At 46.0% G+C, this 67,241-nt stretch overlaps 1 protein-coding gene across 1 annotated transcript; it reads left to right on the top strand.

Moving 5' to 3' along the window:
• Positions 1-11,684: 11,684 nt before the first annotated feature.
• Positions 11,685-33,144, top strand: LOC120051820 (Golgi phosphoprotein 3). The gene is made up of 4 exons (XM_038999004.1): positions 11,685-12,221; positions 17,814-17,945; positions 21,251-21,365; positions 31,215-33,144. The coding sequence occupies exons 1-4, from the start codon at positions 12,009-12,011 to the stop codon at positions 31,637-31,639; spliced, it is 885 nt and encodes a 294-aa protein (XP_038854932.1). The 5' UTR covers positions 11,685-12,008; the 3' UTR covers positions 31,640-33,144.
• Positions 33,145-67,241: the final 34,097 nt, after the last annotated feature.

The following is a 67,241-nucleotide window of genomic DNA, read 5'->3' as shown; positions in this document are numbered from 1 at the left end:
TGTCTCAATTGTCTCAAGGCTTAAAAATCTTTCTTTAAAACTTCTTATGGCTGCAATCCCGTTAACGGGATCGATATGACAACAGCCAGTGAAAGTGCAGGGCGCCAAATTCAAACAGAAATCTCATAATTAAAATTCCTCAAACATACAAGTATTTTATACAATTTCAAAGGTAATCTTGTTGTTAATCCCACCACAGTGTCCGATTTCAAAAAGGCTTTACAGCGAAAGCACCACAAACGATTATGTTAGGTTACCGCCAAATCACAGCCATTTTTTCCAGCCAAAGACAGGAGTCACAAAAAGCAGAAATAGAGATAAAATTAATCATTAACCTTTGATGATCTTCATCAGATGACACTCATAGGACTTCATGTTACACAATACATGTATGTTTTGTTCGGTAAAGTTCATATTTATATCAAAAAATCTCAGTATACATTGGCGCGTTATGTTCAGTAGTTCCAAAAACATCTGGTGATTTTGCAGAGAGCCACATCAAACGATGTATTGAATCAATCTTTAGGATGTTTTTAACATAAATCTTCAATAATGTTCCAACCGGAGAATTCCTTTGTCTTCAGAAATGCGATAGAACAGAGCTCGCTCTCACATGAACGCGCATGGTCAGCGCATGGTCAGCTCATGGCAAACCTTACTCAATCCCCTCTTTCGGCCCCACTTCACAGTAGAAGCATCAGACAAGGTTCTAAAGACTGACATCTAGTGGAAGCCTTAGGAAGTGTAAAATGACCCATATCCCACTGTGTATTCAATAGGCGATGAGTTGAAAAACTACAAACCTCAGATTTCCCACTTCCTGGTTGGATTTTTTCTCAGGTTTTTGCCTACCATATGAGTTCTGTTATACTCACAGACATCATTCAAACAGTTTTAGAAACTTCAGGGTGTTTTCTATCCAAATATACTAATAATATGCATATATTAGCGACTGAGTAGCAGGCAGTTTACTCTGGGCACCTTTTCATCCAAACTACTCAATACTAGCCCCTGCAGCCATAAGAAGTTGTCTCCTCCCCTTCATCTAAATTGATTGAAGTGGATTTAACAAGTGTGGTCCAATAAAGAATCACAGCTTTTACCTTGATTCACTTGGTCAGTCTGTCATGGAAAGAGCAGGTGTCCTTAATGTTTTGTACACACAATAGATGAGCTTGCCTGATTCCAGATATGTTTGTGTTGTTGTGTGACCTTTTGAGTTGGCAAGACAGCATAGATCTGGGAACCAGGCTATAAATGAGCTGTTGGACTGAAATGGTTCAGTTCAGACACACACACACACACACACACACACACACTACTGAGGGATAGTAGTAGGTAGGAATGATGTCTAGTGTCTGCTCGGGCGGACCGGAGCTCGGGCCTAGTGCAGAGGCGGACCGAGGCCTCTCGTAGCTCTGCCGCCGCACAACTGAAATGAGTGTCATGACAGTTTACGGCAAACTTTGTTCATTTATGTTTATATACAGTGCATTCGGAAAGTATTCAGACCCCTTCCCTTTATCCACATTTCGTTACGCTACAGCCTTGTTTGAAAATGTATTAAATCAATCTACACACAATAGCCCATAATGACGTCACAATAACCCATAATGACATCACAATAACCCATAATGACATCACAATAGCCCATAATGACATCACAATAGCCCATAATGACATCACAATAGCCCATAATGACATCACAATAGCCCATAATGACAAAGCGAAAACAGGTTCAACATTTTTTTGGGTGCTAATTTATAAAAAATACTAAACAGAAATACCTTATTGACATAAGTATTCAGACCCTTTGTTATGAGACTCGAAATTGAGCTCAGGTGCATCCTGTTTTCACTGATCATCCTTGAGATGTTTCTATAACTTGATTGGAGTCCACCTGTGGTACATTCAATTGATTGGACATGATTTGTAAAGGTGCACACCTACCTATACAAGATCCCACAGGTGATATGGATTGGTTTTTGCTTTATCTTTATGGGGTATTGTGTGTAGATTTGAGGCGGGGAAACTATTTAATCCATTTCAGAATAAGGCTGTAACAAAATGTAGAAAAAGTAACTTTCCGAATGCACTGTAATTCCATTCAGATTTGTGATATGAACTCGGCAATTGGTGGTGGTTGAACTATACTGAACAAAAATCGAAACGCAATATGCAACAATTGAAACAATTTTACTGCGTTACAGTTCATGTAAGGAAAATCAGTCCATTAAAATGAATGAATTAGGCCCTAATCTATGGATTTCACAACTTGGCAGGGGTGCAGCCATGGGTGGTTCTTGGAGGGCATAGGCCCACCCACTGGGGAGCCAGGCCCAGCCAATCAGAATGAGTTTTTCCCCACAAAAGGGCTTTATTACAGACATAAATACTCCTCAGTTTCATCAGCTGTCTGGGTGGCTGGTGTCAGACGATCCCGCAGGTGAAGAAGCCGGATGTGGAGGTCTTGGGCTGGCGTGGTTACACGTGGTCTGCGGATGTCAGGAAGGTTGGACATACTGCCAAATAATCTAAAATGACATTAGAGGCAGTTTATGGTAGAGAAATTAACATTCAATTATTTGCCCGCTCCCTCAACTTGATACATCTGTGGCATTGTGGAGTGTGACAAAACTGCACATTTTTAGAGTGGCCTTTTATTGTCCCCAGCACAAGGTGCACCTGTGTAATGATCGTGCAGTTTAATCAGCTTCTTGATATTATACACCTGTCAGGTGGATGGATTATCTTGGCAAAGGAGTGCTCACTAACAGGATAACAAAAAATAAGCTTTTTGTGCGTATGGAACATTTCTGGGATATTTTTTTTACATTATTTTGTACTTTTACCCCTTTTTCGTGAAATCTAATTGGTAGGTACAGTCTTGTCCCATTGCTGGCGAGGCAAAGGTCGAGAGCCATGCATCCTCCGAAACACGACCCAGCCAAGTCGCACTGCTTCTTGACACACTGCTTGCTTAACCCGGAAGCCAGCCGCATCAATGTGTCGGAGGAAACACCGTCCTACTGGCGACTGAAGTCAGCTTGCAGGCGCCCGGGCACACCACAAGTCGCTAGAGCGTGATGGGACAATTTAAATCCCGGCCGTCCAAACCCTCCCCTAACCCTGACGACGCTGGATTCAGACCCTTTGTTATGAGACTCGAAATTGAGCTCAGGTGCATCCTGTTTCAATTGATCATCCTTGAGATGTTTCTACAACTTGATTGGAGTCCACCTGTGGTACATTCAATGGGTCTCTGGGGTCACAGCCTGGGATTGAACCTGGGGCTGTAGTGACGCCTCAAGCACTGCGTTGCAGGGCCTTAGACCGCTGCGTGACTCGGGAGGCCCGGGATCTTTTATTTCAGCTCATTAAACATGGGTCCAACACTTTACATGTTGCGTTTTATATTTCTGTTCAGTATATATTGGAACTGATACCCAAATATATAAATATAAATGTAAATGTCCATATTAAATGCATGCATTTTGACATTTATCCATTTCATGAATAGCATGTCTCACATCCACATTGTTAATTGCTTCCTTTTTAAATGTCTTATGCCCACAATCTTTATGCACTTGCACTGTAGTTATGAAGTTAAAGCGTTTATTTTCTTATGGACAAACTGTACTGCTATTTATCGTACTTGAATAAAATTGTCTTCAGAGAGCACTGAATACAGAATAATAAAATGCATTGTTGGTAAAAAATTTGAGAAGCGATTATCTGGTACTTTAATTTTTTTGCCAGTAGTTAAATGTAGCGCTCCCGAGCCAAAAATATTCCCTGAAAATTGCATCCTTACGTCCCGTACCTTACGTGCAGACAGATCCACCACGTCATCGCTCTCTCTGCTAGCATCTTGCTAGCTGGCACACAAATGATAAGGGGCTGATGCTCATCATTGGCTACAAGGTGATTTGCTAGGGGGCTGTCCACATGGGGGAAGTTTCCAGAAAAAACAGTCGCTTTCAAACTAGGGATTTTGTGGCTAATTGAGGTAATTCTGCTCATAGATGATGCATGTATAAACTAGACGCATCCAGCCCAAAGCGGGAGGTTTAAACATTTTTGTTAATAGTCACCAAAGTTCCAGTTTTCAGACCCCTTGACTTGTTCCACATGTTGTTACGTTACAGACTTATTCTAAAATGGATTCAATACATTTTTCAGCCCTGGTGATTTTTATACTTAAAAAATATATATATTTTGCCATGAGCCTAACAACATATTGGTCTATATTTTCAGGTTGCTGTCAATTAGCCATAAGCATTATCGGTCACACTTTATTTGAACAGTCCGGAAAGTCCATCTGCTCTACAGAAGGACTTACTATCTGTTGATAAGCAACTGCTTGCTAAGGTTAGGGTCAGAGTAAGGGTTAAGGTAAGGGTGAGGGTTAGTAGGTTGCAGTGTTGGGGAAGCTACAATGCACATATAGTTTACCAAGCTACCAATTACTTCACACTGGAAGAAGTTAAAAACCTCTTAAGGATCCATACCTTTTTTCTCCAATTTTCGCCTGAAGTGACATACCCAAATCTAACTGCCTGTAACTCAGGCCCTGAAGCAAGGATATGCATATTCTTGGTACCGTTTGAAAGGTAACACTTTGAAGTTTATGGAAATGTGAAAGGAATGTAGTAGAATATAACACAATAGATCTGGTAAAAGATAATACAAAGAAAAAAACAACTGTTCTTTCATATTTTTTTGTACCATCTTTGAAAACAAGAGAAAGGCCATAATGTATTATTCCAGCCCAGGTGCAATTCAGATTTTGGCCCCTAGATGGCAGCAGTGCATGTGCAAAGTTTTAGACTGATCCAATGAACTATTGCATTTCTCTTCAAAATGTATCAAGACTGCCCAAATGCGCCTAATTTGTTTATTAATAACTTTTCATGTTCAAAATTGAGCGCACTCCTCAAACAATAGCATGGTATTATTTCACCGTAATAGCTACTGCACATTGGACAGGGCAGTTAGATTAACAAGAATTTAAGCTTTCTGCTAATTGCAGATATGTCCATGTCCTGGGAAATGTTCTTGTTACTTAGCCTACGTTAGCTCAACCGCCCCGTGGACGGAACAACGATTGTTTAAGCTACAGTTAAGAAAAATTATTTGTGATAAATTATCATATGTAAATCTGAAATGTCAGACTACAAATTGCAGAACAGATCACTGTGGAGTCAGATGTTAACAGATCACATCACTCATCATTAAGCTCAGGGGCCCTGGGTCTGACTCCCGCCCTGTGCCACTGGGACCTGGACTTCCTGACGGGCCGCCCCCAGATGGCGAAGGTAAGCAACAACACCTCCACTTCGCTGATCCTCAACACAGGGGTACAATTGACAGCATCCTGTTGGGCTGTATCACCGCCTGGTACGGCATCTGTACCGCCCCGCAACCGCAGGGCTCTCCAGAGGGTGCTGCGCTCTGCCCAACGTATCACACCTTCCAGGACATCTACAGTACCCGATGTCACAGGAAGGCCAAAAAAGATCAACAAGGACAATCTGTATTTATGCTAATCGTTAGCTAGATCAGTGCTTCCCTAACGTGTTCAGTCATGCCCCACTTTCATCATGGGGGAACACCCTAGGGAGAGAAATCGGCTTGGTTGAGCCTACTGTCCGAGGTTCAGAGAAACAGCCCTTCTCTAATTCTGTAGCCTACCAAAAAAAAGAGTTATTCCAAATTTTATAATGCTACCAAAGTTGTCTTTGAACTCACAAACTTGAGCCCAATATAACCATGACCAATTATCAATGGTTTTTTCAGGCTCACGCGTAAGATGATCATCTGTCACTTCCATTTGAAAAATAGGCTCTACTTTTCTATATCATTCTTATTGATTATGAATCGATCATGTTAAATGTTAGCTCACAGAATTAAGGGTTTGTTAAGGGAGCCAGTAGCTAAAACCAGAAGCTAAGATGAGGAAATAATTTCCAATCCATCACGTTCATCATGGTATATTAATGGGGGGTTCAAATGGACCTGTTTCTAATATTTACCCCGTCCCCCCATCAAGAGTCTCTAACCCTTCTGCCATCTAACCCCTCAACCATATAACCCCTCAGCCATCAAGTCTCAGCCGTCTAACCCCTCAGCCATCAAGTCTCCTCAGCCATTTAACCCCTCAGCCATAAAGTCTCCTTAGCCATCTAACTCCTTAGCCATCTAATTAGCTCCTTAGCCATCTAACCCCTCAGCATTTAGATGGCTGAGGAGACTTGATGGCTGAGGGGTTAGATGCTATTGGGCTAATTTCTCATTTATAAAAGTAAAGCACAGAAACAAACAACACTTTGTTTTTAGTTAAATCAGTATACTACATATTCATGAAATAAAATCTACTTATTTACATAGTTGGTAAACAACACGTTTAGACTAACAGTGTGATGCTTATTTACAGGCCCTTCCCAACAACGCTGTTTGACCCAAGTTAAACAATTTAAAGGCAATGCTACCAAATACTAATTGAGTGTATGTAAACTTCTGACCCACTGGGAATGTAATGAAAGAAATAAAAGCTGAAATAAATAATTCTCTCTACTATTATTCTGACATTTCACATTCTTAAAATAAAGTGGTGATTCTAACTGACCTAAAACAGGTAATTTTTACTAGGATTAAATGTCAGGAATTGTGACAAACTGAGTTTAAATATATTTGGCTAAGGAGTATGTAAACTTTCAACTTCAACTGTCAAACATTTCAAGTAGCCTTCCACAAGCTTCACACGATAAGTTGGGTGAATTTTGGCCCATTCCTCCTGACAGAGCTGGTGTAACGGAGTCAGGTTTGTAGGCCTCCTTGCTTGCACACGCTTTTTCAGTTCCGCCCACAAATGTTCTATAGGATTGAGGTCAGGGCTTTGTGATGGCCACTCCAATACCTTGAGTTTGTTGTCCTTAAGCCATTTTGCCACAACTTTGGAAGTATGCTTGGGGTCATTGTCCAGTTGGAAGACCCATTTGCACCCAAGCTTCCTGACTGATGTCTTGAGATGTTGCTTCAATATATCCACATAATTTTCCATCCTCGTGATGCAATCTATTTGCGAAGTGCACCAGTCCCTCCTGCAGCAAAGCACCCACACAACATGATGCTGCCACCCCCGTGCTTCAGGGCTGAGATGGTGTTCTTCGGCTTGCAAGCCTCCCCCTTTTTCCTCCAAACATAACGATGGTCATTATGGCCAAACAGTTCTATTTTTGTTTCATCAGACCAGAGGAGATTTCTCCAAAAAAGTACAATCTTTGTCCCCATGTGCAGTTGCAAACCGTAGTCTGGCTTTTTTATGGCGGTTTTGGAGCAGTGGCTTCTTCCTTGCTGAGCGGCCTTTCAGGTTATGTCGATATAGGACTCGTTTTACTGTGGATATAGATACTTTTGTACCTGTTTCCTCCAGCATCTTCACAAGGTTCTTTGCTGTTGTTCTGGGATTGATTTGCACTTTCCGCACCAAAGTACGTTCATCTCCAGGAGACAGAACGCGTCTCCTTCCTGAGCGGTATGATGGCTGCGCGGTCGCATGGTGTTTATACTTGCGTACTATTGTTTGTACAATGAACGTGGTACCTTCAGGCATTTGCAAATTGCTCCCAAGGATGAACCAGACTTGTGGGGGTCTTCAATTTTTTTCTGAGGTCTTGGCTGATTTCTTTTGATTTTCCCATGATGTCAAGCAAAGAGGCACTGAGTTTGAAGGTAGGCCTTGTAATATATCTACAGGTACACCTCCAATTGACTCAAATGATGTCAATTAGCCTATCAGAAGCTTATAAAGCCATGACATCATTTTCTGGTATTTTCCAAGCTGTTTAAAGGCACAGTCAAATTAGTGTAAGTAAACTTCTGACCCACTGGAATTGTGATACAGTGAATTATTAGTGAAATAATCTGTCTGTAAACAATTGTTGGAAAAATGATTTGTGTCATGCACAAGGTAGATGTCCTAACCGACTTGCCATAACTATAGTTTGTTAACAAGAAATTTGTGGAGTGGTTGAAAAATGTGTTTTAATGTCTCCAACCTAAGTATATGTAAAGTTCCGACTTCAACTGTATGTTAACATTGTCAAATCAAGTGAAGTAGATCATAAACAAAAGAGAGATAAACAATCAAAATGAGCAGTAAACACTCACAGAAAATGTCTTTCTCCCAACACCACTTTCCATTCTTTTGTATAGCAGACCCTCAGGCCAAATTGAGTCAAAAGCTTGTTTTAAATCAACAAAGCATGAGAAGACTTTGCCTTTGTTTTGGTTTGTTTGTTTGTCAATTATGGTGTGCAGGGTAAATAAGTGGTCTGTCGTACAATAATTTGATAAAAAGACAATTTGACATTTACTCAGTACATTTTTATCACTGTGGAAATGTACGAGTCTGCTGTTAATGATAATGCAGAGGATTTTCCCAAGGTTGCTGTTGACGCATATCCCACAGTAGTTATTGGGGTCAAATTTGTCTCCACTTTTGTGGATTGGGGTAATCAGTTCTTGGTTCCAAATATTGGGGAAGATACCAGAGCTAAGGATGTTAGAGTTTAAGTATAGCATATTGGAATTTGTTGTCTGTATATTTGATCATTTCATTGAGGATACCTTCAACACCACAGGCATTTTTGGGTTGGAGGGTTTGTATTTTGTCCTTTAGTTCATTCAATGTAATTGGAGAATCCAGTGGGTTCTGGTAGTCTTTAATAGTTGATTCTAAGATTTGTATTTGATAATGTATATGTGTTTGCTGTTTGTTCTTTGTTATAGAGCCAAAAAGATTGGAGAAGTGGTTTACCTATACATCTCCATTTTGGGTAGATAATTCTTCGTGTTGTTGTTTGTTTAGTGTTTTCCAATTTTCCCATAAGTGGTTAGAGTCTATGGATTCTTCAATTACATTGAGCTGATTTCTGACGTGCTGTTCCTTCTTTTTCCGTAGTGTATTTCTGTATTGTTTTAGTGATTCACCATAGTGAAGGCGTAGACTCAGGTTTTCTGGGTCTCTGTGTTTTCGGTTGGACAGGTTTCTCAATTTCTTTCTTAGGTTTTTGCATTCTTCATCAAAACATTTATCATTGCTGATAATTTTCTTTGGTTTTCTGTTTAACATTTTTAGATTTGATAGGGAAGCTGAGAGGTCAAATATACTATTTAGATTTTCTACTGCCAAGTTTACACCTTCATTATTACATTGGAACGTTTTGTCCAGGAAGTTGTCCAAAAGGGATTTGTTATTGCCTAATTGTTTTTTGTTAAGTTTTCACACTACATTCCTTCCATCTATAGCATTTCTTAATATTACTCAGTTCCTTTAGGCTTTGATGCCTCATGATTGAGTATTGTTCTGTTCAAGTAGAGTGTGATTTTGCTGTGATCTGATAGGGATGTCAGTGGGCTGACTGTGAACACTCTGAGAGACTCTGGGTTGAGGTCAGTGATAAAGTAGTCTACAGTACTACTGCCAAGAGATAAGCTATAGGTGTACCTACCAGAGTTTCTCTCTGTCCTTTTTGAGTTTTGATTCTGTTAGTTAACTTATAGGGTACTATGGAGTAACTATCCCCCCCTAAGAATAATGTCTAATTGTTTCCACAAAAAAAGCAACGTTTGGAAAAAAAATGTGTACATGGGTGAAGGTCATGCTTAGGCGAATAAACTATAAAGGAAAATAAATTGCTACAGTTGACTTTTTTTGTTTTGTTATTTCAAGAAATGTTGTTTTTAGAAAAGGGGCATTTTTTTAAAGGTACCATGGTATAGTGTTTCACACAAGTGTGTTAAAGTCCATTTAAATCAGGTTGATTTAGCAATTATTTACTTAAAAGCCAAGTCTAGTTGTCTTATTTTCACGATTTAAATAAAATATGGGGGGGGAAACGGTGTTGCACATGTCACCATTAATATCCGCACTATGAGGAGATTTGACGTAAAGTCCTCTGTTACACTCACCTGTGTGTATGATGGCATGCCGAGGATGATTGGTATTTCTTTGTTGTTTCTTTGCCGTACATTCCATGATGTACACAACTTGCATTAAATATGATTTGAATAATGCAAGATCTTAAATCCCAGCAGTCTTTAAAACAGCTTTTTTAAATGTATTTTACATCAGACGATCTGGTAATAAGGTAGCTAGCTGGTACTCAAATGAGCTTATGCTAACTAGCTAGCATTTACTGCTAGTGACGTTTCTAGCTAGCATAAACTAGCGCTAACTGGGCTAGTCGTTGTCTAAATGAAAGAAACACATTCATAACCCTCAGGGGCCAGTTACCCCCAACACACTCATCCAACATATTACTACTTTACAACAACAAAAAATATAAATAATCCACTTGTTTAGAGAGAAAACTTATCTTAAGGCTTTCCTAGAGTGTATGACAAAACAACAATACAAAACAAAAGTATTTATCTGTTTTAAGCAATCAATCTTGTACTTTATATTAACATCGCCAATCTGAGGTCAAAAGGATGTGTAATTCCACTACATTTTATGAGGTGAAAATGCAAGCTTGTACTGTACTGCCTCCACAAATAGCATTTACTGTATTTAGCTTGTAAAAACAACTTGGGTAATGTTATATGAACCACTTATAAACAGGCCCATTTTTACCACATTCTTGCCTGCATACACCTTTTAAATCTCCTGTGTGTATGCCGAGGATGATTGGTAGTAGTGATGTGCAGATGCAGAGTAGGTCGTCATTGTAAATAAGAATTTGTTCTTAACTGACTTGCCTAGTTAAATAAAGGTTTTAAAAAAAAGTTATATATAACATGTGGGTGGGGTCTATTTTTATAAATCTATTGAAGATACACCATCAAAAATAAATCCATTCATTTTGTTTGTCCTAAGACTAATAAAATGTATTTTCAAAACAATACAATGCCATATTTTGAATTTAATTAGGCCTATGTTAAGGGTGTGTGCAGATGAATGAAAACAAATGAAATCGATAGTTTGTTATTTTGTTAATTAAAACAGACCAGACACACATATTTTGTAGTAAAAATGGAATACAACAGAATAAAATAAAACAAATATTGTTTACACACAACTGGGTTAGGCTATTTGCAATTGCTTGCGGGTGAACAAACAGCTGACCCACACCCCAATAGTGGTGTCAGGTTGGGTGAAAATGGTGTTGGGTACTGTTGAATCAATGAAGGTAACCTGAAGTGGACTTGTGATACTTTGTTGTGCTTCTTCCGCCCAGAGGGAGGGGGCGCTCTTGCGCCATGCGACTGGAGAAAAGACCTGTTACTTGCTTTGCTCTCAGGAACAGGGCGCCACTGAAAGGAGTGATTATTAGGGTGGAGGTGGAAATGGAAGATTCCCAGTGTCTGTGAAGCTCGCTGTTTGGTATGACGCAGGCGAGCGATGTAAAACAGAAGAGTCACTGTCTGTCCTTTTGAGTTTTGATTCTGAGTCTTTACCTGACAAAGTAATGTTAAGATATATCACTTATCCCGTAAGAGTTTTTGTTCCGAACCCACTACAGTGTTTCAGGTGCCAAGTTTATGGTCATGTTGCAGAAGTGTGTAGGAGGGATATTCCAAGTACTTGACTTGTATGTGTCTCTATGGACGCGGGCCAGAATAAAAGGGCTGTTTGAAAATGTGATAGTTTTTTTTACAAAGAAATACAACTTTTTTTGAGGGGGGGGGGGGTAAATGTGAATAACATTTTGTCGTACCCCCGACGGCATTGCCTACCCCAGTTTTGGAATACCTGCCCAAGCGCCACATTCACTGTTCTCGTTATCACCTGCCGCCATATTGGATAAACTACCAGTGGAAGGAGGGAAACTGAAACATTGCTTCTGTGTCGCTACTTTCGTTGTAGTATAGTTAAAACCAGGGTTAAAACAGTCGTCCGAAGCTGTGTGTGTAGGACACATTTAAGTGGTTTATAATATCGGCCAGTTTGAGTCCGAGGCGAGGGGTTTCGTCTTTTGACGTTGTTAGGACTTGTTGTAAATATGACTTCCCTAACACAGCGGAGTTCGGGCCTAGTGCAGAGGCGGACCGAGGCCTCTCGTAGCTCTGCCGCGGACAAGGACAGAGGGTCCGGGGATGAGGACTTCGAGACCCACCGCGGAGAAGAGGAGGAGGACGATGACAAGGGAGACTCCAAAGAAACTCGACTCACTTTGATGGAAGAAGTGTTACTCTTGGGATTGAAGGACCGCGAGGTATAACAATGACATGTATTATATTATTTTACAGCTAAAACCATATTATAGTATTTAGCTGGTTAGGTAACGTAAGTTAACGCTACTCAAAGATCTCATAAAAATTCGCTAACGTTAGCTATCTTCATTTTGTCAACATCGAATAAATGCTAATGTCAACTAGCTACAGTAAGTAGTAACCTGAGGGGTATCCTACGAAGGAAGCTAGATCTACTCAGGGTTTTCTAAAGTTAGCCAGTTTCACTTAGCTTCACAGCTCAGGCGTCTTCCGTACTATGATGGTGTATGTTGCTCGGCTTGTAATATACAGGGCAAACTCGTTTTGGTCATTTCTGGTAGCTATGTCTTACAAATAAATTCATGGCAGCACGTTTTTGGACTCATTCAGCAGTTTTTACTTGCTTAAGTACAATACCATTGTAAATTAATGTTGAATGTTAAATGTATATTCCTATAAACTTAAGTTGGAAATGATGCTTCCTGTTGACAAGACATTTTGATAAATAGCCCAATCCAAACACAGTTTTAATGTGTCCGAATCAATAACCAATATGCACAAACAGTTTGTTTATTGAAAACCTAAACATAGTGTATCTACACATACATGTGAAACAATAGTAATCATATTACATTTTTTTAAGCTTTCACCTTAGAAACTCACCATGCAAGGAAAACCCTGTTTTGAAAAGTGACAATACGTCGATGATATTGATTAGGGGGGAATCGGGTTGTACGCGCTGTTAGAACTAACCTGCAGAAAACATCCAGCTACATTTTGAAGTGTTGCGTTTTGATTCAAGTAAGTGTAACGCAATGTTTTTTTGTTTGTTAATCACTTCCATCGATGTCACACTGAAATCAATAGAACAGGGAGCAAACGTTTGTGGTATCGCGCTGTTTAAACTAACCCTATTTATTCAGAGGCTACACAGGAATGTGGAATAACCTATACATGGTTGGTTTGATGAGAGTTTACATTAGGCTTATATCTATATTTAGGAATGTTGATTTCTTTTTTTGGGGGGGGGGGCTGTAATCAGGGAAAAGGTAACAATCCACGTTTTTTTCTGTTAATTATCTTAAATGAATCACAACGCGACATATAGTTTATCAACAGTGACTAGATTGGCTGCTATTTTAAGTAATAGTTTGATTGTCAAATCCATGTATTGGTGTGTGGCCAATTTATTTTTAGAGAGAGACAATTTTCCATGCCGTTTCATTAACTCTACGTTCCAAGTGGTTCTATGTGTGACGAAAATCAATGGTACAAAAAAGTACCAAAGATATTTATGTTTTAACAAGCAATCAATCTTATGTCATAGTGATGTTACTATAAACTTTTATACTAACATACTAACTTTTATACTAACATTATACTAACTTTTATACTAACATCACCAATCTGAGGTCGAAAGGATGTGTAATTCCACTACATTTTATGAGGTGAAAATGCAAGCTTGTACAGTACTGCTTTCACGTTTTTCACGTTTATATGACCCCCTTTACAAACAGGCCCATTTTTCCCACGTTCTTGCCTGCATACACCTTTTACACATCCCGTGTGCATGCCGGCGTGGCGGTAGTAGTGGCGGTGCAGTTGTGGGTGGGGTCTATTTTAATAAATCCATTGAAGATGCAGCATGAAAAATAAATCCATTAGTCATTTGTTTCGGTAGGTCCTAAGAAACATAAGATTAATGTATTTAATAAAAAATATATATATAATAGCATATTTAGAGTTTTATTAGGACTATGTTTACGAGTCTGTACAGCCATTGCTGCGCCATTCAAATGAAATCAATATTTTGTTCATTAAACAGACCAGGCACACCTACCCGATCAAAGTCAACACACTAGGGCTGTCCCTGGCTAAAAAAAATCTTAGTCAACCGAAAGTCGGCAGTTCTTGGTCAATTAAAAAAAAAAACTTTAATAAAATCAACAATATAGGCATTAAGCTTGTCTGATGCTTTAAGCGCACTTTGTGACGAAATAAGACACACATGACTCGAGGACACCAGAGATCAAGACCTGACCCACTCCTTCTGGCTTCAGTAGATTCAGCTGCTACTCTCCTGAAGTTGCCGGTAATAGGCCACGCTGTAATAGGCCACGCTGTAATAGGCTACGCTGTGATAGGCCACGCTGTGATAGGCCACGCTGTAATAGGCCACGCTGTGATAGGCTACGCTGTGATAGGCTACGCTGTGATAGGCCACGCTGTGATAGGCCACGCTGTGATAGGCCACGCTGTAATAGGCTACGCTGTTATAGGCTACGCTGTTATAGGCTACGCTGTTATAGGCCACGCTGTTATAGGCCACGCTGTTATAGGCCACGCTGTAATAGGCCACGCTGTAATAGGCCACGCTGTAATAGGCCACGCTGTAATAGGCCACGCTGTGATAGGCCACGCTGTGATAGGCCACGCTGTGATAGGCCACGCTGTGATAGGCCACGCTGTGATAGGCTACGCTGTAATAGGCCACGCTGTAATAGGCTACACATGGAGTCTGCAACCTTTCTCAGGTGGAAACATTGTATCAACTATTGATTTGGGTCTGCCCCGAAGGTCATGCCAGCAAACTTGCAATATTGTATAAAATATTCTGGGCCATCAATTTCCTGCACCAGTGAGCTCGGGAATATTCTGGGCCCTCAGTTTCCTGTGCCAGTGAGCTCGGGAATATCCTGGGCCCTCAGTTTCCCCCGCCAGTGAGCTCGGGACAGACACAGCTGTAGGCTATTTGCGCAAAGGATCAGAGCATGACATTATTCCCTTTCACACTGAGTAGTTATTGAAAGGGAGAGAGCTGGAAATAGTTTCCAAATGCATTGAGAAACTACTCTCTTTCTCAATGGATGTAAAAACAGACTCGTAAAAACACTATTTTTGCTTGCTGTTTTGAGGTGAAGAAAACATTACTTTGAGCAGCTCCACAGCTCATTAATGGTGTGTTAAGCCAATCAGAAACACTATCAGATCCCCAAATGGGCACATTTTATAGGCCTACATTTACGTGCAGGCCAGGTAGCCTATAGGCCTTCTTCTAGCCCTATAGGCCTACTTCACACCGACAGCGTCATTTGCCTTTTGGTACACCAGAAGTACGTTAATTTCCAATGGAATGCTGCGTTTGCCTTGCAGCATTGCGGTTGCAGAGGCAGTTGCAGTGCGTTCTGTGTGGTGCACACATTGGATTTATCAAACGTATGCGTTAAAACTGTCTGCGTAGACGGCTTGACGGAAACGGTAGCAGAAGGTAAAGGTTGAACTTTTGTTACAGACATACCCAGAGGATGTTGCGTAACTCTATCGCTGTGTGGGCTTTATTCCAATGTTGACAGGAGTGCTCCAAACAAAAGACCATGGACAAAATAAAAATACAACTCATGAATGAAATGAACCAAAACGTGTTTCTCACAAGTGTATGCATAGGTTGTGCGCTCTGCAAACAATGTCTCCACTTCGAAAACGAGAATGGTATAAGACTAGAATGGTAATATATTACATGAATGAACAGAAATGACCTTAATAACCAAACAAACATTTTAAATGAGAAATGATAGGAATTAAAGGTGAATGTACTACTGGTGATATATGTAACGGGGAAGTTGCTTATCACAGTTACTAATAAGCATGCACCCATTTTTAAGAAAATTACCAAATAAATTTAAAAAAAAATCCCCCGTGGATTGATGAGGAAATTGAACAATTTTATGGTTGAGAGGGATGAGGCAAAAGGAATGGCAAATAAGTCTGGCTGTACAACCGATTGGCAAACGTACGACAAATTGAGAAATCATGTGACTAAACTGAATAAAAAGAAGAAGAAACTACACTATGAAACAAAGATAAATGACATAAAGAATGATAGTAAAAAGCTTTGGAGCACCTTAAATGACATTTTGAGTAAAAAGGCAAACTCTGCTCCATCATTCATTGACTCAGATGGTTCACTCATCACAAAAACGACTGATATTGCCAACTACATTAATCATTTTTTTATTGGCAAGATTAGCAAACTTAGACATGCCAGCAACAAACGCTGACACTACACATCCAAGTATATTTGACCAAATTATGAAAGACAAGCATTGTAATTCTGAATTCCGTAAAGTTAGTGTGGAAGAGGTGAAACAATGATTGTTGTCTAGCAACAATGACAAGCCACCGGGGTCTGACAACTTGGATTGCAATTCGCCGTGTATACCGAACGCTTTTCAGAAGACAATGTCGAGGTCCCTCGCTCGCCGTCGAAGACAAAGAAAATACCGGACCTGTCCACTCCAAAAGCTCTTGTTCGGCCTCAGATCAAGCTAGACACCCCATTCCACCTTCCACTGCCTGTTGACATCTAGTGCATGCATATCGATAAATAAAAGCCAGTTGAATAGGCAGGCCCTGAAACAGAGCCTCGTTTTCAGATTTTTCACTTCCTGTATGGAAGTTTGCTGCCAAATGAGTTCTGTTTTACTCACAGATATAATTCAAACAGTTTTAGAAACTTGAGAGTGTTTTCTATCCAATAGTAATACTAATATGCATATTGTATGATCTAGAACAGAGTATGAGGACGTTTCATTTGGGCACGATTTTTTCCAAAGTGAAAACAGCGCCCCCGTTTTGACAAGAAGTTAAGATGTCTTTTCATTGGTCTAGCGTATATTCCAAAAATTAAACAAATTCTAGTAATTTCCTTTTGAGTGTAGACTTATTATGTATACTGGATGGACTGATTACCTTATGTTACGCTCCACTTTCTATCCACAAGTCTGGGAGAGAACGTATAGGCCTTGGTGATGCTGTTGGTTCATTGATTGTGCAGGGCGGCTTACAGAGTTAGTCTACAATTTAGTGAATTTGTTTTTGAATAGGATTTCTAAGCATATCTTGTCTGCTAAATGAACAAGCCTACAGCTTATGGCAAGGAGCATAGCCAGATAACATTCAGTAAGTAGGACCAATTTTATTTTCTGAAATGCTGAAATACATTTTCGTCATATCCTGTTTCTTTACACCTACCTAAAATAAGTAATGGATTTATTGTTATGGTTTATATTAAATTGATTTTTTAGACTTGTTATATTGTAGATGTTCCAAAGGCTTCTATGTGTGGAGGCCTGGAGATACTAAACGTGTTTGTTAATTTAACGGTCAATTACCTTGAGACCCGGCAGTCAGACAATAACCGACTGATAACATGTAATTACCGCTACAGCTCTACACTCATAGAATAAATGCTGGATCTGGGGTCACAGTCAGCAGTCACACGGGCATTAGTCTCCTAAACAGCAGGCTGACCACTGTGATCCTATCGGTTCAGAGAGTGAAGGCTACAGGACAGCTCGGTGATCTGCATTCTCTCTCTCACACACACACACACACACACACACACACACACACACACACACACACACACACACACACACACAAACACACAGTGTCTTCTCTCTGTGTTCAGGGCTACATGTTGTTCTTTAACGACCATCTCGTCAGGCCTGTGTTGCAGCTTCCTTACACACACACACACACACACACACACACACACACACACACACACGCTCACCCCTGTCCTCCTCTCTCAGGGCTACACGTCGTTCTGGAACGACTGCATCTCGTCGGGTCTGCGCGGCTGCATGCTCATAGAGCTGGCCATCAGAGGACGACTACAGCTGGAAGCCTGTGGCATGAGGAGGAAAAGCCTGCTCGCCAGGAAGGTAGGGAATCTTGATCAACTGAACTCTCTTAAGTGGCGGCAGGGTAGCCTAGTGGTTAGAGCGTTGGACTAGTAACCGGAAGGTTGCAAGATCGAATCCCCCGAGCTGACAAGGTACAAAATCTGTTGTTCTGCCCCCTGAACAAGGCAGTTTAAACCCACTGATTCCTAGGCTGTCATTGAAAATAAGAATTTGTTCTTAACTGACTTCCCTAGTTAAATAAAGGTAAACATATAAAAAAAAGTGTGTGTTGTTGGTGATGTGACTTTGGCTCTGGATATTCAAGATCATTGACTGATTAAATTGCTCTTATTTGGTTTCCTATTCAAATTAATCTGAGGGGCACCATTTAAGGGTTTTGAATGAACTCCTATCAGTAGTTACCTGTTATACCATTTAATCCTATATCAACAATAGTCCTAATCAACAGTCAATTTACTATATTCTCATGAATGGTCGTCGAGCTCTCAGACTTGGAGAATCCAATCGCTCGTGAAGGACTTCAATGCAACAACGGATTGAATTCAAAGTTTTATTACTAAAACTAAGAGATTGAAAATGAGATAGATACAGTTGCCTTAACAGACCCAACGGAATGCGGTACAATCGCCGACGTGTGGAACTCTACAGATCAATTGAATAGTTTGATGTAGCCTACTCACAGGCAGAGTACAGGCGACACGTTAACAGGACTTTGGAGAATTATAAGTTATTTTTCGTGAGAACAGGAGAAGTGTTGAGAGACTACTACATCAGTAAAACTTCACAGTCGTGAATACTAAAGGTTCCCTAACCAGGGGTTAACAGGCCCGGTTACAGGTTAACACCCTCTGTGGACAGTGCCAGGACAATATTGGTTATTGATATGTCAATCCAGCTAACAGTCTTACAGTAATCAGCATCTGCCACCACTTTCACACAGACACAGCGTCACCCAAAAGGGAAATCAAATGCAATGATGTATTGACGTGCATTTTGAGCTGATTGTCGTTTTGGTTCAGTTGGGTTTTCAGATTTGACAGAGATGAAACGGGGGAAAAGATCAGTGTTTCTGACAGCTCGAAGAAGCTTCTTCCCTCGTCGGAGCTCACGCATAGGAGCCCACATTGAGAGACGGCCTGTTCTCTCTATTTATCAGACTCAGTCCTCAAATCTGTTCAGTCCAAAGATATAAAGTTTAAGGCACTAAGGTGTAGTGGAATGTTCCGGTCCTCTTAGGGAAAGATAAAAACCCAGCGGGTCGTCGTGAGTGAACGGAGTGTTGCTCGGCCAAGTTCCTCTCAGGTGATTCTTCTGTCTGAGTTGGATAACGCTTCCTCGATCTGAGTTTTGGGTTTCCAAGGAGATGGGATAATTTTGTCCCACGGATGTGGCCTTGCCTTAAAGAACTTGATTCTAGTTTCTGGGTAGTAAACGCCTCTAATTTATAGGGAGACGGATAGAGCCATTGGTACCGCAGCGTTGATTGTAAGGATTCAGCGTGGCAAATCCTGAGACTTGTTTTTTGTTGTTGTCCGGGAGACCGTTACACATTCCCCATCAAATCAAATGTATTTATATAGCCCTTCTTACATCAGCAGATATCTCAAAGTGCTGTACAGAAACCCAGCCTAAAACCCCAAACAGCAAGCAATGCAGGTATAGAAGCACGGTGGCTAGGAAAAACTCCCTAGAAAGGCCAAAACCTAGGAAGAAACCTAGAGAGGAACCAGGCTATGAGGGGTGGCCAGTCCTCTTCTGGCTGTGCCGGGTGGAGATTATAACAGAACATGGCCAAGATGTTCAAATGTTCATAAATGACCAGCATGGTCAAATAATAATAATAATCACAGTAGTTGTCGAAGGTTCAACAAGTCATCACCTCAGGAGTAAATGTCAGTTGGCTTTTCATAGCCGATCATTAAGAGTATCTCTACCGCTCCTGCGGTCTCTAGAGAGTTGAAAACAGCAGGTCTGGGACAGGTAGCACGTCCGGTGAACAGGTCAGGTTTCCATAGCCGCAGGCAGATGAAGAACGTAGCCTGTAGGGTACAGACATGACCATGGTTCCTTTGCACACTCTGTATGCTACAGTAAAATCACCATTAAACCCTCTTTTAATGACAGGAAAATCAGAAGAAAGATATTCAAGTAATATCAACAGTTTTAATAGTGAAGATTTAAAAAAAAATATATATTTTTTTTTACTTTTTATTTAACTAGGCAAGTCAGTTAAGAACAAATTCTTATTTCCAATGACGGTCAATCCCGGACGACACTGGGCCAATTGTAAGCCGCCCTATGGGACTCGGCCCGGATGTGATACAGCCTGGAATCGAACCGGGGACTGTAGTGACGCCTCTTGCACTGAGATGCAGTGTCTTAGACCACTGCGCCACTCGGGAGCCCAAGAAAGTGTGTTTAAATGTCCTTTTGCGCTCTCTGCGCCATTTTATCTTTGTTACAAAGAGTAACAATTCCTGACTTTCGACACACTGCTGACTCTGCAGTGGTTTCTGTCTCCTGACCTGCTCGGTTCCCGAAATGAAGAGCAGTTTCGAACAACCTGGTGATTATTATTTATTTTCGAACCACTAAACAACTATTGATTTAAAACCACAGAGTTATTACCGCAAGTCACATAGAAAACAGGAGCTGCCTCCACTATTCCAGCACCATTTCAACATCAACGTGACAACTAAAAGATACCCGAAAACAATTTAGTCCTATTGACATAAGCTAAATATGATGTGGGTGTCTATGGTTCTGATTTGTGTTTGTGTGTACGTGCCTTCGTTGCAAGTAGAAAAAAACATGTAGAGTGACGCCAATGCCATTCTCTCTTTCATGTTTCTGTTAGTGATGTATGCTCTCAAAACAATTTGATAGGAGAGAAGCCAAATCCAGTAATGTATGCTCTCAAAACAATTTGATAGGAGAGAAGCCAAATCCAAGCTAGCTTCCATTGACACATCTTTTTTTTTTTTCTCCCCCACCAGGACCAATCATTTGAGCTTGGTCAGATGCTCACTGGCTTCCCTTGACACATTATTTTTATTTTTTTAAAGACAATGGACAAGAAAGTATTCTTCTGCTGATTCAGACTCGTAATTAGTCTAGAAGTTGTGTTCTGACTGTGTGGTTGCCTCATCTCTAGGATCTATAGGTCATTGGGTGGCAGTATTGTTCATTCTGACTGTGTTCTATATACAGTCGACTAAAGCTGTTGTGGTTTTTGTATTGTGTGTCTCCTAGGTGATCTGTAAGTCATTGAATGGCAGTACAGGTTGTGTTTTCATTCTGTCTCGTTGTATTGTGTCTCCTAGGTGATCTGTAAGTCGGATGCTCCGACGGGAGACGTGCTATTGGACGAGGCTCTGAAACACGTAAAGGAGACCCAGCCCCCAGAGACGGTGCAGAGCTGGATTGAGCTGCTCAGCGGTGAGTGTGTTAGAACCACACTTTAACATCGAGGTTTACTACTAACAGAGTGGACCGGTATTATAATACTAATGAACCGGTATTATAATACTAATGAACCGGTATTATAATACTAATGAACCGGTATTATAATACTAATGGACCGGTATTTTAATACTAATGAACCGGTATTTTAATACTAACGAACCGGTATTATAATACTAACGAACCGGTTTAATACTAATGAATGCAGCTACGTTGCTAATGAGATGCAACAAGAGAATAATAAAATAACATGAAAGCCAAACCCCTTTGGATGATTTCTCTCCCCACTGCAATTTGATTGGACTGTTATTGAGTTGTGGACATTAGGGCTGGGCGATATGGCAAATCAATTATCAGCTGTCCGTCCTGTTTCCCTGTAGCACTGTCTTAAGCGTCTCACTGTATGGGCATTATGGCTGGGCGATATGGCAAATCAATTATCACAATATCTATATATTTTTACATTCGATAACGATAATTATCACAATATTAATCAAATAATGTTTAAAAGGTGCATATCTGCTTCAGACTCAAGAATGTCTAATGCCTGAACAAACCGTAGCCTAGTGGTTAGAGCGTTGGGCCAGTAACCAGTAGGTAGCCTAGTGGTTAGAGCGTTGGGACAGTAACCAGCAGGTAGCCAAGTGGTTAGAGCGTTGGGCCAGTAACCAGCAGGTAGCCTAATGGTTAGAGCGTTGGGACAGTAACCAGCAGGTAGCCAAGTGGTTAGAGCGTTGGACTAGTAACCAGCAGGTACCCTAGTGGTTAGAGCGTTGGGACAGTAACCAGCAGGTAGTTCTAGTGGTTAGACCAGCAGGTAGCCTAGTGGTTAGAGCGTTGGGACAGTAACCAGCAGGTAGCCTAGTGGTTAGAGCGTTGGGCCAGTAACCAGCAGGTAGCCTAGTGGTTAGAGCGTTGGGCCAGTAACCAGCAGGTAGCCTAGCGGTTAGAGCGTTGGGCCAGTAACCAGCAGGTAGCCTAGTGGTTGGAGCGTTGGGACAGTAACCAGCAGGTAGCCTAGTGGTTAGAGCGTTGGGAAAGTAACCAGCAGGTAGCCTAGTGGTTAGAGCGTTGGGAAAGTAACCAGCAGGTAGCCTAGCGGTTAGAGCGTTGGGCCAATAACCAGCAGGTAGCCTAGTGGTTAGAGTGTTGGGCCAGTAACCAGCAGGTAGCCTAGTGGTTAGAGCGTTGGGCCAGTAACCAGCAGGTAGCCTAGTGGTTAGAGCGTTGGGCCAGTAACCAGCAGGTAGCCTAGCGGTTAGAGCGTTGGGCCAGTAACCAGCAGGTAGCCTAGTGGTTAGAGCGTTGGGACAGTAACCAGCAGGTAGCCTAGTGGTTAGAGCGTTAGACTAGTAACCAGCAGGTAGCCTAGTGGTTAGAGCGTTGGGACAGTAACCAGCAGGTAGCCTAGTGGTTAGAGCGTTGGGACAGTAACCAGCAGGTAGCCTAGTGGTTAGAGCGTTAGACTAGTAACCAGCAGGTAGCGTAGTGGTTAGAGCGTTGGGACAGTAACCAGCAGGTAGCCTAGTGGTTAGAGCGTTGGGACAGTAACCAGCAGGTAGCCTAGTGGTTAGAGCGTTGGGCCAGTAACCAGCAGGTAGCCTAATGGTTAGAGCGTTGAGCCAGTAACCAGCAGGTAGCCTAGTGGTTAGAGCGTTGGGCCAGTAACCAGCAGGTAGCCTAGTGGTTAGAGCGTTGGGCCAGTAACCAGTAGGTAGCCTAGTGGTTAGAGCGTTGGGCCAGTAACCAGCAGGTAGCCTAGTGGTTAGAGCGTTGGGCCAGTAACCAGCAGGTAGCCTAGCGGTTAGAGCGTTGGGCCAGTAACCAGCAGGTAGCCTAGTGGTTGGAGCGTTGGGACAGTAACCAGCAGGTAGCCTAGTGGTTAGAGCGTTGGGAAAGTAACCAGCAGGTAGCCTAGTGGTTAGAGCGTTGGGAAAGTAACCAGCAGGTAGCCTAGCGGTTAGAGCGTTGGGCCAGTAACCAGCAGGTAGCCTAGTGGTTAGAGCGTTGGGACAGTAACCAGCAGGTAGCCTAGTGGTTAAAGCGTTGGGCCAGTAACCAGCAGGTAGCCTAGTGGTTAGAGCGTTGGGACAGTAACCAGCAGGTAGCTTTGTGGTTAGAGCGTTGGGCCAGTAACCAGCAGGTAGCCTAGTGGTTAGAGCGTTGGGCCAGTTACCAGCAGGTAGCCTAGTGGTTAGAGTGTTGGGACAGTAACCAGCAGGTAGCCTAGTGGTTAGAGCGTTGGGACAGTAACCAGCAGGTAGCCTAGTGGTTAGAGCGTTGGGACAGTAACCAGCAGGTAGCCTAGTGGTTAGAGCGTTGGGACAGTAACCAGCAGGTAGCCTAGTGGTTAGAGCGTTAGACTAGTAACCAGCAGGTAGCCTAGTGGTTAGAGCGTTGGGACAGTAACCAGCAGGTAGCCTAGTGGTTAGAGTGCTGGGCCAGTAACCAGCAGGTAGCCTAGTGGTTAGAGTGTTGGGCCAGTAACCAGCAGGTAGCCTAGTGGTTAGAGCGTTGGGCCAGTAACCAGCAGGTATCCTAGTGGTTAGAGCGTTGGGACAGTAACCAGCAGGTAGCCTAGTGGTTAGAGCGTTGGGACAGTAACCAGCAGGTAGCCTAGTGGTTAGAGCGTTGGGACAGTAACCAGCAGGTAGCCTAGTGGTTAGAGCGTTGGACCAGTAACCAGCAGGTAGCCTAGTGGTTAGAGCGTTGGACCAGTAACCAGCAGGTAGTCTAGTGGTTAGAGCGTTGGGACAGTAACCAGCAGGTAGCCTAGTCGTTAAAGCGTTGGGCCAGTAACCAGCAGGTAGCCTAGTGGTTAGAGCGTTGGGACAGTAACCAGCAGGTAGCCTAGTGGTTAGAGCGTTGGGCCAGTAACCAGCAGGTAGCCAATTGGTTAGAGCGTTGGGCCAGTTACCAGCAGGTAGCCTAGTGGTTAGAGTGTTGGGCCAGTAACCAGCAGGTAGCCTAGTGGTTAGAGCGTTGGGCCAGTAACCAGCAGGTAGCCTAGTGGTTAGAGCGTTGGGACAGTAACCAGCAGGTAGCCTAGTGGTTAAAGCGTTGGGCCAGTAACCAGCAGGTAGCCTAGTGGTTAGAGCGTTGGGCCAGTAACCAGCAGGTAGCCTAGTGGTTAGAGCGTTGGGCCAGTAACCAGCAGGTAGCCTAGTGGTTAGAGCGTTGGGCCAGTTACCAGCAGGTAGCCTAGTGGTTAGAGTGTTTGGCCAGTAACCAGCAGGTAGCCTAGTGGTTAGAGCGTTGGGCCAGTAACCAGCAGGTAGCCTAGTGGTTAGAGCGTTGGGACAGTAACCAGCAGGTAGCCTAGTGGTTAGAGCGTTGGGCCAGTAACCAGCAGGTAGCCTAGTGGTTAGAGCGTTGGGACAGTAACCAGCAGGTAGCCTAGTGGTTAGAGCGTTGGGACAGTAACCAGCAGGTAGCCTAGTGGTTAGAGCGTTGGGACAGTAACCAGCAGGTAGCCTAGTGGTTAGAGCGTTGGGACAGTAACCAGCAGGTAGCCTAGTGGTTAGAGCGTTGGGCCAGTAACCAGCAGGTAGCCTAGTGGTTAGAGCGTTGGGCCAGTAACCAGCAGGTAGCCTAGTGGTTAGAGCGTTGGGCCAGTAACCAGCAGGTAGCCTAGTGGTTAGAGCGTTGGGACAGTAACCAGCAGGTAGCCTAGTGGTTAGAGCGTTGGGACAGTAACCAGCAGGTAGCCTAGTGGTTAGAGCGTTGGGACAGTAACCAGCAGGTAGCCTAGTGGTTAGAGCGTTGGGACAGTAACCAGCAGGTAGCCTCGTGGTTAGAGCGGTGGGACAGTAACCAGCAGGTAGCCTAGTGGTTAGAGCGTTGGGACAGTAACCAGCAGGTAGCCTAGTGGTTAGAGTGTTGGGACAGTAACCAGCAGGTAGCCTAGTGGTTAGAGCGTTGGGACAGTAACCAGCAGGTAGCCTAGTGGTTAGAGCGTTAGACGTTAGACTAGTAACCAGCAGGTAGCCTAGTGGTTAGAGCGTTGGGACAGTAACCAGCAGGTAGCCTCGTGGTTAGAGTGCTGGGCTAGTAACCAGCAGGTAGCCTAGTGGTTATAGCGTGTGGCCAGTAAACAGCAGGTAGCCTAGTGGTAAGAGCGTTGGGACAGTAACCAGCAGGTAGCCTAGTGGTTAGAGCGTTGGGACAGTAACCAGCAGGTAGCCTAGTGGTTAGAGCGTTGGGACAGTAACCAGCAGGTAGCCTAGTGGTTAGAGCGTTGGGACAGTAACCAGCAGGTAGCCTAGTGGTTAGAGCGTTGGGACAGTAACCAGCAGGTAGCCTAGTGGTTAGAGCGTTGGGACAGTAACCAGCAGGTAGCCTAGTGGTTAGAGCGTTAGACTAGTAACCAGCAGGTAGCCTAGTGGTTAGAGCGTTGGGACAGTAACCAGCAGGTAGCCTAGTGGTTAGAGCGTTGGACCAGTAACCAGCAGGTAGTCTAGTGGTTAGAGCGTTGGGACAGTAACCAGCAGGTAGCCTAGTGGTTAAAGCGTTGGGCCAGTAACCAGCAGGTAGCCTAGTGGTTAGAGCGTTGGGACAGTAACCAGCAGGTAGCCTAGTGGTTAGAGCGTTGGGCCAGTAACCAGCAGGTAGCCTAGTGGTTAGAGCGTTGGGCCAGTTACCAGCAGGTAGCCTAGTGGTTAGAGTGTTGGGACAGTAACCAGCAGGTAGCCTAGTGGTTAGAGCGTTGGGACAGTAACCAGCAGGTAGCCTAGTGGTTAGAGCGTTGGGACAGTAACCAGCAGGTAGCCTAGTGGTTAGAGCGTTGGGACAGTAACCAGCAGGTAGCCTAGTGGTTAGAGCGTTGGGACAGTAACCAGCAGGTAGCCTAGTGGTTAGAGCGTTGGGACAGTAACCAGTAGGTAGCCTAGTGGTTAGAGCGTTGGGACAGTAACCAGCAGGTAGCCTAGTGGTTAGAGCGTTGGGACAGTAACCAGCAGGTAGCCTAGTGGTTAGAGCGTTGGGACAGTAACCAGCAGGTAGCCTAGTGGTTAGAGCGTTGGGCCAGTAACCAGCAGGTAGCCTAGTGGTTAGAGCGTTGGGCCAGTAACCAGCAGGTAGCCTAGTGGTTAGAGCGTTGGGACAGTAACCAGCAGGTAGCCTAGTGGTTAGAGCGGTGGGACAGTAACCAGCAGGTAGCCTAGTGGTTAGAGCGTTGGGACAGTAACCAGCAGGTAGCCTAGTGGTTAGAGCGTTGGGCCAGTAACCAGCAGGTAGCCTAGTGGTTAGAGCGTTGGGACAGTAACCAGCAGGTAGCCTAGTGGTTAGAGCGTTAGACGTTAGACTAGTAACCAGCAGGTAGCCTAGTGGTTAGAGCGTTGGGACAGTAACCAGCAGGTAGCCTCGTGGTTAGAGTGCTGGGCTAGTAACCAGCAGGTAGCCTAGTGGTTATAGCGTGTGGCCAGTAAACAGCAGGTAGCCTAGTGGTTAGAGCGTTGGGACAGTAACCAGCAGGTAGCCTAGTGGTTAGAGCGTTGGGACAGTAACCAGCAGGTAGCCTAGTGGTTAGAGCGTTGGGACAGTAACCAGCAGGTAGCCTAGTGGTTAGAGCGTTGGGACAGTAACCAGCAGGTAGCCTAGTGGTTAGAGCGTTGGGCCAGTAACCAGCAGGTAGCCTAGTGGTTAGAGCGTTGGGCTAGTAACCAGCAGGTAGCCTAGTGGTTAGAGCGTTGGGCCAGTAACCAGCAGGTAGCCTAGTGGTTAGAGTGTTGGGCCAGTAACCAGCAGGTAGCCTCGTGGTTAGAGCGTTGGGCCAGTAACCAGCAGGTAGCCTAGTGGTTAGAGCGTTGGGACAGTAACCAGCAGTTAGCCTAGTGGTTAGAGTGTTGTGCCAGTAACCAGCAGGTACCCTAGTGGTTAGAGCGTTGGGACAGTAACCAGCAGGTACCCTAGTGGTTAGAGTGTTGGGCCAGTAACCAGCAGGTAGCTTAGTGGTTAGAGAGTTGGGACAGTAACCAGCAGGTAGCCTAGTGGTTAGAGCGTTGGGACAGTAACCAGCAGGTAGCCTAGTGGTTAGAGCGTTGGGACAGTAACCAGCAGGTAGCCTAGTGGTTAGAGCGTTAGACGTTAGACTAGTAACCAGCAGGTAGCCTAGTGGTTAGAGCGTTGGGACAGTAACCAGCAGGTAGCCTCGTGGTTAGAGTGCTGGGCTAGTAACCAGCAGGTAGCCTAGTGGTTATAGCGTGTGGCCAGTAAACAGCAGGTAGCCTAGTGGTTAGAGCGTTGGGACAGTAACCAGCAGGTAGCCTAGTGGTTAGAGCGTTGGGACAGTAACCAGCAGGTAGCCTAGTGGTTAGAGCGTTGGGACAGTAACCAGCAGGTAGCCTAGTGGTTAGAGCGTTGGGACAGTAACCAGCAGGTAGCCTAGTGGTTAGAGCGTTGGGACAGTAACCAGCAGGTAGCCTAGTGGTTAGAGCGTTAGACTAGTAACCAGCAGGTAGCCTAGTGGTTAGAGCGTTGGGACAGTAACCAGCAGGTAGCCTAGTGGTTAGAGCGTTGGACCAGTAACCAGCAGGTAGTCTAGTGGTTAGAGCGTTGGGACAGTAACCAGCAGGTAGCCTAGTGGTTAAAGCGTTGGGCCAGTAACCAGCAGGTAGCCTAGTGGTTAGAGCGTTGGGACAGTAACCAGCAGGTAGCCTAGTGGTTAGAGCGTTGGGCCAGTAACCAGCAGGTAGCCTAGTGGTTAGAGCGTTGGGCCAGTAACCAGCAGGTAGCCTAGTGGTTAGAGCGTTGGGCTAGTAACCAGCAGGTAGCCTAGTGGTTAGAGCGTTGGGCCAGTAACCAGCAGGTAGCCTAGTGGTTAGAGCGTTGGGCCAGTAACCAGCAGGTAGCCTAGTGGTTAGAGCGTTGGGCCAGTAACCAGCAGGTAGCCTAGTGGTTAGAGTGTTGGGCCAGTAACCAGCAGGTAGCCTCGTGGTTAGAGCGTTGGGCCAGTAACCAGCAGGTAGCCTAGTGGTTAGAGCGTTGGGACAGTAACCAGCAGGTAGCCTAGTGGTTAGAGTGTTGGGCCAGTAACCAGCAGGTACCCTAGTGGTTAGAAAGTTGGGACAGTAACCAGCAGGTACCCTAGTGGTTAGAGTGTTGGGCCAGTAACCAGCAGGTAGCTTAGTGGTTAGAGAGTTGGGACAGTAACCAGCAGGTAGCCTAGTGGTTAGAGCGTTGGGCCAGTAACCGAAAGGTTGCTAGATTGAATCCCCGAGCTGACAAGGTAAAACTCTGTCGTTCTGCCCCTGAACAAGGCAGTTAACCCACTGTTCCTATGCCGTCATTGTAAATAAGAAGTTATTCTTAACTGACTTGCCTAGTTAAAAAAAAAAAAACATTTGAGCTACACATAAAATTATACTTTATGGGAAATTGTTCCATGTTTGCGGCCAGGGAGCACGTACCTGGGGTCAATTACATTCATAAGCCTCTTGAAACCTTCCTTTTCGACTGTGCTAATTGGTAGCATGTCCTTAGCAATGTAATGCATAATAGCATTTGTGATGTCTTTGTGTTTTCGATGTTTGCTTGTAGGGCATAAACGCTGTCAGTGTTGACTGCTTCGGGCAAACATCCCTAGATTGGCTGGTGCTTGAGGAGCGTTTATCAATATCGTGGCGCAAACTCAAACTTCCTGCATGTTCCAAAGAGTGATTTTGCTTCAGATGTTTTAAAAGGTTTGTCGTAATTACCAGACTTTGTAGCCACCTGTCTACGGCTCAATTTGCGCCCAACATTTCTCTGCTCTTTGTCGGACTTCAAAAAGCCAAACCACTTCCAAATTACTGAAACAGTGTAACCCTTTTTATCAATAATTTCTTTGTTGGAAGCTGCTCCTTCTCCATGGCTATCACTGCCACTGTTTTCACCTACATCACTCATTTAGTGGTTAATAGTAGAGGTCGACCGATTATGATTTTTCAATGCCGATACCGATTATTGGAGGACAAAAAAAGCCAATACCGATTAATCGTCCGATTTATTAAAAAAAAAAAAATGTTATATATATATATATATATATATATATATATCATACACACACACATTTTTGTAATAATGACAATTGCAACAATACTGAATGAACAATGAACACTTATTTTAACTTAATATAATACATAAATACACACACACGCACACAGCTCTGAAGTGACAATGATACTGAAGAGTCTGCTTAGGAGACAAATACTCTCAACTGTTTGAATAAAAATAGAGTTTAAGTTACCTGTGATGAATGTTGAAAACAAAAACTGTAATTTCTATATGCAGGAAATCCTATTTTAATAATGGGCATGGTAAGAATTGACAACCAAAGTGCGAGTCATAATTCCCATGACACCTTCTAGCAAAATCTGAAAAGCGGTTCCTTCATTTATTCCATAGGATATTTTTAGATTCACTTAAAATAAGGTCTGTGTTTCGTGTAGGCTTACACCGCCAATTTTATAACTGTAGATATCCATAGGACAAGGTAACTCTGATCAATATTGGATAAATATAAGCGAAGATAAAAAATGTTGTAGAGTGGATTGATGAAAATATGTTGACAAACGTTACCTTATCCTAGTGAGATTTACACGGGTATCAAAACGTCGAGGCGGTTTAAGCCTGCACGAAACACAGACCTTATTTGAAGTAGATCAAGACATTCTCTATGGAAGACATGAACGGTAAAATAACGAAGGAACCCCTTTCAAATTCAGCCGCAAGTTATTACAGGAATTATAACGCGTCGACTATTTCTCTCTAAACCATATACCTTTGACTAATCCGGAAACTATCACCTCGAAAACAAAACGTTTATTCCGTTCCGTATTTTATCTAACGGGTGGCATCCATGAGTCTAAATATTCCTGTTACATTGCACAACCTTCAATGTTATGTCATAATTACGTAAAATTCTGGCAAATTAATTCGCAAAGAGCCAGGTGGCCCAAACTGTCGCATATACCCTGACTCTGCGTGCAATGAACGCAAGAGAAATGACACAATTTCACCTGGTTAATATTGCCTGCTAACCTGGATTTCTTTTAGCTAAATATGCAGGTTTAAAAATATATACTTCTATGTATTGATTTCAAGAAAGGCATTGATGTTTATGGTTAAGTACACATTGGAGCAATGACAGTCATTGATTGATTGTTTTTTATAAGGTAAGTTTAATGCTAGCTAGCAACTTACCTTAGCTTACTGCATTCGCGAACAGGCAGGCTCCTCGTGGAGTGCAATGTAATCAGGTGTTAGAGCATTGGACTAGTTAACTGTAAGGTTGCAAGATTGGATCCCCCGAGCTGACAAGGTTAAAAATCTGTCGTTCTGCCTCGTTTCTAGGCCGTCATTGAAAATAAGAATGTGTTCTTAACTGACTTGCCTAGTTAAATAAAGATTAAATAAAGGTGTAAAAAAAATAATATATATATGTATATATATATATTAATAATAATAAAAATGTAAAAAATCGGCGCCCAAAAATACCGATTTCCGATTGTTATGAAAACTTGAAATCGGCCCCGATTTAATCGGTCGACCTCTAGTTAATAGTGGCTACACGCGAGGTGCTAAGGGGTTTTTAGTGTTGCTGTATACCTCTCCACGTGTATATTGTCACTTCTCCGTGAAATCGACTGCTGTACCTAATTATTTTATATCGACATTATCGAAAATGAATCTAAACGTTTTTAGATGTTTATTGAGGGAAGTAATTACCTCGATAATTATTGATTTATCGGCCAGATGTAGTGGACATATGTCACATTCTATCACAATGCTTTAGGCTTTGAACTCTGTGGCACGTTTAACATCTCCCCCCCCACCTCCCGCTTGCAGGTGAGACGTGGAACCCTCTGAAGCTACATTATCAGCTGAGGAACGTGAGGGAGCGTCTAGCCAAGAACCTGGTGGAAAAGGGCGTGCTGACCACGGAGAAACAGAACTTCCTCCTCTTCGACATGACCACTCACCCGCTCACTAACAACAACATCAAACAACGCCTCGTCAAGAGGGTTCAGGAGGCCGTGTTGGAGAAATGGGTCAACGACCCGCACCGCATGGACAAGCGGCTGCTCGCCCTCATCTTCCTGGCCCACTCGTCTGATGTCCTGGAGAATGCATTTTCCCCCCTGCTGGACGACCAGTATGACCTGGCCATGAAGAGAGTACGGCAGCTCTTGGACCTGGAGCCAGAAGGGGAGAGCACTAAGACCAACGCCAATGAGTTGTTGTGGGCCGTGGTGGCCGCCTTTACCAAGTGACCTGACCTTCCACCTTCAGACACCAGAGGGTGCTGTTGGTTTGACGGTGGGGTAGAGGGAGAGGACAGGACAGTTTTGGGGAGGGACAAAGAGGAGAGGGCTGGTCTGTCTGGCCCATCAAGGTAGTGACTTGAGGTCACCTCCCTCTGTCTTTCTGAACAGAATGGTCTGCTCCAGACCTGTCCCACAGCTTTCTGAACAGAATGGTCTGCTCCAGACCTGTCCCACAGCTTTCTGAACAGAATGGTCTGCTCCAGACCTGTCCCACAGCTTACTGAACAGAATGGTCTGCTCCAGACCTGTCCCACAGCTTACTGAACAGAATGGTCTGCTCCAGACCTGTCCCACAGCTTACTGAACAGAATGGTCTGCTCCAGACCTGTCCCACAGCTTACTGAACAGAATGGTCTGCTCCAGACCTGTCCCACAGCTTACTGAACAGAATGGTCTGTTCCAAACTTGTCCCACAGCTTTCTGAACAGAATGGTCTGCTCCAGACCTGTCTGAACAGAATGGTCTGTTCCAGACCTGTCCCACAGCTTTCTGAACAGAATGGTCTGCTCCAGACCTGTCCCACAGCTTACTGAACAGAATGGTCTGCTCCAGACCTGTCCCACAGCTTACTGAACAGAATGGTCTGCTCCAGACCTGTCCCACAGCTTACTGAACAGAATGGTCTGTTCCAAACTTGTCCCACAGCTTTCTGAACAGAATGGTCTGCTCCAGACCTGTCTGAACAGAATGGTCTGTTCCAGACCTGTCCCACAGCTTTCTGAACAGAATGGTCTGCTCCAGACCTGTCCCACAGCTTACTGAACAGAATGGTCTGCTCCAGACCTGTCCCACAGCTTACTGAACAGAATGGTCTGCTCCAGACCTGTCCCACAGCTTACTGAACAGAATGGTCTGTACCAGACCTGTCCCACAGCTTTCTGAACAGAACATATCTCTCTCCCTCTGTCCTTCTCCTTTTCCCTTCATCAAGCTCTTTCTCTCTGCAAGATGTCATTTAATCACTCACTTTTACAAATAAAATGTAAACTCCCTCTGATGGAGTGACATGCAATGTTTTGAATCCTGGACTGAAATATGAAGATCCAATCATCATCCTCTTCCTCCCTGGACAAATCTTTCAGAAATGTCTTCAAAGTATGTATGGTATTCTCTACTGGTATCTAGCTCTTACTCACTATAGCCTACCGTGGGATCCAACAGTATTGGGAAAGTGACCCATGTGTTTGTTGTTTTGACTCTGTCCTCCAGCACTTTGGGTTTGAAATGATACAATGACTATATGGGGTTAAAGTGCAGACTGTCAGCTTTAATTTGAGGGTATTTCATCCATATCGGGTGAATCGTTTAGAAAGTACAGAAGTTGTTGTACATTGTCCCCCAATGACTACTTTAACTACTTTGGGCTGCAAGCCCGAAGCCGGGCACAATATGACAACAGCCACTTCAAGTGCAGGGCGCGAAATTCAAAATATATTTTTTAGAAATATTTAACTTTCACACATTAACAAGTCCAATACAGCATATGAAAGATAAACACCTTGTGAATCCAGCCAACATGTCCAATTTTTAAAATGTTTTACAGCGAAAACACCACATATATTTATGTTAGCTCACCACCAAATACAAAAAAGGACAGACATTTTTCACAGCACAGGTAGCATGCACAAAGCCAACCTAACTAACCAAGAACCAACCAAACTAACCAAGAAACAACTTCATCAGATGACAGTCTTATAACATGTTATACAATAAATCTATATTTTGTTCGAAAAATGTGCATATTTGAGGTATAAATCAGTTTTACATTGCAGCTACCATCACAGCTACCGTCACAAATAGGACCGAAGCAGCCAGAGTAATTACAGACACCAACGTCAAATACCTAAATACTCATCATAAAACATTTCTGAAAAATCGATGGTGTACAGCAAATTAAAGACAAACATCTTGTGAATCCAGCCAATATTTCCGTGTTTTACAGCGAAAACACAATATAGCATTATATTAGCTTACTACAATAGCCTACCACACTACCGCATTCATTCATCAAGGAGCGATAGCAATAGGCACGTTAGCGATAGCGAATAAACCAGCAAAAGATATATAATATTTGACTAACCTTGATAAGCTTCATCAGATGACAGTCCTATAACATCAGGTTATACATACACTTATGTTTTGTTCGAAAATGTGCATATTTAGAGCTGAAATCAGTGGTTATACATTGTGCTAACGTAGCATCTTTTTCCCACAACGTCCGGATATTTTTCTGACACTTTTTCTGACACACATATTCTGACCAAATAACTATTCATAAACATAACTAAAAAATACATGTTGTATAGGAAATGATAGATACACTAGTTCTTAATGCAATAACTTCATTACGATATGCAGTTTACGTTATGGCGAGAGCGTGCCCAAAACCTGGCCGCAAACTACTAGTTCACATGTACGACAGATATGAAATAACATCATAAAATGGGTCCTACTTTTGCTGATCTTCCATCAGAATGTTGTACAAGGGGTCCTTTGTCCAGAACAATCGTTGTTTGGATTTAGAATGTCCTCTTCTCCAGTCAATTAGCACAGAAAGCTAGCAAAGTGGCGCGAAGCTCTCCTTCCTGAACATACGCAGACAAAGCAACACGCCTAACGTCCCGAAAAAATTTCAATCTAATAAAACTATATTGAAAAAACATACTTTACGATGATATTGTCACATGTATCAAATAAAATCAAAGCCGGAGATATTAGTCGTCTATAACGACAGCTTATCAGAAGGCAAATCCAGGTCCCTTCACGCGCTCTCCAGAAAACAGGAAACTGGTGACACGTCATGCAAAGAGCTTTTATTCGACCCCAGATCAAGTTATACACTTCATTTCTTCTCTCACTGCCTGTCGACATCTAGTGGAAGACGTATGAAGTGCATGTATACTGATATATATCAAGGACATTTATAGGCAGGCCCTAGAACAGAGCATCGATTTCAGATTTTCCACTTCCTGTCAGGGAGTTTGCTGCAAAATGAGTTCTGTTTTACTCACAGATATAATTCAAACGGTTTTAGAAACTAGAGTGTTTTCTATCCAATAGTAATAATAATATGCATATTGTACGAGCAAGAATTGAGTACGAGGCCGTTTGAAATGGGCACCTTTTACCCGGCTACTCAATACTGCCCCTGCAGCCCAAACAGGTTAATACACATATAAATGAATTTGTCCCAATACTTTTGGTCCCCTAAAATGGGTGGGAGGACTATGTACAAAAAATGCTTTAATTTCTAAACAGTTCACCTGATATGGATAAAAAATACCCTCAAATTAATGCAGACACACTGCACTTTAACCTCATAGTCATTCTATCAGAGCCAAAACAACAAATGTGTCACTGTCCCAATGCTTTTGGAGCTCAGTGATGTACATGCAGATTCCATGTACGTGAAACATAGTAGTAGTATATGAATTGAATAGTAGATAATTCTCTTCCTGACAAGTCTTGCATTTGATTTCCTCTCCAACATGACGACATGGTCTGAAGTTTCCTGTTTCAGTTTTACTCTCATGTTTTGTGAATGAAAAAGCTTCCTCTCATTAAGTTGTTTGGGTTTCCCGACCAAGGCTCCGTCTGAAATCAACTTTACTACGTAGACACTGAGTGTACAAAACATTAGGAACACCTTCCTAATATGGAGTTGCACCCCCTTTTTGCCCCCTCAGAACTGCCTAAATTCATCGGGGCATGGGACTCTACAAGGTGTCGAAAGCTTTCCACAGGGATGCTGGCCCCATGTTGACTCTCATTCTAGACTCTGTCCGACACCTAAGAGATATAGATCTATGAAATTATAGCCTAGATCTCCAAAGGGAACTTGGGAGTACTGTCTGGTATGGGTACGTCTTGCTGGGAATATATATATAGTGCACTACTTTAGACCAGAGCCCTATTCCCTATATAGTGCACTACTTTTGACCTGAGCCCCCATAAGGAATAGGGGGTCGTTTGAGACGCACCCATTCCCCCCCCCCCCCCCCCTCTTTCGTTTCTACGTTTCGGTCCGTCCTCTGAACGGGATTCGGTAACAGTAAAGAAACCGCTCCAACGATCCAGTACTGATGTCTCTCTCCTCTGTGTGAATGAAAGGACGTTTTCTTATACGTTCATTCGCCTGTCTCATTGTTTCTTCACGTCAATAATAGTTTTGTTTTTAACTTTCTCATCAAGACAACGAGTGATTGTGTTGTGTCTGTGCAGAATAAAACAATGAAACGAGAATGGAAGGGGGGGGGGGGGCTGTCTCTGTTATAGAGCTACTTAATGTATAGTTACATATATACATACTTAGTGCCTTCGGACAGTATTCACCCCCCTTTGACTTATTCTACATTTTGTTTTTAAAGAATTTGAAATGGATTTGAAATGTATATTTTTTTGGTCACTGGCCTACACACACACACACTACCACACAATCATAATGTCAAAGTGGAATTGTGTTTTTAGAAATGTTTACAAATGAATTAAAAAAAGGGAAAAGCTGAAATGTCTTGAGTCAAATTAAGTTTAACTCCTTTTGTTATGTCGAGCCGACATAAGTTCAGGAGTAAAAATGTGCTTAACAAGTCACATAATAAGTTGCGTGGACTCTCTCTCTCTGTGTAATAATAGTGTTTACCATGATTCTCTGTACCCCACACATACAATTATCTCTCAGGTCCCTCAGTCGAGGAGATACGGTGCATTCGGAAAGTAGTCAGACCCGTTGACTTTTTCCACATTTTGTTACGTTACAGCCTTGATCATCCATTCTACAACTTGATTGGAGTTCACCTGTGGTACATTTTAAATTGATTGGACATGATTTGGAAAGGCGCACACCTGTTTTATAGAAGGTCCCACAGTTGACAGTGTACGTCAGAGCAAAAACCATGCCATGAAGTACAAAGCTGTCATCAAGGCAAAGGGTGGCTACTTTGAAGAATCTCAAATATAAAATATATTTTGATTTATTTAACACTTTTTTTTTTGTTTTTTTTTTGGTTACTACATGATTCCATATGTGTTATTTCATAGTTTTGATGTCTTCACTATTATTCTACAATGTAGAAAATAGTAAAAATAAAGAAAAATATTTTGAATGAGTAGGTGTGTTCAAACTGTTGACTGGTCCCGTATAGCTTGAGTAGCTTGGTCAGCTTAGCTTGGACTACTAATGCAACTTGCCTGCATTCAAATGATTTGCTTCTTTTAGAGAACATGTATTTAAAGCTTGGTTCTGGATCTGCTTGTGCCGTCTTACTGAACTCCAAGGTCATTGTCACAACATAGGGTCTTTAATGCTCTGTAATGGTCTTTACTGGTCTGTACTGGTCCTTTAATGGTCTGTACTGGTCCTTTAATGGTCTGTACTGGTCCTTTAATGGTCTGTACTGGTCCTTAATGGTCTGTACTGGTCCTTAATGGTCTGTACTGGTCCTTTATGGTCTTTAATGGTCTGTACTGGTCCTTAATGGTCTGTACTGGTCCTTAATGGTCTGTACTGGTCCTTAATGGTCTGTACTGGTCCTTAATGGTCTGTACTGGTCCTTAATGGTCTGTACTGGTCTTTAATGGTCTGTACTGGTCCTTAATGGTCTGTACTGGTCCTTAATGGTCTGTACTGGTCCTTAATGGTCTGTACTGGTCCTTAATGGTCTGTACTGGTCCTTAATGGTCTGTACTGGTCCTTAATGGTCTGTACTGGTCCTTTAATGGTCTGTACTGGTCATTTAATGGTCTGTACTGGTCCTTAATGGTCTGTACTGGTCCTTAATGGTCTACTTGTCCTTAATGGTCTGTACTGGTCCTTAATGGTCTGTACTGGTCCTTTATGGTCTTTAATGGTCTGTACTGGTCCTTAATGGTCTGTACTGGTCCTTAATGGTCTGTACTGGTCTGTACTGGTCCTTAATGGTCTGTACTGGTCTTTAATGGTCTGTACTGGTCCTTAATGGTCTGTACTGGTCCTTTAATGGTCTGTACTGGTCCTTAATGGTCTGTACTGGTCCTTTAATGGTCTCTACTGGTCCTTTAATGGTCTCTACTGGTCCTTTAATGGTCTCTACTGGTCCTTAATGGTCTGTACTGGTCTTTAATGGTCTGTACTGGTCTTTAATGGTCTGTACTGGTCTTTAATGGTCTGTACTGGTCCTTAATGGTCTCTACTGGTCCTTAATGGTCTCTACTGGTCCTTAATGGTCTGTACTGGTCCTTAATGGTCTTTAATGGTCTGTACTGGTCTTTAATGGTCTGTACTGGTCCTTAATGGTCTGTACTGGTCCTTAATGGTCTGTACTGGTCCTTAATGGTCTGTACTGGTCCTTAATGGTCTGTACTGGTCCTTAATGGTCTGTACTAGTCCTTTAATGGTCTGTACTAGTCCTTTAATGGTCTGTACTGGTCCTTAATGGTCCCTAGTCCACAGGGCCCTTACCCTAGTCCACAGGGCCCTTACCCTAGTCCACAGGGCCCTTACCCATAGTCCACAGGGCCCTTACCCATAGTCCACAGGGCCCTTACCCATAGTCCACAGGGCCCTTACCCATAGTCCACAGGGCCCTTACCCATAGTCCACAGGGCCCTTACCCATAGTCCACAGGGCCCTTACCCATAGCCCACAGGGCCCTTACCCGGGCCCATAGCCCACAGGGCCCTTACCCATAGCCCATAGGGCCCTTACCCGGGCCCATAGCCCATAGGGCCCTTACCCGGGCCCATAGCCCACAGGGCCCTTACCCGGGCCCATAACCCATAGGGCCCTTACCCATAACCCATAGGGCCCTTACCCATAACCCATAGGGCCCTTACCCATAACCCATAGGGCCCTTACCCATAACCCATAGGGCCTTTACCCATAGTCCTCAGGGCCCTTACCCGGGCCCATAGCCCACAGGGCCCTTACCCGGGCCCTAGCCCACAGTGCCCTTACCCGGGCCCTAGCCCACAGTGCCCTTACCCGGGCCCATTGCCCACAGGGCCCTTACCCGGGTCCGTAGGGCCCTTACCCATAGGGCCCTTACCCATAACCCATAGGGCCCTTACCCTAGTCCATAGGGCCCTTACCCTAGTCCATAGGGCCCTTACCCATAGTCCATAGGGCCCTTACCCATAGTCCATAGGGCCCTTACCCATAGTCCACAGGGCCCTTACCCATAGTCCACAGGGCCCTTACCCATAGTCCACAGGCCCCTTACCCATAGCCCATAGGGCCCTTACCCATAGTCCACAGGGCCCTTACCCATAGTCCACAGGGCCCTTACCCATAGTCCACAGGGCCCTTACCCATAGCCCATAGGGCCCTTACCCATAGCCCACAGGGCCCTTACCCATAGCCCACAGGGCCCTTACCCATAGTCCACAGGGCCCTTACCCATAGCCCATAGGGCCCTTACCCATAGCCCACAGGGCCCTTACCCATAGTCCACAGGGCCCTTACCCATAGTCCACAGGGCCCTTACCCATAGCCCACAGGGCCCTTACCCATAGCCCACAGGGCCCTTACCCATAGCCCACAGGGCCCTTACCCATAGCCCACAGGGCCCTTACCCATAGCCCACAGGGCCCTTACCCATAGAGCCCTTACCCATAGGGCCCTTACCCATAGCCCACAGGGCCCTTACCCATAGAGCCCTTACCCATAGGGCCCTTACCCATAGCCCATAGGGCCCTTACCCATAGTCCACAGGGCCCTTACCCATAGTCCACAGGGCCCTTACCCATAGCCCATAGGGCCCTTACCCATAGCCCATAGGGCCCTTACCCATAGCCCATAGGGCCCTTACCCATAGTCCACAGGGCCCTTACCCATAGTCCACAGGGCCCTTACCCATAGTCCACAGGGCCCTTACCCATAGCCCATAGGGCCCTTACCCATAGTCCATAGGGCCCTTACCCATAGTCCATAGGGCCCTTACCCATAGCCCATAGGGCCCTGGGGGCAGCAGCCCACTGGTCAGGGGGGGAAGGCAGCAGCCCACTGGTCAGGGGGGGGGGAAAGGCAGCAGTAGCCCGCTGGCCAGGAGGGGAAGGCAGCAGTAGCCCACTGGCCAGGAGGGGAAGGCAGCAGTAGCCCACTGGCCAGGAGGGGAAGGCAGCAGTAGCCCACTGGCCAGGAGGGGAAGGCAGCAGTAGCCCACTGGCCAGGAGGGGAAGGCAGCAGTAGCCCACTGGCCAGGAGGGGAAGGCAGCAGTAGCCCACTGGCCAGGAGGGGAAGGCAGCAGTAGCCCACTGGCCAGGAGGGGAAGGCAGCAGTAGCCCACTGGCCAGGAGGGGAAGGCAGCAGTAGCCCACTGGCCAGGGGGGAAGGCAGCAGTAGCCCACTGGTCAGGAGGGGAAGGCAGCAGTAGCCCACTGGCCAGGAGGGGAAGGCAGCAGTAGCCCACTGGCCAGGAGGGGAAGGCAGCAGTAGCCCACTGGCCAGGAGGGGAAGGCAGCAGTAGCCCACTGGCCAGGAGGGGAAGGCAGCAGTAGCCCACTGGCCAGGAGGGGAAGGCAGCAGTAGCCCACTGGTCAGGGGGGAAAGGCAGCAGTAGCCCACTGGCCAGGAGGGGAAGGCAGCAGTAGCCCACTGGCCAGGAGGGGAAGGCAGCAGTAGCCCACTGGTCAGGGGGGAAAGGCAGCAGTAGCCCACTGGTCAGGGGGGAAAGGCAGCAGTAGCCCACTGGTCAGGGGGGAAAGGCAGCAGTAGCCCACTGGTCAGGGGGGAAAGGCAGCAGTAGCCCACTGGTCAGGGGGGAAAGGCAGCAGTAGCCCACTGGTCAGGGGGGAAAGGCAGCAGTAGCCCACTGGAGGGCCAGGGGGAAAGGCAGCAGTAGCCCACTGGAGGGCCAGGGGGGAGGGCAGCAGTAGCCCACTGGTCAGGGGGGGAAGGCAGCAGTAGCCCACTGGAGGGCCAGGGGGGGAAGGCAGCAGTAAGTAGCCCACTGGAGGGCCAGGGGGGAGGACAGCAGTAGCCCACTGGTCAGGGGGGGAAGGCAGCAGTAAGTAGCCCACTGGAGGGCCAGGGGGGAGGGCAGCAGTAGCCCACTGGAGGGCCAGGGGGGAGGGCAGCAGTAGCCCACTGGCCAGGGGGGAAGGCAGCAGTAGCCCACTGGTCAGGGGGGAAGGCAGCAGTAGCCCACTGGTCAAGGGGGAAGGCAGTAAGTAGCCCACTGGTCAGGGGGGAAGGCAGCAGTAGCCCACTGGTCAGGGGGGAAGGCAGTAAGTAGCCCACTGGTCAAGGGGGAAGGCAGTAAGTAGCCCACTGGTCAGGGGGGAAGGCAGCAGTAGCCCACTGGTCAGGGGGGAAGGCAGTAAGTAGCCCACTTGTCAGGGGGGAAGGCAGTAAGTAGCCCACTGGCCAGGAGGGGAAGGCAGCAGTAGCCCACTGGCCAGGGGGAAAGGCAGCAGTAGCCCACTGGTCAGGGGGGAAGGCTGCAGTAAGTAGCCCACTGGTCAGGGGGGGAAGGCAGCAGTAGCCCACTGGAGGGCCAGGGGGGAGGGCAGCAGTAAGTAGCCCACTGGAGGGCCAGGGGGGAGGGCAGCAGTAGCCCACTGGAGGGCCAGGGGGGAGGGCAGCAGTAGCCCACTGGTCAGGGGGGGAAGGCAGCAGTAGCCCACTGGTCAGGAGGGGAAGGCAGCAGTAGCCCACTGGTCAGGGGGGGAAGGCAGCAGTAGCCCACTGGAGGGCCAGGGGTGGAAGGCAGCAGTAAGTAGCCCACTGGAGGGCCAGGGGGGGAAGGCAGCAGTAGCCCACTGGCCAGGGGGGAAGGCAGCAGTAGCCCACTGGCCAGGGGGGAAGGCAGCAGTAGCCCACTGGCCAGGGGGGGAAGGCAGCAGTAGCCCACTGGTCAGGGGGGGAAGGCAGCAGTAGCCCACTGGTCAGGGGGGGAAGGCAGCAGTAGCCCACTGGCCAGGGGGGAAGGCAGCAGTAGCCCACTGGTCAAGGGGGAAGGAAGTAAGTAGCCCACTGGTCAGGGGGGAAGGCAGTAAGTAGCCCACTGGTCAGGGGGGGAAGGCAGCAGTAGCACACTGGCCAGGGGGTAAGGCAGCAGTAGCCCTCTGGTCAGGGGGGAAGGCAGTAGTAGCACACTGGCCAGGGGGGGAAGGCAGCAGTAGCCCACTGGCCAGGAGGGGAAGGCAGCAGTAGCCCTCTGGTCAGGGGGGAAGGCAGCAGTAGCCCACTGGTCAGGGGGGGAAGGCAGCAGTAGCCCACTGGCCAGGAGGGGAAGGCAGCAGTAGCCCACTGGCCAGGAGGGGAAGGCAGCAGTAGCCCACTGGCCAGGAGGGGAAGACAGCAGTAGCCCACTGGTCAGGGGGGGGAAGGCAGCAGTAGCCCACTGGTCAGGGGGGAAGGCAGTAGTAGCACACTGGCCAGGGGGAAGGCAGTAAGTAGCCCACTGGCCAGGGGGGGGGTGGGGGGGGGGGGGGGGGGGGGGGGGGGGCAGCAGTAGCCCACTGGTCAGGGGGAAGAGGGGGGCAGCAGTAGCCTACAAAAAGAGTACTGCAACATGATTCTAGATCAGTGTCATGCAGTGAAATGAGTTTCATGAATCCTGGGTCGTCTCCGGACCGGTAAAACTGGACTAGATCAGATCAGATAAAATGTTATTTGTCACATGCTTCGTAAACAAAAGCTGTAGGCTAAACATGTGTACAGTGGACTTACTTTACGTGTCCTTTTCCCATCAATGCAGAGTTAAAGATGTAAATAATTAAAAATATTTGTAAATAATTCAGCCAACTTCCTCAAGTAATAGAAGTTGCAGATGTTAATTGGCTGTTAAAATTGTATTTATTTATTTTTACAATAAATAAACATTTACAATGAATTCAATGGATTTACTTGTTTATTACATTAACAAATTATTAACCGGGGATTAATAATCCTTTATACCTAATTTTATAAAGATATAGCCTTCTAGGGATCTGATTGGATAATATAACAAGTTCTATCTCATTATTCTGTCAACTTCTCCCTGATTGGACAAAGAGCTCATAAATCAATGGCGCTGACTCCGCCCCATGCAGTCGGGGTTCTGCTCTGAAGACGGAGCATGGAAATATTGTTCATGCTCAACCGCAGCAACACGTAACTGCATCTACACAAGAAGACTTCCGGTTTTCTGATTTTGCCTTGAAAATAAAAGTCCGCGGTAAACCCCTATGCGTCTGATGTGGTACAAAATCAATCTTTTTTTTTGTAGCTTTGCATAGTCAATAATATTTAAATTATTTTACAAATTATAACTACATGAGGGGAAACTAAAGAGAATTACTAATTTATATAAAGATAAATAGTATTATAAGAGAGCACATTGAGAAATGGTTGAAGCTTAAGTAAATTAATGTAAAGAAAATAATAATAGCCTACTGGTATAAAAATATATACACTATATATACAAAATATGTGGACACACCCTCAAATTAGCGGATACGGCTATTTCTGCAACACCCATTGCTGACAGGTGTATAAAATCGAGCCCCCCACAATGCAATCTCCAAACATTTGCAGTAGAATGGCCCGTACCAAAGAGCTCAGTGATTTTCAATCTGGCACCGTTATAGGATGCCACCTTTCCAACAAGTCAGTTTGTCAAATTTCTGCCCTGCTAGAGCTGCCCCGGTCAACTGTAAGTGCTGTTATTGTGAAGTAGAAACGTCAGGGAGCAACAATGGCTTAACCGTGAAGTGGTAGGCCACACAAGCTTACAGAATGGGAGCGCTGAGTGCTGAAGCGTGTAAAAACCGTCGGTTGTAACACTCACTACCGAGTTCCAAACTGCCTCTAGAAGAAACGTCAGTACAAAAGAACTGTTCGCCGGGATCTTCATGAAATGGGTTTCCATGGCCGAGCAGCCGCACACAAGCCTAAGATCGCAATGCCAAGCTTCAGCTGGAGGGGTGTAAAGCTCTCCACCATTGGACTCTGGGGCAGAGGAAACGCGTTCTTTCGAGGGATGAATCATGCTTCACCATCTGGTAGTCTGACGGACAAATCTGGGTTCGGCGGATGCCAGGAGAATGCTACCTGCCCCAATGCATAGTGCCAACTGTAAAGTTTGGTGGAGGAGGAATAATGGTCTGGGGCTGTTTGTCATGGTTCGGGCTAGGCCCCTTAAGATTTACCTTCAATAGAACCAACGCCACAGCATACAATGACATTCTAGACGATTATGTGCTTCCAACTTTGTGGCAACAGTTTGTGGAAGGCCCTTTCCTGTTTCAGCATGACGATGCCCCTGTGCAGAAAGCGAGGTCCGTTCAGAAATTGTTTGTTGAGATCAGTGTGGAAGAACTTGACTGGCCTGCACATAGCCCTGACCTCAACCCCAATGAAAACCTTTGGTATGAATTGGAACACCGACTGCGGGCCTAATCGCCCACAGTCAGTGCCGAGCTCAATAATGCTCTTGTGAAACAAGTCCCCACAGAAATGTTCCAACACCTTGTGTAAAGCCTTCCCAGAAGAGAGGAAGCTGTTAAAGCAGCCAAAGGGGGGACCAACTCCATATTACCGGCCCAACCAGAAGAGGACTGGCCACCCCTCATAGCCTGGTTCCTCTCTAGGTTTCTTCCTAGGTTCTGGCCTTTCCAGGGAGTTTTTGCCTAGCCACTGTGCTTCTACACCTGCATTGCTTGCTGTTTGGGGTTTTAGGCTGGGTTTCTGTACAGCACTTTGAGATATCTGCTGATATAAGAAGGGCTTTATAAATAAATTTGATTTGCTTTGATATTACTGCCCATGATTTTGAAATTAGATGTTCGACGAGCAGGTTTCCACATACTTTTGGTAATGTACTGTACAATTGCAATAAAAACATTTTTTAAAACATAAAAAAAAAAATCTTGTTAATTTACTGGTGCTATTGCTCAAGGATGCAATTTGGAAATGTAATGTTTAAGAAAAGTCTTAATGTATTTTTTGTTATATTGCACAAACAAATTACACTGTACAGGAAAAACGATTGATTGTGTGTCCAGTCTACTACACACACTAGAGTCTCTGGAATACAAAACAGCTGAGTTTGAACAAAAAGACATAGGAAGTGTTGCTGGAATTTTTACTGTGGTTAAACATTTTTAAATGGGTTGCCTGGATATTATATGGCACAAATATAGCAGTGTGTCATACGAATTGTCACACCAACATACCTTCTAATGTGAAATACTAATATCTTATCGTCTTCCTTCTGGTGGACAAATGATCATCAACAGTAACACAGAAGTAAGATCAGGAAACACACCAAACAATCTGAGATCCGTAGTGGGTGTGTCCGTAGTGTGTGTGTCCGTAGTGTGCGTGTGTCCGTAGTGGGTGTGTCCGTAGTGTGTGTGCGTGTCCGTAGTGTGTGTGTGTCCGTAGTGTGCGGGTCCGTAGCGTGTGTGTGTATCCGTAGTGTGTGTCCGTAGTGTGTGTGTGTGTCCGTAGTGTGTGTGTCCGTAGTGTGTGTGTCCGTAGTGCGTGTGTCCGTAGTGTGTGTTTAATCACCACTTCGTCACATCATTGCAGATTGATCTTTTGACGATGTCCATGGAAGCGTTATTTCAAGACGTTCACCAATCCTACTCAACGAGTCTGATATACACATTCTTAGATGACATTAATAATGCAATCATCTTTTTTCTTTAAAACCTGAAACATGCATGAGAACACCTATGTGAGGATGCTATTCATTGTCTACAGCTCAGCATTCAACACCATAGTACCCTCAAAGCTCATCACCAAGCTAAGGACCCTGGGACTAAACACCTCCCTCTGCACCTGGATCCTGGACTTCCTGACAGTCCACCCCCAGGTGGTGAGGGTAGGAAACAACACATCCGCCACACTTCACTGTTGTTATTCGCATGTGATAAATAACATTTGATTTGATTTCATTGGAGGTATTAATTTAAAACCCACTTTTAATGCAAATGTCAGGTAAATATGAACAAATATGAATAATTGTTCATGTTTAGCAATTATTTAGAATATATCATGAATACAACAGGTGTAGAACTTACCGTGAAATGCTTACTTACAAGCCCTTAACCAACAATGCAGCTAAGAAAATATTTGACGTGGGGGACTTTTATTTTTGAAACTTTCCGAAGTTCCGTGACCCGGAAGTACCTTTTTAATGCTGCTGATGAGCCGCTTGTGTCAAGCGACGCTACCAGTGACGAACGCGCACAACAGTCCCGTTTTAATTTAGCAAGGATTAATTTATGATTCAATGTAATTTCATATTTAGGCTTCGCTCACATTTGTGAATACATTGTATTAAGGACTTTTTAAAAATGTATTATTATTTGCGTGCAGAAAATCATTTCTCTGGATTGTTTTCAGTTATTTGAGAAGTCTACTCTTACTACTCAGGCGTAAATGAACCCTGTTTTAGCTGAGGAACCCTCAACTAAGGGAAAAGTCCGTGGTTGTATTCGCTAAAAGTTTTTATTAAAAGGTGGAATTTCAGCATTTGCAGTTGGGCAGCAGTTGTACAGGACAAACAGGTAAGCGTTTTCAGAATGTACATTTTTTTTACAAGATTCGACTCATGGTGACCCAATGTTGTTGCTTGCGACCAGTCATCAAAGCTCAACTCCGCCTCGATATAAGAGAACGGAGTTGAGGGTGCATCAGCTACCCCACATTTAAAGTGTAAAACAAAACACTGTGATTGTGAAATGATTCATTAACATGCTGTTTAGATGAGGTTATATTCTTCATGTAGTATTTCTTTTTTTAAACGGTTCTTATTCTAAGTGAATTGGTCGAATAAATCCAAAGCTATAAAAAGCCATGTATGTAAGATAATGTATAGGATATATTTCTTTGAACGTCAAGAGCCTGAGTTCCATAATTCAGAGTTGGAGAATCATTCAAGTTTCAAGAGTTACGTTCACAATTCGTTCGCATTGCATTGCAGGAAAAAGCTGGACCAAAACATATATAGTTTTTGAATAGGATGGATTTGCAATGGGTGATGTGTTACCGCCTTCTCGACCGCTACATTTGCTTGGAAAAAGGTTAAGGTTAGGCTACGTTATCGAAGTCATGCGTGTCTCATGACAAAGCCCTATAGTGCAGCGCAGGGGACGTTTGCTTTGATTTGCATAGTCTGCGGTTACTGTTTTCTCATTTTTTATATTGATGAAATATCAACAGTCATCATCAGGTTTTGTTTTCTTTTGTAGCTCACTACCGATGAGAACTTCTCAGTTAGTGATAGCCTGCTATTCTCAAGTTGTTGATACTAGTCTCTTCTGTGTGTGTGTGTGTGTGTGTGCAATGGTTGGGTAGGTTACTTTAGAAATGTAATCCGTTACAGTTACTAGTTACCAGCCTAAAATTGTAATCAGTAACCTAGCTTTTGGAATATCTGTCAGTAATGTAATCTGATTACTTTTAGTAACTTTTTAATTACTTTGCCCCCTAAGGTTGTTGCCCCCCCCCGCTGAAATGTAATCAGCATAATAAAAACATCTACATAAATCATTCAGTTTCAGATATAAATATCTGGTTGTTTTTTTTGCGTTGGATGCATCTCAATCCACCACATCCTCCGATGTCGCACTTCCGCGTCTGCGATGAAAGGTGACGGAGCATTAGAGCGGTGTTTGTCAGACCCTGAGACATCCCGAAAAAATCGGTATTTTCACAAAATTGTCTGTAGCGTCCGAACGGTTTGTCCTTTAAAACTATTATATAACCCCTCTGTGGACTCTCAGGAACATGTCGGTTGTTTTGCTCTAGGACGCCTACAGGCCTCGTGTAAAGGTCCCCCTGGTACCAGTTGGAAAAAAAGACCATACTCATCACGAACACGGTGTTCTTCATTTTGCTCTACGACCCCCACAAGCGTCTGGAGACTCGTCTGAAGTCGGTACAGCTGATCTGCCAACTCCTATCTGTAGCAGTGGAGGACGGCTCATAATAATGTCTGGAACGGAGTCAATGGAACGGCATCAAACACCTCAACGATGCGGTTTCCATCTGGTTGAATTCACTCCGTTGACTCCGTTCCAGCCATTATTATGAGCCGTCCTCCCCTCAGCAGCCTCCACTGGCCTGTAAGTGTCCAGTTTGGGCTACAGATTACTATGACTCCTCTGTGGAAAGTTGAGACTCTCACGGACACGTACACGTTGATTGTTTTGCACTTGGACGCCCACAGACTGGTCTGAAGGTCCCACAGTACCAGTTGAAAGAAAATGAATGGACGTATATATGGAGACTGTTTAGTGCTAAAAAATAAGGGGTTAAATACATGTAAAACAATCCTGATCAACACAATGGCAAAATCTAAAGGAGGGGGAACCATCTGTTCCATGTAAGGAATCTGTTATTCAATGTGTTTGTATGGGCTAATAGCAGCAAGGCCAAATACAATTTTTTCATCAAATACTTTTTTCTTGTTTTGTTACTTCAAGGGATCTTAAAAATCAATTAACAACATAATCCTTAGTATGACCTTTAAACAATTCCATATAGCTGAGTAGAACCCCCCCCCCCCCCCCCCCGGCTTAGACAGGGCTTAGACTCCTATTGGTGAAGAGGCATTAGAAGAAGACAAAGGATCCATCAAATGCATTTAGTGTGTCATCGTAGTGGTCTCTGATTGGTGGTCATCATTTGGTGTGTCATCGTAGTGGTCTCTGATTGGTGGTCACCATTTGGTGTGTCATCATAGTGGTCTCTGATTGGTGGTCATCATTTGGTGTGTCATCGTAGTGGTCTCTAATTGGTGGTCATCATTTGGGGTGTCATCATAGTGGTCTCTGATTGGTGGTCATCATTTGGTGTGTCATCGTAGTGGTCTCTAATTGGTGGTCATCATTTGGGGTGTCATCATAGTGGTCTCTGATTGGTGGTCATCATTTGGTGTGTCATCGTAGTGGTCTCTGATTGGTGGTCATCATTTGGTGTGTCATCATAGTGGTCTTTGATTGGTGGTCATCATTTGGTGTGTCATCATAGTGGTCTCTGATTGGTGGTCATCATTTGGGGTGTCATCATAGTGGTCTCTGATTGGTGGTCATCATTTGGTGTGTCATCATAGTGGTCTCTGATTGGTGGTCATCATTTGGTGTGTCATCATAGTGGTCTTTGATTGGTGGTCATCATTTGGTGTGTCATCATAGTGGTCTCTGAATGGTGGTCATCATTTGGTGTGTCATCATCATTGTCTGTAGAGCTCCGAGACAGGATTGTGTCGAGGCACAGATCTGGGGTACCAAAACATTTCTGCAGGATTGAAGGTCCCCAAGAACGCAGTGGCCTCCATCATTCATAAATGGAAGAAATTTGGAACCACCAAGACTCTTCCTAGAGCATGCCGCCTGGACAATCTGAGCAATCGGGGTAGAAGGTCCTTGGTCAGGGAGGTGACTAAGAACCCGATGGTCACTCTGACAGAGCTACAGAGTTCCTCTGTGGAGATGGGAGAACCTTCCAGAAGGACAACCATCTCTGGAGCACTCCACCAATCAGGCCAGACGGAAGCCACTCTACAGTAAAAGGCACATGACAGCCCGCTTGGAGTTAGCCAAAAGCACCTAAAGGACTCTGACCATGAGGAACCAGATTCTCTGGTCTGATGAAACCAAGATTGAACTATTAGGACCTTAGACTAGGGCGAAGGTTCACCTTCCAACAGGACAACGACCCTAAGCACACAGCCAAGACAACGCAGGAGTGGCTTCAGGACAAGTCTCTGAATGTCCTTGAGTGGCCCAGCCAGAGCCCGGACTTGAACCCGATCGAACATCTCTGGAGAGACCTGAAAATAGATGTGCAGCGATGCTCCCCATCCAACCTGACAGAGCTTGAGAGGATCTGCAGAGAAGAATGGGAGAAACTCCCCAAATACAGGTGTTCCAAGTGTCACGGCCCCTCTGCAGTGCAGGGGGCGGTTCCTCCTGCAGGCAGAGGAGGGTCGTTAGTGATTGGAGTCACCTGGGCTCAGGGTATTTAAACTGCTGCTTCACTAATCTCTCTCTCTCTCTCTCTGCTCCTCCAGGTATGATCCTGTTTTGTTTGTTCCTTTGTAGTTTTGCATAGTTTTCACTCAGTCATGTTCACACACACATATTCACGCATCCATGCACTTTACATACACCTTACATTATGATACTTCCACACCTCATTCATTTTTCTTAGTTTTAAGTTAATAGTTTGGTTTATAATAAAGAACATTTTTAATTGGCCTATACCTGTTGTTCGTGTCCCCTCATTTTTGCCTGTGACACAAGCTTGTAGCGTCATACCCAAGAAGACTCAAGACTGTAATCGCTGCCAAAGGTGCTTCAACAAAGTACTGAGTAAAGAGTTTGAATACATATGTAAATGTGATATTTCATTTTATCATTTTCATTCAAAAAAATTAATAAACAGTTTTTGCTTTTGGCTGTAACGTAAACAAAATGTGGGAAAAGTGAAGGGGTTTGAATACTTTACGAATGCACTGTATTATGGATGTCATACAGATGTAGGATCTTAATTTGATCACCCTGTTGCGGGAGAAATGTCCTGCAATGTAGGAAATGTAAAAATTCTAGTGTATTTGAGGTTTTTAAAAAGGATTCTGAAATTTGGAATTCCAGGCTTGATTTTTTTTCCCCTGACGAAATATGTATCATCAACCCGGACAAAAATGTCCATTAATTATAATAATATTTCAAATTTCCTGTTTCCTGCTGTAGAAAACTCAAATTTAAGATCCATCTTTAACTATTTAACACCCTTGGATTACGTCACATTTTATTGTGTTGCAAAGTGTGATTAAAGTTGATTGAATTGTCTTTTATTTTTAATGATCTACACAAAATACTCTCTTCTTCCCCCAAAGTGATAGACAAATGTTATGAAAAACTAAACACTAAAATACCTTGATTAGATAAGTCAAATGTTATAAACACATTTGACAGCTGTGAGTCTTTCTGGGTCAGTCTAAGAACTTTACACACCTGGATTGCCCAACGTTTTCCCATTTTATTATTTTCATAGTTCTTCATTTTCTGTCGAGGGGATTATGGATAGATGGCAATTTTCAAGCAATTTAAATAACTGTAACTCAGGAACATTCACTGTCTTCTTGGTAAGCAACTCCAGTGTGGATTAGGGGTGGCAGGGTAGCCTAAAGCGTTGGACTAGTAACCGAAAGGTTGCAAGATTGAATCCCCGAGCTGACAAGGTAAAAATCTGTCGTTCTGCCCCTGAACAAGGCAGTTAACCCGCTGTTCCTAGGCCGTCATTGAAAATAAGAATTTGTTCTTAACTGACTTGCCTAGTTAAATAAAGGTAAACATTAAAAAAAAGAACTTGTCCTCTGCAACAGACTCTGGGTCTTCCTTTCCTGTGGTGGTCCTCATGAGAGCCAGTTTCATTATAGCGCTTGATGGGACTTTCAAAGTTCTTGAAATGTTCCGCATTGATTGATTGCCCTTCATGTCTTAAAGTAACGATGGACTGTCGTTTCTCTTTGCTTATTTGAGCTGTCCTTGCCGTAATATGGACTTGGTCTTTTACCGAATAGGGCTATTTTCTGTATACCACCCTTACCTTGTCACAACACAACAGATTGTCTCAAATGCATTAAGAAGGAAAGAAATTCCACAAATTAACTTTTAACATGGCACACAGGTTAACTGAAATGCATTCCCGGTGACTACCTCATGAAGCTGGTTGAGAGACTGCCAAGAGTGTGCAAAGCTGTCATCAAGGCAAAGGGTGGCTACTTTGAAGAATCTAAAATTGTTTAACACTTTTTTGGTTACTACATGATTCCATATGTGTTATTTAATAGTTTTGATGTCTTCACTGTTATTCTACAATGTAGAAAATAGTACAAATAAAGTAAAACCCTGGAATGAGTAGGTGTGTCCAAACTTTTGACTGGTACAGTACAGTACATCTATCCAAATGAAAGATAGTCAGCCATATGCTAGGTATGGGGATTATTTTATAGTCCAAAACAAATTCAAATTGTCGAAACCAAAACGGTCGCAACCGAAACAATTGACACCGTAGACACACACTACATGACCAACAGTATATGGACATTCAGATACTTTTGATCATGTAGTGTATGTGGACACCCGATGGTCTAACATCATTCTATAATCATAGGCTTTAATATGGAGTTGGTCTCCCCCCCTCTTTGCTGCTATAACAGCCTCCACTCTTCTGGGAAGGCTTTCCACTAGATGTTGGAACATTGCTGCTATAACAGCCTCCACTCTTCTGGGAAGGCTTTCCACTAGATGTTGGAACATTGCTGGTGTAACAGCCTCCACTCTTCTGGGAAGGCTATACACTAGATGTTGGAACATTTGCTGCGGGGACTTGCTTCCATTCAGCCACAAGAGCATTAGTGAGGGGACTGATGTTGGGCGATTAGGCCTGGCTTGCAGTCAGCGTTCCAATTCATCCCAAAAGTGTTCGATGGGGTTGAGATCAGTGCTTTGTGCAGGCCAGTCAAGTTCTTCCAAACTGATTGTGACAAACTTCTGTATGGACCTCACTTTGTGAACGGGATCATTGTCATGCTGAAACAGGAAAGGACCTTCCCCAAACTGTTGCCACACAGTTGGAAGCACAGAATCCTCTAGAATTTCATTGTATGCTGTTAAGATTTCCCTTCACTGGAACTAAGGTGCCTAGCCTGAACCATTAAAAACAGCCCCAGACCATTATTCCTCCTCCACCAAACTTAACAGTTGGCACTATCCACTGGGGCAGGTAGTATTCTCCTGGCATCTGCCAAAACCAGATTTGTCCATCGGACTGCCAGAAGGTGAAGCGTGATTCATCACTCGAGAGAAAGCGTTTCCACTGCTCCAGAGTCCAATGGCGGCGAGCATTACACCACTCCAGCCGACGCTTGGCATTGCACATGGTGATGTTAGGCTTGTGTGCAGTCTGCTCAGGAGGCTTTGAGGGAGGTTGAACCTCTGACCATGCTCTGTTGTCCTGTTTTCCTGGGGTGAAAACGCGCTCAGGAGGCTTTGGCTCGGATCATTTTGTGTGACCATTGACTCCGGCTGGGCTTAACTTCCATCGGGCGTCGTGATGACTTTGTGAGAAAGATTGGGGCTGCGGAGTCTTCCGGGGAAGAGACCTCAGGAATGGGGTTGTCTGAGGCTGGGAGAGAAGAGCAGTGGTGGTAGGAGTTGATAGAGGTATCATCAAATAACATTTTGTCACATGTGGGGGGGGGTTCAATGTAAATAGTCTGGGTGGCCGTTTGATTAATTGTTTGGGGGTAGAAGCTGTTAAGTAGTATTTTGGACCTAGACTTGGCGCTCCGGTACCGCTTGCCGTGCGACAGCAGAGAGAACAGTTTATGACTAGGGTGGCTGGAGTCTTTAACAATTTTTGGGGCCTTCTTCTGACACCGCCTGGTATACAGGTCCTGGATGGCAGGAAGCTTGGCCCCAGTGATGTACTGGAACGTACGCACTACCCCCCTGTAGCGCCTTGCGGTCGGAGGCTGAGCAGTTGCCGTACCAGGCGGTGATGGAACCGGTCAGGATGCTCTTTGTCACCCATGCCTTATCTTTTCAGTGTCCTGAGGGGGAATACGTGTTGTCGTGCCCTCTTCACGACTGTCTTGGTGTGTTTAGACCATGTTAGTTTGTTGGTGATGTGGACGCCAAGGAACTTGAAGCTCTCAACCTGTTGCACTGCAGCCCCGTCGATGAGAATGGGAGCGTGCTCGGTCCTCTTTTACCTGTAGACCACGATCATCTCCTTTTGTCTTGATCACGTTGAAAGGCTGTTATCCTGGCACCACACGACCAGGTCTCTGACTACCCTATAGGGTGTCTCACTGTGGTCGGTGATCAGGCCTACCACTGTTGTTTCTACCCAAGGTTCCTCTGTGTTCAGGGGTTTGGAGACACAGTTCCTTCTCACATTCAGACACACGGTTGTCAAGCGGTCCTGCTGCTGGGTTGTTGCCCTCCTACGGCCTCCTCCACGTCTCCTGATGTACTGGCCTGTCTCCTGGTAGCACCTCCATGCTCTGGACACTACGCTGACAGACACAGCAAACCTTCTTGCCACAGCTCGCATTGATGTGCCATCCTGGATGAACTGCACTACCTGAGCCACTTGTGTGGGTTGTAGACTCCGTCTCATGCTACCACTAGAGTGAAAGCACCGCCAGCATTCAAAAGTGACCAAAACATCAGCCAGGAAGCATAGGAACTGAGAAGTGGTCTGTGGTCACCACCTGCAGAACCACTCCTTTATTGGGGGTGTCTTGCTAATTGCCTATGATTTCCACCTTTTGTCTATTCCATTTGCACAACAGCATGTGAAATTTATTGTCAATCAGTGTTGCTTCCTAAGTGGACAGTTTGATTTCACAGAAGTGTGATTGACTTGGAGTTACATTGTGTTGTTTAAGTGTTCCCTTTATTTTTTTGAGCAGTGTATATATATATATATATGTGTTAACCAATACGGTTTAAGACGCCGTTAGCCCGAAGAGCAGGTGGGTGAAGTGGGGCAGCAGGTGTTGGGTGACCACTCAGCTGCAGGGGTCACTAATAGGATAAGGGTGAAACCTTCATTAGAGGACAGGACAGGGGGTCTTACGTCTGGTTCTTCTTCTAGCTGCAGTGGGAGGTTATTAGCGAGTTATGTCACCGGTATTTTGCGGTGGTTGGCACCGGTGTTTTGCTGTGGTTGGCACCGGTGTTTTGCTGTGGTTGGCACCGGTGTTTTGCTGTGGTTGGCACCGGTGTTTTGCTGTGGTTGGCACCGGTGTTTTGCGGTGGTTGGCACCGGTGTTTTGCGGTGGTTGGCACCGGTGTTTTGCGGTGGTTGGCACCGGTGTTTTGCAGTGGTTGGCACCGGTGTTTTGCAGTGGTTGGCACCGGTGTTTTGCGGTGGTTGGCACCGGTGTTTTGTCCCTAAACGGGACCTGCCTGGCTAAGATAATGTGGACCTGCCTGGCTGAGATAATGTGGACCTGCCTGGCTAAGATAATGTGGACCTGCCTGGCTAAGATAATGTGGACCTGCCTGGCTAAGATAATGTGGACCTGCCTGGCTAAGATAATGTGGACCTGCCTGGCTAAGATAATGTGGACCTGCCTGGCTGAGATAATATGGGCCTGCCTGGCTAAGATAATGTGGACCTGCCTGGCTAAGATAATGTGGACCTGCCTGGCTGAGATAATATGGGCCTGCCTGGCTAAGATAATGTGGACCTGCCTGGCTGAGATAATGTGGACCTGCCTGGCTGAGATAATGTGGGCCTGCCTGGCTGAGATAATGTGGGCCTGCCTGGCTGAGATAATGTGGGCCTGCCTGGCTGAAATAATGTGGACCTGCCTGGCTGAAATAATGTGGACCTGCCTGGCTGAAATAATGTGGACCTGCCTGGCTGAAATAATGTGGACCTGCCTGGCTGAAATAATGTAGACCTGCCTGGCTGAAATAATGTGGACCTGCCTATAATGCAGAGATAAAAAGTGATTGTCGGCTCACTGTTTTACTCCTCTTAAACTTGATGTTTTAATAAAGCTTTGGTGATTAAGGTTTATTTCCAAGCAGTCTCATGAACCAAACCCTTGACCGCTTTGACTACTTCGTGATTGGACAAAAAACAGCCTATAGGAGCGTCTTATCTGTTTTTTATTTATTCTTTATTTAATTAGACAGAGCTGGTTGACTGACAGAGTTATCAGACAACTGTTAGTCTGGGTTTTATCACTCTACCCAGAGCCCAACCTAGCAGCTCTGACGAGAGGTGGTCCTCTCTCTCTCTCTCTCTCTCTCTCTCTCTCTGTCTCTCTCTGTCTCTCTCTGTCTCTCTCTCTCTGTCTCTGTCTCTCTCTCTCTGTCTCTCTCTCTCTCTGTCTCTCTGTCTCTCTGTCTCTCTGTCTCTCTCTGTCTCTCTCTGTCTCTCTCTGTCTCTCTGTCTCTCTCTGTCTCTCTCTGTCTCTCTCTCTCTGTCTCTCTCTGTCTCTCTCTCTCTGTCTCTCTCTGTCTCTCTCTCTCTGTCTCTCTCTGTCTCTCTGTCTCTGTCTCTCTGTCTCTCTCTCTCTGTCTCTCTGTCTCTCTCTCTCTGTCTCTCTCTCTCTGTCTCTCTCTGTCTCTCTCTCTCTGTCTCTCTCTCTCTCTCTGTCTGTCTCTCTCTGTCTCTCTGTCTCTCTCTCTCTCTGTCTCTCTCTCTGTCTCTCTCTGTCTCTCTCTCTGTCTCTCTCTCTCTCTCTTTAGATGGTTGTAGAGTTTTTCTGTATGTTGATAATTTGTGGGTATCGGCCTATTTCTACTCTGCATGCATTATTTGGTGTGTTATGTTGTACACGGAGGGTATTTTGCAGAATTCTGCATGCAGAGTCTCAATTTATTGTTTGTCCCATTTTGTGAAGTCTTGGTTGGTGAGCGGACCCCAGACCTCACAACCATAAAGGGCGATGGGTTCTATATCTGATTCAAGTGTTTTTTTAGCTAGATCCTAATTGGTATGTCAAATCTTCTGTTAATGGCATAGAAGGTCCTTCTTGCCTTGTCTCTCAGATCGTTCACAGCTTTGTGGAAGTTACCTGTGGCGCTGATGTTAAGGCCGAGGTATGTCTAGTTTTCTGTGCTCTAGGACAGCGGTGTCTAGATGTTCCAGTGCCCTCGCCAATTCATTGATGTATATGTTGAAGAGGGTGAGGCTCAAGCTGCATCCGCGTCTCACCTCACGGTCTCTCTCTCTCTGAGCTCTGTTAACACGGTCTCTCTGAGCTCTGTTAACGCGGTCTCTCTGAGCTCTGTTAACGCGGTCTCTCTGAGCTCTGTTAACGCGGTCTCTCTGAGCTCTGTTAACGCGGTCTCTCTGAGCTCTGTTAACGCGGTCTCTCTGAGCTCTGTTAACGCGGTCTCTCTGAGCTCTGTTAACGCGGTCTCTCTGAGCTCTGTTAACGCGGTCTCTCTGAGCTCTGTTAACGCGGTCTCTCTGAGCTCTGTTAACGCGGTCTCTCTGAGCTCTGTTAACGCGGTCTCTCTGAGCTCTGTTAACGCGGTCTCTCTGAGCTCTGTTAACGCGGTCTCTCTGAGCTCTGTTAACGCGGTCTCTCTGAGCTCTGTTAACGCGGTCTCTCTGAGCTCTGTTAACGCGGTCTCTCTGAGCTCTGTTAACGCGGTCTCTCTGAGCTCTGTTAACGCGGTCTCTCTGAGCTCTGTTAACGCGGTCTCTCTGAGCTCTGTTAACGCGGTCTCTCTGAGCTCTGTTAACGCGGTCTCTCTGAGCTCTGTTAATGCGGTCTCTCTGAGCTCTGAGCTCTGTTAACGCGGTCTCTCTGAGCTCTGAGCTCTGTTAACGCGGTCTCTCTGAGCTCTGTTAACGCGGTCTCTCTGAGCTCTGTTAAGGCCCTGTGGACGTTTGACTCAGTGTCCTCTACATGCAGCCAACCCAGCTCAGCTCCTCATAGCCCCAACCTGAGTAGGAAGCTGTTTGTGTCGCCAACTGGCCCTCCACCTCTGACATCACTGTGTGTCTGTGCCCCCCCCCCCCCCCCCCCCCCCCGTTCCTCTCACCCCCCCACTGTTTCTCTGCAGCAGCCAGACGGGACCCCCCCTCAACTCGCCCTCTCTTTCAAAGGGATTTTATGCTGCTCCAGTAGGGTGGATGGAGGGAGGGAGGGAGGGAAGCCTTCTAGCCACCCGCGTATGCAGCCATATCCTCATGACAATGTTAAATCATGTCTGGCATTGAATAGGGCTCAGGGTTGACTAGCTTTGTCTCTGGAAGTAATCCATATGCTCACTCTTTCCACCCACACGGCCCTCTGACCGAACTGTTGTCTTCTACACCTAAATTGCTTGCTGTTTGGGGTTTTAGGCTGGGTTTCTGTACAGCACTTTGGGACATCAGCTGATGTACGAAGGGCTATATAAATACATTTGATTTGATTTTGATTTGACTTGTGTTAATTCAGACAAATTCCCAAATGCTCAGCTGCGCAATAAGTCAGGCAGCATCTTCCCCTCTCCTGGTCAGAATGAGCCGATTTGACCAGCTCCAGCCATTGCTAGTGAAATGGTACATTGTTTAATGATGTGTTTTGAAGTTTGGGGTTCAACTCAAAGCTTTTGTAGCTTCAGTGGAGGTTGGACAGTATCCTGTTGATGGCATATTGACAGACCAACAATACTGTGTCTTCATAGGGTACAGTGTGTTACTGTGTCCTCATAGGGTACAGCGTGTTACTGTGTCCTCATAGGGTACAGCGTGTTACTGTGTCCTCATAGGGTACAGCGTGTTACTGTGTCCTCATAGGGTACAGCGTGTTACTGTGTCTTCATAGGGTACAGCGTGTTACTGTGTCCTCATAGGGTACAGCGTGTTACTGTGTCCTCATAGGGTACAGCGTGTTACTGTGTCCTCATAGGGTACAGCGTGTTACTGTGTCTTCATAGGGTACAGCGTGTTACTGTGTCTTCATAGGGTACAGCGTGTTACTGTGTCTTCATAGGGTACAGCGTGTTACTGTGTCTTCATAGGGTACAGCGTGTTACTGTGTCCTCATAGGGTACAGCGTGTTACTGTGTCCTCATAGGGTACAGCGTGTTACTGTGTCCTCATAGGGTACAGCGTGTTACTGTGTCTTCATAGGGTACAGCGTGTTACTGTGTCTTCATAGGGTACAGCGTGTTACTGTGTCTTCATAGGGTACAGCGTGTTACTGTGTCCTCATAGGGTACAGCGTGTTACTGTGTCCTCATAGGGTACAGCGTGTTACTGTGTCCTCATAGGGTACAGCGTGTTACTGTGTCCTCATAGGGTACAGCGTGTTACTGTGTCCTCATAGGGTACAGCGTGTTACTGTGTCCTCATAGGGTACAGGGTGTTACTGTGTCCTCATAGGGTACAGCGTGTTACTGTGTCCTCATAGGGTACAGCGTGTTACTGTGTCCTCATAGGGTACAGCGTGTTACTGTGTCCTCATAGGGTACAGCGTGTTACTGTGTCCTCATAGGGTACAGGGTGTTACTGTGTCCTCATAGGGTACAGGGTGTTACTGTGTCCTCATAGGGTACAGTGTGTTACTGTGTCTTCATAGGGTACAGTGTGTTACTGTGTCTTCATAGGGTACAGTGTGTTACTGTGTCCTCATAGGGTACAGCGTGTTACTGTGTCCTCATAGGGTACAGTGTGTTACTGTGTCCTCATAGGGTACAGCGTGTTACTGTGTCCTCATAGGGTACAGCGTGTTACTGTGTCCTCATAGGGTACAGCGTGTTACTGTGTCCTCATAGGGTACAGCGTGTTACTGTGTCCTCATAGGGTACAGCGTGTTACTGTGTCCTCATAGGGTACAGTGTGTTACTGTGTCCTCATAGGGTACAGCGTGTTACTGTGTCTTCATAGGGTACAGCGTGTTACTGTGTCTTCATAGGGTACAGCGTGTTACTGTGTCTTCATAGGGTACAGCGTGTTACTGTGTCTTCATAGGGTACAGCGTGTTACTGTGTCCTCATAGGGTACAGGGTGTTACTGTGTCCTCATAGGGTACAGCGTGTTACTGTGTCCTCATAGGGTACAGCGTGTTACTGTGTCCTCATAGGGTACAGCGTGTTACTGTGTCCTCATAGGGTACAGCGTGTTACTGTGTCCTCATAGGGTACAGCGTGTTACTGTGTCCTCATAGGGTACAGGGTGTTACTGTGTCCTCATAGGGTACAGGGTGTTACTGTGTCCTCATAGGGTACAGCGTGTTACTGTGTCCTCATAGGGTACAGCGTGTTACTGTGTCCTCATAGGGTACAGCGTGTTACTGTGTCTTCATAGGGTACAGCGTGTTACTGTGTCCTCATAGGGTACAGCGTGTTACTGTGTCCTCATAGGGTACAGCGTGTTACTGTGTCCTCATAGGGTACAGCGTGTTACTGTGTCCTCATAGGGTACAGCGTGTTACTGTGTCCTCATAGGGTACAGCGTGTTACTGTGTCCTCATAGGGTACAGCGTGTTACTGTGTCCTCATAGGGTACAGCGTGTTACTGTGTCCTCATAGGGTACAGCGTGTTACTGTGTCTTCATAGGGTACAGCGTGTTACTGTGTCTTCATAGGGTACAGCGTGTTACTGTGTCCTCATAGGGTACAGGGTGTTACTGTGTCCTCATAGGGTACAGCGTGTTACTGTGTCCTCATAGGGTACAGCGTGTTACTGTGTCTTCATAGGGTACAGCGTGTTACTGTGTCTTCATAGGGTACAGCGTGTTACTGTGTCTTCATAGGGTACAGCGTGTTACTGTGTCTTCATAGGGTACAGCGTGTTACTGTGTCCTCATAGGGTACAGCGTGTTACTGTGTCCTCATAGGGTACAGCGTGTTACTGTGTCTTCATAGGGTACAGCGTGTTACTGTGTCCTCATAGGGTACAGCGTGTTACTGTGTCTTCATAGGGTACAGGGAGGGGGAGGGGACGGGACGGGGAGGGGAGAAGGGGAGGGGAGGTGAGGGGGAGGAGAAGGGGAGGAGAAGAGGGGATTTGTATTAATGATTTGGGGAAAGTTGCATCTACTGTATATGCAGATGATCCAGTCATATATTAATGTGCTCTTTCTCTGGTTCAGGCTGTTGAAGAGCTCCAGACTGTTTTCAGTCACTGCAGGCCTCCCTTTATTGTCCCAAAGAGGTCTTGAATGTACAAAAATCTAATTTCATGACCTTTACCAGAGCTCGCACTCAGCCAGAAAAGGCTAGCATTGTCATATCTGGTGGTTTATCCATTGAAAAAGTGTCATCCTACAAAATACCTAGGTATATGGTTGGATGACAAGTTGTCCTTTTAAAGTTCATGTGGATAATCTTGTGAGGAAGCTTCAATAGAAATTGGGTTTTTATTTTCATAATAAGGCTTGCTTCCTGCCTATGGCCCTGAAAGAAGCTTGTTCAGGCCACTTCTCTCTCATTGATTATGGTGACATGGTGTATATGCATGCAGCCTCCTCTGTCTTACAGGGACTGGACTCTGTTTATCATGCCTCCTTGTGCTTTATGACAAATGCCAAGTCACACACCCACCATTGCACCTTCTACCAAACGGTGGGTTGGCCCTCATTTTAAATGCGCAGAAAGCAACATTTGTATGTGTTCATCTACAAAGCCTTTTCCTGTCCTCTCCTCCTTCACCCGCCTCTCCCCTTTTGGGATGTTCCTCCCCATTGTGTACCTGGGACAGGACGGCCCCTAGTCCTGTGTCTCAGGCATCCGTCTGCACCAGCATCGGTACCTGGAAATCGGGTGTCACGAGAATCCGATGGGAGCACAGGGCTTCCTTCAGGCGCCTGAACGCCGCTTCGGCCTCATCTGACCCACTTCACGGTTTTCGGGAGGCGGGCCTTGGTCAGATCGGTAAGGGGGGAGGCTGTAGCCGCAAAGTTGGGGATAAACTGGCTATGGAATCCCGCCAGCCCCAGGAAGGACTTTACCTGTGTCTTGGTGCGGGGAACGGGCCCGTCACGAACCGCCTGGACCTTCCTCTCCTTGGGGCTTGACGTTCACCCGTCTGATCAAATACCCAAGATACTCCACATCCTCAAACCCCAGCTTGCATTTCTTGGGGGTTCTCTGTCAACCCGGCTTGCCTGAGCGAGTCCAGCACCGCCTGGTGGCGTGTCAGGTGCTCTTCCCAACTTTGGCTGCGGATGATGACATCATCCAAACAGGCCGGTGCGTACTGTTGGTGGGGTCGGAGGACTTGGTCCATGGTATTGGTATAAGCCATCCGTTGTCGAGAATGGCATTTTGTCCCGGGAGCAGGCTGCCAAAAGTACTTGCCAATATCCTTTGGTCAGCTCCAGGGTGCTGATGTACCGGGCCGTTGTACCGGGCCTTTCACAACCGGTCGATGAGCTTGTCCCCCCCCGGAAGTCATTGCAGAAACACAGACTACCGTCCGGTTTGGGCCCCGACATGATGGGGCTGCACCCTGCGCTGTGGGACTCCTCGATGACTCCCATCCTCAGCATAGCCAACTCCTGCTTCACAGCCTTCCTTCGGGGCTCGGGGATCCAGTATGGCCTCTTTCGTACCGGTTCCCTGGACCGGGTGCGGACGTGGTGTTCAATGAGGGTCGTTCGATAAGCTCCCGATCGATAACTTCCCGGAGCGCTTGCTTCTGGTCCGTAGAAGTCCCAGGTTTTTTATTTTTTTATTTTTTATTTTTTAATACATTTTATCCCCTTTTCTCCCCAATTTTCGTGGTATCCAATCGCTAGTAATTACTATCTTGTCTCATCGCTACAACTCCCGTACGGGCTCGGGAGAGACGAAGGTCGAAAGCCATGCGTCCTCCGAAGCACAACCCAACCAAGCCGCACTGCTTCTTAACACAGCGCGCCTCCAACCCGGAAGCCAGCCGCACCAATGTGTCGGAGGAAACACCGTGCACCCGCCCCCCTTGGTTAGCGCGCACTGCGCCCGGCCCGCCACAGGAGTTGCTGGAGCGCGATGAGACAAGGATATCCCTACCGGCCAAACCCTCCCTAACCCGGACGACGCTAAGCCAATTGTGCGTCGCCCCACGGACCTCCCGGTCGCGGCCGGCTGCGACAGAGCCTGGGCGCGAACCCAGAGACTCTGGCGCAGCTCTAGACCACTGCGCCACCCGGGAGGCCTTGAAGTCCCAGGTTTTGACCACAACACGGCCAAGGCTGTCCTCACGTGCCACCTCTTCAATGGGTTCACATTGTAAATCTGTTTGGGGTTTCCATCTCCACAGCTGCCGTACGCGGTAATTTACGGGTCCCAGCTTCTCTGTCACCTCATACTGCCATGTTGCCAGGAACATACTTTCTGCGGTGGGGATTAAAATTAGCACTTCACCCACATGGAACTCCCTGGACTGATTGTAGACCTTTGCTTTGGTGTGCTGGGCCTTCCCCATATGTTCTCTTACCACTGGCCATATGGCTGTCATCTGCGGGTCTGCAGTCCTTTAGCCCGGCTGACTGTCGGATTGGGGTGTACGGTGGTGGGGTCGTCCTCCCCACCCCTCTGATGGCTCCCGGACTCAGCCGGCAGTTGCTACCTTCTTGGCCAGGTCTCCCTTGAAAAAGAGACTCTGGGTCTCAATGGGCTTTTTCTGTTAAAGGTTAAATATAATAAATCAAAAGAAGGGAGGAGAAGAGAGGAGTAGGGGAGGAGAGGAGTAGGGGAGGTGAGGGGGAAGAGAGAAAGCAAGGAGAAGGGGAGGTGAGGGGGAGAAGAGAGGAGTAGGGGAGGTGAGGGGAGAAGAGAGGAGAGGAGTAGGAGAAGGGGAGGAGAAGAGAGGAGAAGGGGAGGTGAGGGGGAGAAGAGAGGAGAGGAGTAGGGGAGGTGAGGGGGAGAAGAGAGGAGAGGAGAAGAGGAGAAGAGAGGAGAAGGGGAGGTGAGGGGGAGAGGAGAGGAGAGGAGTAGGGGAGGAGAAGCGGAGGTGAGGGGGAAGAAGGCGAGGAGAAGAGAGGACTAGGGGAGGAGAAGGGGAGGCGAGGAGAAGAGAGGAGTAGGGGAGATGAGGGGGAGAAGAGAGGAGAGGACTAGGGGAGGTGAGGGGGAAGAGAGTAGGGGAGGAGAAGGGGAGAAGAGAGGAGAGGAGTAGGGGAGGAGAAGGGGAGGCGAGGAGAAGAGAGGAGAAGGGGAGGCGAGGAGAAGAGAGGAGTAGGGGAGATGAGGGGGAGAAGAGAGGAGAGGACTAGGGGAGGTGAGGGGGAAGAGAGTAGGGGAGGTGAGGGGGAGAAGAGAGGAGAGGAGTAGGGGAGGTGAGGGGGAGAAGAGAGGAGAGGAGTAGGGGAGGAGAAGCGGAGGTGAGGGGGAAGAAGGCGAGGAGAAGAGAGGACTAGGGGAGGAGAAGGGGAGGCGAGGAGAAGAGAGGAGTAGGGGAGATGAGGGGGAGAAGAGAGGAGAGGACTAGGGGAGGTGAGGGGGAAGAGAGTAGGGGAGGAGAAGGGGAGAAGAGAGGAGAGGAGTAGGGGAGGAGAAGCGGAGGTGAGGGGGAAGAGAAGAGAGGACTAGGGGAGGGGGAGGCGAGGAGAAGAGAGGAGTAGGGGAGATGAGGGGGAGAGGAGAGGACTAGGGGAGGTGAGGGGGAAGAGAGTAGGGGAGGAGAAGGGGAGAAGGGGAGGTGAGGGGGAGGAGAAGGGGAGGCGAGGAGAAGAGAGGAGTAGGGGAGGTGAGGGGGAGAAGAGAGGAGAGGACTAGGGGAGGTGAGGGGGAAGAGAGTAGGGGAGGAGAAGGGGAGAAGGGGAGGTGAGGGGGAGGTGTTGTACTAGAGATAGCAGGCTGTAACATCAAGTCTCCAGTTATCAGAACAAATATGTAACAAAGTCTGGAGAGAAAGACAGAGGGGCTCCTATAGGGGCTCTACTGTCAACCAGGTCCTATAGGGGCTCTACTGTCAACCAGGTCCTATAGGGGCTCAGCTCTACTGTCAACCAGGTCCTATAGGGGCTCAGCTCTACTGTCAACCAGGTCCTATAGGGGCTCAGCTCTACTTTCAACCAGGTCCTATAGGGGCTCAGCTCTACTTTCAACCAGGTCCTATAGGGGCTCAGCTCTACTGTCAACCAGGTCCTATAGGGGCTCAGCTCTACTGTCAACCAGGTCATATAGGGGCTCAGCTCTACTGTCAACCAGGTCCTATAGGGGCTCAGCTCTACTTTCAACCAGGTCCTATAGGGGCTCAGCTCTACTGTCAACCAGGTCCTATAGGGGCTCAGCTCTACTGTCAACCAGGTCCTATAGGGGCTCAGCTCTACTGTCAACCAGGTCCTATAGGGGCTCAGCTCTACTTTCAACCAGGTCCTATAGGGGCTCAGCTCTACTGTCAACCAGGTCCTATAGGGGCTCAGCTCTACTGTCAACCAGGTCCTATAGGGGCTCAGCTCTACTGTCAACCAGGTCCTATAGGGGCTCAGCTCTACTGTCAACCAGGTCCTATAGGGGCTCAGCTCTACTGTCAACCAGGTCCTATAGGGGCTCAGCTCTACTGTCAACCAGGTCCTATAGGGGCTCAGCTCTACTTTCAACCAGGTCCTATAGGGGCTCAGCTCTACTTTCAACCAGGTCCTATAGGGGCTCAGCTCTACTGTCAACCAGGTCCTATAGGGGCTCAGCTCTACTGTCAACCAGGTCCTATAGGGGCTCAGCTCTACTGTCAACCAGGTCCTATAGGGGCTCAGCTCTACTGTCAACCAGGTCCTATAGGGGCTCAGCTCTACTGTCAACCAGGTCCTATAGGGGCTCAGCTCTACTGTCAACCAGGTCCTATAGGGGCTCAGCTCTACTGTCAACCAGGTCCTATAGGGGCTCAGCTCTACTGTCAACCAGGTCCTATAGGGGCTCAGCTCTACTTTCAACCAGGTCCTATAGGGGCTCAGCTCTACTTTCAACCAGGTCCTATAGGGGCTCAGCTCTACTTTCAACCAGGTCCTATAGGGGCTCAGCTCTACTGTCAACCAGGTCCTATAGGGGCTCAGCTCTACTGTCAACCAGGTCCTATAGGGGCTCAGCTCTACTTTCAACCAGGTCCTATAGGGGCTCAGCTCTACTGTCAACCAGGTCCTATAGGGGCTCAGCTCTACTTTCAACCAGGTCCTATAGGGGCTCAGCTCTACTGTCAACCAGGTCCTATAGGGGCTCAGCTCTACTTTCAACCAGGTCCTATAGGGGCTCAGCTCTACTGTCAACCAGGTCCTATAGGGGCTCAGCTCTACTTTCAACCAGGTCCTATAGGGGCTCAGCACTACTTTCAACCAGGTCCTATAGGGGCTCAGCTCTACTGTCAACCAGGTCCTATAGGGGCTCAGCACTACTTTCAACCAGGTCCTATAGGGGCTCAGCTCTACTTTCAACCAGGTCCTATAGGGGCTCAGCTCTACTGTCAACCAGGTCCTATAGGGGCTCAGCACTACTTTCAACCAGGTCCTATAGGGGCTCAGCTCTACTTTCAACCAGGTCCTATAGGGGCTCAGCTCTACTTTCAACCAGGTCCTATAGGGGCTCAGCTCTACTGTCAACCAGGTCCTATAGGGGCTCAGCACTACTTTCAACCAGGTCCTATAGGGGCTCAGCACTACTGTCAACCAGGTCCTATAGGGGCTCAGCTCTACTTTCAACCAGGTCCTATAGGGGCTCAGCTCTACTTTCAACCAGGTCCTATAGGGGCTCAGCTCTACTTTCAACCAGGTCCTATAGGGGCTCAGCTCTACTGTCAACCAGGTCCTATAGGGGCTCAGCACTACTGTCAACCAGGTCCTATAGGGGCTCAGCACTACTTTCAACCAGGTCCTATAGGGGCTCAGCACTACTGTCAACCAGGTCCTATAGGGGCTCAGCACTACTTTCAACCAGGTCCTATAGGGGCTCAGCTCTACTTTCAACCAGGTCCTATAGGGGCTCAGCTCTACTTTCAACCAGGTCCTATAGGGGCTCAGCTCTACTGTCAACCAGGTCCTATAGGGGCTCAGCTCTACTGTCAACCAGGTCCTATAGGGGCTCAGCTCTACTGTCAACCAGGTCCTATAGGGGCTCAGCTCTACTTTCAACCAGGTCCTATAGGGGCTCAGCTCTACTGTCAACCAGGTCCTATAGGGGCTCAGCTCTACTGTCAACCAGGTCCTATAGGGGCTCAGCACTACTTTCAACCAGGTCCTATAGGGGCTCAGCTCTACTGTCAACCAGGTCCTATAGGGGCTCAGCTCTACTGTCAACCAGGTCCTATAGGGGCTCAGCTCTACTGTCAACCAGGTCCTATAGGGGCTCAGCTCTACTTTCAACCAGGTCCTGTAGGGGCTCAGCTCTACTTTCAACCAGGTCCTATAGGGGCTCAGCTCTACTGTCAACCAGGTCCTATAGGGGCTCAGCTCTACTGTCAACCAGGTCCTATAGGGGCTCAGCTCTACTTTCAACCAGGTCCTATAGGGGCTCAGCTCTACTTTCAACCAGGTCCTATAGGGGCTCAGCTCTACTGTCAACCAGGTCCTATAGGGGCTCAGCTCTACTGTCAACCAGGTCCTATAGGGGCTCAGCTCTACTTTCAACCAGGTCCTATAGGGGCTCAGCTCTACTTTCAACCAGGTCCTATAGGGGCTCAGCTCTACTGTCAACCAGGTCCTATAGGGGCTCAGCTCTACTTTCAACCAGGTCCTATAGGGGCTCAGCTCTACTGTCAACCAGGTCCTATAGGGGCTCAGCTCTACTGTCAACCAGGTCCTATAGGGGCTCAGCACTACTGTCAACCAGGTCCTATAGGGGCTCAGCTCTACTTTCAACCAGGTCCTATAGGGGCTCAGCTCTACTTTCAACCAGGTCCTATAGGGGCTCAGCTCTACTTTCAACCAGGTCCTATAGGGGCTCAGCTCTACTGTCAACCAGGTCCTATAGGGGCTCAGCTCTACTGTCAACCAGGTCCTATAGGGGCTCAGCTCTACTGTCAACCAGGTCCTATAGGGGCTCAGCTCTACTGTCAACCAGGTCCTATAGGGGCTCAGCTCTACTGTCAACCAGGTCCTATAGGGGCTCAGCACTACTTTCAACCAGGTCCTATAGGGGCTCAGCACTACTTTCAACCAGGTCCTATAGGGGCTCAGCTCTACT

The sequence above is a fragment of the Salvelinus namaycush genome, chromosome 1 (assembly GCF_016432855.1).
Source record: "Salvelinus namaycush isolate Seneca chromosome 1, SaNama_1.0, whole genome shotgun sequence".
Lineage (NCBI taxonomy): Eukaryota > Metazoa > Chordata > Actinopteri > Salmoniformes > Salmonidae > Salvelinus > Salvelinus namaycush.
Note: the sequence above shows the minus strand (reverse complement) of the source record. Positions and strands in the feature narration are given on the sequence as shown.

What these genes read in the sequence shown, in the direction of transcription:
- LOC120051820 (XM_038999004.1), top strand. Translation starts at nt 12,009, where the DNA reads ATGACTTCCCTAACACAGCGGAGTTCGGGCCTAGTGCAGAGGCGGACC. An exon ending in TGGGATTGAAGGACCGCGAG is followed by an intron (nt 12,222 to 17,813) that starts GTATAACAATGA and finishes CTCCTCTCTCAG; the next exon opens with GGCTACACGTCGTTCTGGAA. An exon ending in CTGGATTGAGCTGCTCAGCG is followed by an intron (nt 21,366 to 31,214) that starts GTGAGTGTGTTA and finishes TCCCGCTTGCAG; the next exon opens with GTGAGACGTGGAACCCTCTG.